Source organism: Calliphora vicina, chromosome 4, assembly GCF_958450345.1.
Source record: "Calliphora vicina chromosome 4, idCalVici1.1, whole genome shotgun sequence".
Taxonomy (NCBI): domain Eukaryota; kingdom Metazoa; phylum Arthropoda; class Insecta; order Diptera; family Calliphoridae; genus Calliphora; species Calliphora vicina.
Genome location: NC_088783.1, coordinates 50,436,194 through 50,500,966, shown reverse-complemented (window position 1 = coordinate 50,500,966; position 64,773 = coordinate 50,436,194). Strand labels below are relative to the sequence as shown.

The window sequence follows — 64,773 nt, the reverse complement described above, 5'->3', positions numbered from 1 at the left end:
GAGTTTTGTTTTAATTATTATTATTATTTATGTTGTAATATTGTATATACTAAATATATGTATGTATTTATTTATTTATGTATATTATATATTTTAATTTTATAAACTAATGTGTATATAAATATATGTATATTGCTGCTTTTTTTAATATTTAAATGTAAATAGAAGCGAAATATTTATAATTTTGTTTTTTATTTTTTGTTGACTTTTTCATTTATAAATTATTTTATATTTAGACGAATAAAAACGTGTTAAAAACAGCATTAAACAATACAATAAACTACTAATACTTTTTTGTATTTAAATTATGTTAATTTTTTTTTGGTAAATTTTTAAATTTTTTTTTTTGTTTGTATTTAATTAATATTTTATGTAGATATTTTAAGTGCTTGAAATTTTACAAGTTTTTTTGTTTTCTGTTTCTTATATTTCAGTTTAAAATTTTGTTTTCGATTTGGATTTTAGTTTGAAAATGTAAAATATATTTAACAACTACTATTTGCAATTTTTATAATTTACAATATATTTATTTATGTATTTAGATTTTTGTGTATTTATGTCTGTCCTTGTTTGTGTTAATGTGTCTGAAGGTAGTTTAATTAATATTGTTTTAGTTTTTTAAAATTATATTTACTGTTTGTTTTAAAAAGAACACCTTTTTTCTTGTTTAAAATCTTTACTTAATTATTAAATTTTATTTTTTTTATATAAATATATTATATATTTATGTAATATTAATATGTATGTAGTTTATATGTATACTCTATATATTATGTTATATTTATGTATATTCAATGTAAATAAGTTAATTTTATTTTAATTTATAATATTTTTGAGGTGTATATCAATAATTTTCTTTTAATACATGATGAAAGAAAGTGTTTATGCTTGAATTTAACAGTTTTCATATAGGAAATAAAAAAGTTAGCATACTTTTAGGGCTTTCTAAAAAAAGACAAATAACGCTTAAAATATAAATTTTAGTTTTGCTATGTTGTTGAAAACCCTTTCAATTTATTTAAAATTATAAATTTCGGTTCTACTTTTTAATGCTGAAAGATTGGAGAACAAAATAAAATGGTACCAATTGCTCTACATATTTATTTTATTTAATATTGAATTGTTTAAATGAAAAGTTGTTCCAAATTGTGAAACTTCCATTATTTTTATTTAGAAAATCAGTGACCCAACAATGGGCACATAAATTTTCTATAGAAAATCAGTGACCCAACAATGGGCACATAAATTTTCTATAGAAAATCAGTGACCCAACAATGGGCACACAAATTTTCTATAGAAAATCATTGTCCCAACAAAGGGCACACTAAGTTTCTATAGAAAACATAATGGAAGTTTCACAATTTGGGAAAATCAGTGCCCCAACAATGGGCACACAAATTTTCTATAGAAAATCAGTGCCCCAACAATGGGCACACAAATTGTCTATAAAAAATCAGTGCCCCAACAATGGGCACACAAATTTTCTACAAAAAATCAGTATCCCAACAGATGATTTCTATAGAAAATCAGTGCCCAAATAATGGCCACACAAATTTTCTTTTTTCTAGAATAAGAGATTTATTTTTCTTTTAAAATGAGGTAATTTTTTTTTTAATTTTTCTGAAAGCTGCAAATCTATTATGAAAATGATGTGCGTATGTATGATTTGAATCACTACGTGTTTTATTTAATAAATGTCTTTAAATATTAATAATTTTTGAAAATTTTCTCAAAATCCCAAGATTTTGAATTACTAGACGCAATATTTTATTGAAGATATTGTTTCTTTTTATGTATATATACAATTTTATACAATAAACTAAATGAAAACAACCAAAGAATTTTTTAAATATGCTCAAAAATAAAAATAATGTTAGCAGATTCTATTCTGGGGTTAGTACAAATGTTTACACGATCGAATTTTAAGAATATTTAGTATATCGATACTTAATTATGTTGGCTATTTTGCCGGCTAATATTAATAACAACAAAACCCAACTAAATCATATTTTGATGTCGTTTTTCTCCCACATCAACATTTCCCAGTTATATTTATTCGATTATAGATTTTTCACCAAACGCCGATTCAATTAGATTCAGCCGAAAATTGAATAAAACTTTCTTGTATAAGTCTATTTTAAAGGTTCCATTTAAGAGCTTAATACAACTGTGTTTCTGAATACAATCTGCTGAAAACTATATTTAAAGAAATAGTTAAACTTAAGACCTCAAAATATTTAAATAAAGAACATGAAAATTTCTAAAAGATATTATGTATATTTAATAACACTAATGTTTAGGTTTATTTGATCTAAGGAAATGTTTGAAACAGAAAATATTTGAAAAGAAATCTTAAGATTATTGCATTTTTTTTCGTTAAACAGTTGAGCTTTAAAATTTTTTTTCATTAATGAATGTGTTTTAAAAAAGAAATGAAATTTAAAGACAAACATAATTATACAAAACTTAAATCTGGCAGTATTTGTATAAAGCAATTAGTTTTTATTATTTATTTATTTTAATGTTATTTTGTTTTATTAAATTTTTAGTGCTTTTAAAAGGGTTGGTTTGATATTAATTTGTTTGTTTAATTAGTTTTTACAATAGATTTTTTTGTGTTTTTTTTTTCAATTTAATAAAATGTCTTTATTTATACAATCTTCAATTTGAAGAGATTTAATAAGTTTTTATTACATTTCATAGATGTTTACAACTGAAATCTAAGTGGTTGAAATTAAAACGCCAAATATAAGGTGTTTTTTTGAAGTGAGTTTTGAAATAAATCCAAAAAACCATATTTATTCAAAACTGCAAAAAACTAAAAAAAGAAATTACAAAGAAATGATCAATTTGTTTTAAAATAATAAAAAAAGATGTGTATATGCTTAAAAATTAGCTGAAAAATAAACTAAATTAAATAAAATAAAATTATTATATAAAAATATATGTATGTTTAGGTATATGTATAAAATATTTATAATAAAAAAGTGTAAACTTGTAAATAAAAATATATATTTATGTAAAAAAAAATAAAAAATAAACAAAAAAAAATTTAAATAAAAAAAAACTTGTTTTTATTAAATATAATAAAAAATGATGAACACATTCTGAAATTAAAGAGGTTGGAAAAAAATTAAAACAAAAAAATTATTGTTTAATAATATTTAAATAATTTTTCTACAAAATTTTTATTTTGTTTTTAATTCTTATGAAATTTGTCTCCTTAACTTTAACAAAATAGTTAAATAAAGTTAATAAATTATGTGATTAAAAACATGTACTAACTAGTTTTTACAATTTTCTTATTAAATAGTAAAAACTAGTGGTAAAAATAAACAGTCAATATTTGTTTATAGCAGATTTAATAATATTAATAATGAAAATAAATAGAAAAACATAAAGTTGTCAGTCTGTGTATGAAATTTTTTTCTTTCTTTCTTTAAATATGTAAGAGAACATTATTATTATTATTATTATTATTATTATTATTATATTTTTTTTGTCTAAATTATTATTTAAAAATATATTAAACGGTGGTGTTAATTATAATTTATATAAATAAAAGTCATATTATATTAAGTTGCTGTTAATTAAATATTATTTTACAGGGTTTTTATTATAAACAAATGATTTCTTTTAAAATAAAATAAATCATATTTAGAGTTTTGTAGAATTGTAAGTTTATTTAGGTATCAAATTATTGATACTTATTGAATTATTCTCATGATTAAAAATATAATTAATAAAATAATGTTGCATTACAAATTAATCAATTAATTAATTTAAGAATTTGTCAAATATGTTTAGAGTTTTGTAAAGAAATATACAACAAATTGAAATATACAACTCAAAAAAAAGAATTAAAATAAAAATTCCTTAAAAGATTATAATTTATATTGCCTGTTCATCAAAACGGACGAATGTTAGTCACTCCAAGTAATTTGAATTTGGATTCCTTAATATCGAAAACTTTCATTCTCTTAGTCGAATGAAAGAGTTGACAAAATAGAAATAGAATTTTGTATGAAGAAGACGTTTACATTTTCGTTCGATTCGTCGTTCTCATAGAAACTTTATAACATATTTATTTTATTTAGATAGCAACCGAAAGAAAACATTCATTCGATATTAAGAAACAGGCCATTTTAGTAACCTACATATGTATATTTTACATCAGTTAAAGAAATCTGTTTAAGTCCAGTTTACATGTTCAGATTTTCCAAACGTGTTTTTTTTTGACACATTATACAAATAAAGAGATCCTCTCATTTAGCATGATTAAAAAATATTTCTGTCTTAAAATCTAATAACATTTTATGACACACTTTGTGAGATTTAAACGAAAACAAAACTAATTCGTTGAATCCCAAAAAATTAACAGAACCATCTCATTATAAATACAAAGTGTGTCGTGAAATATTATTGCGTAAATGTACAAATTAGTTACAAAATAAAAATATTTTGTTTTACAATAAAATAAAAAAGAATTTACAATCCCAGTTAAAAAAAGAAAGGGAAACAAGTATAAATAAATCGCCGCTGTTCTGTAAATCGAGTGGTTTCAAAAACGAATACCAAATAGAAGATTTTGTTGAAATTTGACTTGAATGCAAATATAATTATGTTTTAAACTTATAATATTATAATGAGGGAATTCATTTAAAAAAAATGGAAATTACACTATGATTTTTTTACACTTTTAAAAAACAAAAACAAGAGAGCTATATTCGGCTGTGCCGAATCTTAATACCCTTCACCAAATTATACTTAAAAATATTTTTTTTAAATATTTTTATTTAAACAAAATTAAAATTTTGTTTTTTAAATTGTTTTTTTTTTCAAATTTGTTTTAAAAAAAGTTTTTTCCAATTTTTTTTAAAAAGTTTTGTTTTCAATTTTTTTAATATTTAAAAAAAAAATTTTTTTAATTTAAAAAAAAAAAACAAATTTTTCAAAAAAAAATTTTTTGATAAAAAAAAATCGGATTAAAAAATATTTTTTCCGATTTTGACCCATTGTAGGTCCAACTTACTATAGCCTTATATACATCGTTGCAATGGCCTTTGAAATATCTATCATTAGATATCCATATTGTCAATATTAATGACTTAGTTATCCAGATATAGATCAAAAATAGGCCAAAAATCTAGGTTTTCCCGGTTTTTTCCTAAAATCTCAGGCATTTATTGCCCGATTTTGTCGATTTTAAATAGCAATCGAGCCGGAAGAATTCCCGATATATATCATATATCAAGTTATTCGGAAAGTTGATTTCAACGTACAGACGGACATGGATATATCGACTTCGCTATCTATAACGATCCAGAATATACACATATACTTTGTGGGGTCGTAAATGAAAAATGTAGAAATTAAAAACGGAATGACAAACGTTGTATTTTTTTGTGGAGTTTTGTTCAAGGTTTTGTTGTATAAGTGTAAAAAAATCAGAGTGTAATTTTCAATTTTTTTGAAATGAATAAATAACCTTAATATTTGAAAAAATCAAACACAAAACATGTGACTTGAATTTATGTTTCATTTTATTGGAGAATTTAATTGATATAAAGTGTTATACAACGATAATTAAATTGTTTGACACTGGAATCAAGGCTTGAATTACACTTGCTTCCAACTTGAACACCAAAATATGTGAATTCGTTTAAAAAGCAAAAACATTACTCGAATTCAGTTTAGAAAACAGCTGGGAATATCTAATTTTCTCTTGCTTGAATAAAAGTCATCACAGCGAAAACTATCGTTACTAAAAATTTGGCTCGATAATAAATATGATACAAAAATTTTAATGTATACTCCCTCGCAAGGCAATAAAGTTGCTCTATACTAAAATTGAAATCGTTGTGTTTGATCCATTTGTCTTTGAAATAAATTTTTATGTTCTTTTCAAAAAAACACTAAGGCCCTAATTTTGTAAATCACGTCACCAAAATGATATTTATGTGCAAAGCAAAAACAACATTTCACACATTATGAAAGGCAAATCAACGCTTGAATTTTTGTGCGTTTGTTTGGTTCAGAATTTGTACATAAAACAAAAACAAATTTTTGAAATGTGTTAAATGTTGTTTTTTCTTTGCACATAAATATCACTTTGGTGACGTGATTTACAAAATTAGGGCCTAAGAACACTCAAATTTCAGTTTTTCTATCATTATCCTCACAGTGTAATAATGTAGCGTTATTTTCTGAAATATTTGTTCTCAGCAATCTTGGTCTGTTGAAAATATAATGTTGCCTTTTTCGTTTAACAAACAACACTGTCACCCTAAAAAGGGAAACAATTTTACATTTCTGTCCTCATATATAGGGTAAGAATTTAGCTCCTTTTGATTTGTTTAAAAAAAAATAAAATTTTTCTAACTTTTTACATTGATTCCGAAAAGGACAATTAAAGGTGAGATTTTCAGTTCAATTTCCGAAAAATACAATTGAAAACGAGAATTTCCATTTCAATAAGCAATGACCAAATCAAAATTTAGAAAAGAGTAATGAAAAATAAGATTTTCCATTAAGAATACCGAAAATAACTATTACAAATGAAATTTTCCAGTTCAATTTCGTTAAAGAATAGTTGAAAACAAGAATTTTAGAAAATACCAAATAAAATTTTTTATTTCGAATTCAGACCAATTTAAAATGATATTTTCCTTTTTTAATTCAACAATTTCTGAAAATATTTGTGAAAGGCAAACAAAGATTATAGTGCAATGTGTTAAATAATGAATAAACATTAGTATTCTTACACATATTATTCTAAATAACATCCTCTTAGTACAATCAATCCCAATTAATTTTATCCCTATTTCGGTTTTTCAAAGTTCTAGCTCTGTTTCAGTTATAAATAATTTATCTCTTCTGGATAATTTAACATTAATATAAAGTGATAAACAACTTTGTACTGAAGAAATAATCAATACAATTCATAAAAAAATTTAATTTGTAAAAGGTTTAAATTTGTTTTATAAACATTTGATAATTTAAAAACTGTTTATGGATAATGAAATAAATAAATTTGAAACCTTTTACAATTACTGTAAAATCGTTTAAATTTATTGGAGGTTTGTTTTATGCTCTTAATTTAAATATTTAGGAGTTTTAATACCCGTAATTTCAACAAATAGATATCTGTCAGAGCTTAGTTACTTATGGAGTAAAAATATTTGGTAATTTTTACCCGTAGATATTGATTTGAAATTAATGTCAAGTTACCTTTTAGGTAAATTTATCTGCTGGGTATTTTACACCGTAGATATCTATTTGTTGAAGTTACGGGCATAAGCCGTAGATATTGATTTAAAATACATGTTTATTTCAGGTATTTTACACCATAGATATCTGTTTGTTAAAATTAAAGGCATTAGTCGTAACATTTCCCATACTTTAAAATTCAATGCCAAATTGTTGAAACTTCCGAAATAGATGAAACTTTTCAATTTAGAATGCTGTATTTAAAAATATATATATATTTTCCATCAATGTAATTTAAATATTATCCAATTTTATATTGAAAACTTAAACAATACAAATTGAAATCTAAAGTTTTTAAAATATTAGAAAAATATTTTAGATTTAGAAGATTAACAGCCTGTTTTTATAAAACTTATTATTAATTGGATTCTTTAAAATAAGGAGATATCTTATTTTCTATCAAAAGTCTTGAATATTTTAAATTTTGATATAAAAACAGATTTTTACATATTTATTTTCTTTCATAAATTAGTATAGAAAATAACAAAAACTACTCACTTTTATATATGTTGTTTTCAATAAAAAATTTACGAATCAAAAAACCAAAAAACATGGGAATACGATAAACGTATTAGCTAGAGGTTAATTATGGCATTCATAAATGAAGGAATACTTAATTCAATCGTTCGAGTTATTTCACTCGAAAGCTAAGAAGCATTCGAAATTTATTTCGATTACGGATGCGAGAATTAGCCCCCTAGAATATAAATAAACATTTGGATGAATATAGGAAGATATTTTAAGATACTTAAGGCATATGAGGGATATCAAAATAATATTTCATTTTAAAATTCGTAGGAATTTTTCTTCAAGGAAAAAATACAAATTTTGAGATATTTTGTACACAGTTCCTTAACCAAATTCTAAAACATTTTCCGCTGTATTTTGATAACTTTTTCAAAGCCTTTATATCCTCTTAGAAGATACCTTGCTATTATTTGCAGGGATTACTTTGTGTTCTAGAATTACATTGATTTTATAAAAACAGCCTGTTAATCTGGAGAAAAATTACATTGAGATTATAAGAAATAATTGTAGGATTAAAAATTGCAAATATTTTAAAAATTAAATGAAATGAAATGATAAAAATATATGATGCAGTAGAAAATTAAGCAGTAGTACATACTTGGATTTTAGAAAAAACTATGTTTACAAAGCACATAAATGACGACAATCAGGGAGATGAACCAGAGGAGGGAGATTAAAAGAATTTTTGTATAATTGAAATAATTCTTACAATTCAAAGAACATGTAATAAAAACGTTGTTAAAGTTGCTGATGATAGTGGCTGAGTTGAGACAAATGATGATATTGATGTTGTTGCTGTTGTTGTTGTTGGTGGTGATGATGCTGATGCTGTTGTTGCTGCTGTTGTTGTTGCTGATGATGATGATGTTGTTGTTGGTGGTGGTGCTGCTGCTGCGGCTGTTGTTGCTGCAGCTGATGATGGTGGTGGTGGTGGTGATTATGTTGATTTACAGTTTGAAGTGATGATGTTGATGGAGGATGAACAACAGCAACAGCTGGAGGAGTGGTTACAAACGATGGTTGTTGTAGATTTAATGATACCGATGATGCTGAGGATGGTGACGATGAGGAGCCTGACGCGGATGATGTCGATGATGAAGAAGCTGTACCAGCAGCAATATTTGTAGTGTTTGTTGTTACTGTTGTATGCATTTGTGTATGATGATGATGATGATTGTGGTGATAATTTTGAAAATCCATTGCTATTGTGCCACCATTGGGGGCGTTAACGAAATTAATGGTTTGTGGTGTAAATGTTGTTGTATTATTATTATTGTTGTTGTTGTTATTGGCGCTTGTGGTTGTTGCAGTACCAGCTGCATTTGAGACATTTGTTAAACACGCTGCGGATGCTGTTGCATTGCCAGCCATTAACACCAGCGATTGTTGCGGTGCTGCTGCTGGCATTGGTGGTGGGGGAGGCGGAGGCTGTGGTCGAACATTGGCAGCAGCAGCTGCGGCTGCAACAGCGGCCACATTATACAGATGGCGCTGTTGCTCATTCGAATACAATAATTGATTTTGCTGCGTTTGCTGCTGCTGTTGTAAATACATCTGTTGGTCATAGAAATCTTGATATTGTTGTATTTGCTGCTGCTGTTGGGCTTGATGGTAGTAGTTTTGTATCTGATAATGTTGTTCGAATTGTTGCTGCAATTGTAATTGCATTTGTTGATGATGATATGCATCGGACAACATAGTTGTTGCAGCTGTTGCCACAACTGCAGATGTTGCAGTATTTGTATCATTTTTATTAACTACACTACTAATGCCTGGGCCTGGACCTGGTGGTGCTTGCAATGTTGCTGCCGAGGACGAGGAAGCCGACGATGTTGCTACTGTTCCAGCTGTTGTATCTATCTGTTGCTGGCTGACATACCCATAAGAAAACGAACCAGTTGAAGAGGTCAGTGATGAGGCTGCGGATGTTGTAGTAGGTGTTGCTGAAATTGCCGATGAAACCGATGTTGTTGAAAGTGGTGACGTTAAATTACGTTGTGTTGCCTCTGTCCCAGTTGTATTTATGATATTTTTACTACATGACGGCCCTTCAAAGAGTACTACTACATTTGACGGATTGCTATTTGCGTTGTTTACGTTGTTGTTGTTGTTGCTATTGTTGGTGGCAGGATTTGTTATTGATGCTGTTGTTGCGGATGATGTCGTTGGTCCAGCTACATTATTGCTTGTACTTGTTGCAGCTGCATTTGCTACTGCTGCTGCATTAACTGCTAACATGGTTGCTGATGATGTTGAAGAACTTGCTGCAGCTGCTGATGCGGCTGTTGTTGTAGCTGCCGCTGCGACTGTTCCTCCTGATGTTCCTACTACTGCTGATGCTACTGTGGTCAAACTATGTGAATCAAGTCTTTGTCATTTAGCATTGCTTTGGAGGGCGGCATTTATTTGTGTCCACAACTCTTTTTTGCATGATTTTGATCTAAATACCAGTCAAAATAAATAAAAAATATGTTGTATATTTAAAAAAAATAATTTTTTTTAGTTAGTTTCATTAAATCTTTAAAAACTAATGTAAATAAAGTAAAAAAATGTGGAAATTAAATGATAAAAAATGTTCTGAATTGTTTCCTTTTTAAATATCTAATTTAATATTTCCTTAAAGAACAAATTAAATGAACATAAAACCGTAGCCATCTTACCTTTTAATGGATTGCAACCAATCCTTAAACTGAGCACTTCCTTCGGGTGTTATTTGGAATGCAGCACGAGCCGCCACAATAATACTAGCGAAATCTTCATAATCGGCTGGTGTCAAATGATATAATTTCTGATGGATACATTGAATATACCTGCAAAAGGAAATAAAATCAGGACATTAAAACCTAAAAGATCCACAATTTATTAGAAAAAGCTTCATACATTTGTTGACATTTCTGCACCAGAGGCGTTAGAGCCGATCTTAAATGTTGCATGACCAACTGATGATTATTACGGCCCAAATAGTGAGCCGATTCAATGGCCACATCATGCAATACGAACGGACTAACTATTGAGTTGACAGCACAAACACAGAATTGATGCAGATACTGCGAACCCAATTTCTTGGATATTCTTAAAAGCCATTTAACATCTTCGCCGTAGGGTGGATTGCGGGCATATTTTGCTTGTGGGCGATCATCGTGAACTCGTCTTGCTAAAGTTTCCATGGCTAACATGCCAACATTGTAGGCGGCCAATAAATAGCGTAATTGAGCGGGTCTGTGGAAAACAAACACGTAATTAGGTTTAAACAAAAGTAACGTATAGAAAAACTTACGTAAACTGATGAGGATGTCTTTGACGGTTTGCTTGCTGCTGCTGTTGTTGTTGTGGTGGCGGTTGCATCTGCTGATGGTGTTGCCCAGCATGACCCATATTGTGTGGTGGTTGCTGATGTTGCATTTGCTGCTGAGGCTGTTGCTGCGGTACTTGCACAAATGGATACACTTGCTGTTGTTGCTGCTGATTGGCACGCATTTGTTGATGAGCCATAGCAGCCATTGCAGCTTGTTGGGCAGCCGGGTGCTGCGCAGGTGGTGGTCCTTGTTGTCCGTAATAGACAGCCGCTGCAGCTGCTTGCATGCTTGGTGGCTGTGGCATTTGTGGTGGTCCAGTTGCTGGGACGGGAGGACCTTGTGGTGGTGGTGGCACAAATGCTGTTGGTGGTGGTCCACATTGCATGGCGGCTGCTTGGTAAGCAGCCTGAGGTGGCATTTGGGGAAATGATCCGCCCTGTTGAGCCGGATGTACGTAGGCCTGTGGAGGGGCGTTGGCACCATTGGGCGCTTGGTTGTTGGGTCCTCCGGGTGCTTGCTGCGGTGGAGGATAACCCGGATATGCTTGTGGTGGTGGTGGCCCGGGCGGTGGTCCTTGTGGCAAATACATGGGTATTTGATTGGTCGGATACTGTAGATTGTGGTGATAAATACCTTGACAAAAGCCATAAGGATTATAGGGCGATAAGCCGACAGGAGCCAATGTTGGCACCTGCTGTTGAAATGCAGGAGGTGCTGTTGTCACCACCACCTGACCAGGCTGTTGGGGTCCTCCAGGTCCACCAGGTGGTCCTTGTAAGGGAGGTCCCACCATAGCTTGTTGATTTGCAGCAGCTTGTTGTTGAGCAGCCGCCTGTTGCATTTGCATTTCATGATGCTGATGAGATTCTATAAGGGCCGATAAACTAACAGCGGCCGAATGATCCAAATGATCATCATGCTCATGTTCTCCACTGTTGGGAGTATTGCGCATATACAATTCGTACCAGTAGCGTGCCACCTGAAATAGTACTTCCGGATAGACACCTCCGCCTTTCGCAGCATTTTCCACGGTAATGCAGGCTCTTTCCAGCATATAGTCACTTTGTTCTTTACACTGAAGTATGGCTCTCTGGATCTCATTGGGATTTAAAGCGGCAGCATGTGGTAGCACCGAAAGGGCCAGCTCAGCAGCTGGATAATTACTATCCCAGCCACGAGATGCTCTATCGGCCATATTGGCAGCTTCGGGTGGTGTTAAATGTCCTTCCCAAGTATCTATTAAGAAACTAATGGCCGGTGCACCGATTTCCATGGCCTGGCCAATAATCCATGAGACATGAGAAGAATAAGTACGTGACAACCAATTGGGACTGACACAATTGTGTAAACCCAGTGCATAAAGACCCAATTGAAAGGCGCACATGTGCAGGCCACGATGTGGACCATGGTGGTTGTGATTGGCAGTAGCTTGAGTGAACAAAGATGTTGAACTATTTCCTCCCGCCTTAACTAACACCGTCTTGGCCAGTTCAAACATAAAGTGTGCACTGGCTTCTGAGGGTTGATTGGGTATAGAGGGATAGGCCCGTTTTCCTTTATATCTTAAATCCTTGACACGTGTAGTGGTAGTTTGCTGGGATCCCATTGCCACATTCGAGGGTATACCTTGATTATTTTGCGACTGTGTTAAGTGAGAGGGGTTGGCTGGTGAGGAGATATTCATGCCTGCCATATTAATTTCTAATTCGGCACTGGTCGAACTGGTAGGTCTACTGTTGCCTCCGACAGAGGCATAATCTGGTGGAAACATTTCCATATTGCCAGCTGCATTGTGGACTGTACCATGCAAACCATGTCTATTATTGTAATCCTCGTTTTGTCGATTCGTAGAATTGGCTGGTGTTCTTACAGGAGGATTATTCGAATAATATGTCGGCAGTAGTTGGGTCTTAAGGAGAGTATGTATTTCCCGGTCCAACAGTTTCTCCATAATCTTAGCGATTTTATGAGGTTCATCTTTGTAAAAGTATAACAGAGTCAAAGCCAATTCTCCCCTCTGTCTCCGTGTACCCTCACACAATAAAGGATGTTCGGCCTCGGAAACATTCGCCTTCAATCCCAGCGCTGCTACGGCAGCCTCAAAACCTAGATTCTCATCGGTTACGGGTCTATAAATACTCATGGAGCGTATACGTTGATCTTTCATCGACACCGAAGGCATAACCAAAGCATCAAAAATGTACGAAGCTAAATTGATGGGCAACAAAGCTTCTCCTCGCGATTTAAATGTGCCGTTGCGTAACCTTTCGGCTCTGTCTCTAATAACCTCTAGTTCCGGTTCATCTATGGGTATTTTCTTGAGTAGAGCTAAAATATCTGCCTCCTGGTTGGCCAGTTTAACTTCCAATGGTTTCGTTGAGGCCGGTGGTCTGGGCATTTCCAAAGCAAATATACAAATGCGAAAACCTATGTGATAGTGTTCCGAATTTTCCGACAATACCGTGCATAGAAAAGCACATTTTGTTAGCGTTGCTGATGCCAAGACTGTTAAATGGTGCGATATAGGATTGATATTCTTATTCTTTCCTTTTCTCTTCGGAGCCGGCGGCATTTCCATCATTAAATTGGGTGGATTATCTAGCATTTCCTCGGCCAGGCGAACAGCCAAGATGCAGGCTTCTCTGCCATGACCATGGGCATGTAAACCCTCAGCTCTGGCTAGTAAAATATCCCAAGCATCATCCGATGGACGAACATTGGAAAAAATGTGAGGTTTTTCTGCAGTCGTTGGTACTGAAGCTGCATTGGCCTGTGCCGAAGTCGAAGGACCCGTGTATACAGCAGGTTGTATGGCTGCTGTTGCCAAGGGCACAGATTTACTACCACTAACACTAGCATTACCGCCGGTGGCAGCAGGGGTTTCATTTGTGACCGCTATTTTGTTACTATTACTGCTGGCCTTAATTAAAGCCGCTCTAGCAGCCGCTGATGTGCTTGGTACAGGGGTTGAATCCTCATTAGATCGACGATTATTAATGTCTTGCGATACAAATTCATCACTCGAAGAGGAAAACGACTCATCTTTTGATAGACGTCTGGCATCGTTGACACTCAAAGGTTTCACCATGTCTAAGTTTGGAGTTTCCGAGCCCGCTGCTATTAATAGAGAGGATGATGAAGAGTTCGATGATGCTGAGGAAGAGGAGGAGGTGGAATCAGAAGATGATTGTGAGGATAAAGTAGCCACAATTGCAGCCTTGTTTGTTGGAGTTGTGGGTAAAGAAAATCCTATTTTGCCAGTTGTATCCTCTAAACCATCCGGAGATGAGACATCGAAGGATTGCTGAGAATCCGATTGGGATAAGGTGGATATTGTTGGTTTGTTGTTAGCAAATTTGGCTGGATTTATACTACGACCATCAGTGTCAGAGGCGCATAAATTGTTGCTACTGCTATCGCCACCGAAATCATCGTTTTCACAAAATCCCTCACTGCTGGCACTCGAACGATTGCCGTCATTACCTGCAGCTACACTAACCAGACCAGCGAGAGGTACTCGAGGTAAATCTTGCGCTGTTACCACTGAAGCGGACGTAGATTGAGCCTGGGCCGAAGTTGAAGGTCGATTCTCGAGGGCCATAGAACTGTTGCCACTAGCTGCTGCAGTGGCGACCTTATGCTCTAAACTGCTGGCTACATTCTGTAAACCACTACCTCCAGCACTACCCGAACCAGAAGCTGCTACTGCTGGCACTTCAAGACCTTGATGTAAACGGGCATGCACACTGTCACTCGAAGAATTACTGGAATTATTACTAGATGATATATAAAATCGTTCCCGAAAGGGCCTCTCCAGTCTCTGTTTAAAGCTACCGTGTTGATTGTGATCCGACGATGTGCTTATATAGTTATAATGTTTATTATTGGCCATTAAAGCCTGTGTGGCATTCAACTGACCACCATTTGTGGTTTCACACTTGTTTTCTGCCAACTTAAAACATGTAAAGGGGGAGTAGTAAATGGGATTCGTTTCATGTGTATGTGTTATGCCAGCTATGGGATACTCTTCCCAATCTAAATAACAGGCCTCAATGGCCGGCTTAAAACCCACAAACATCTCTGCATCCGATCTCATATTCTGCTGATGTTTATTATTATAAGAGGGCATTATGCGACATTTAACTACCCGATCCAAGATTTTCAAATGCCAGGCTGTAAACTGGGCATGCAACATGTCGCGTTCGTCTGGTGCCAAGCCGGGATTTAGAGCAGCCAAACGCCACAGTACTACTATCTCATCGAATAGAGATGAACAGGCATGCTCAATTGCTTTTGAATTGGTATGTGTGCTAGAATGTTTACCACCACTGTGACCATGAGAACCCATCATTAAAGAGAGTTTGGTCTGATACCACCACAACAATAGCTGATCGCAAGCCATACATTGTTCGGTGATGATTTCTAAGAGCCGCACAGCATTACGATCGCAACGACGATACATTTCACGTACTATGGAGAGTAAATTCCACATACCTTCGGGTTCTCGACCACGCAACGGTCGTAAAAGTGAACTCCATTCTGTGGCAGCCGGTGGGGCGGAATTTGTTAAGTAATTTACATCACTGTAAACCATGGGTGCCGGCATAACAAATTTTATTAATATCCTCTTAATATTCTCATGCAATGTCTTCTCATCCAAATACCAATTGGTTTGATCATTTATGGATGCACCTGCCGTGGGATCGGGAGCGCCGCAAACTGTATTTATGGCAGTTGGCTGCTCACTTAATAATTCATCCAATAAACGTTGAGCTGTGGGCAGAATTTGTTGTGGCAGTTCGCTAATTAAATACTGAGCAAACTTTTGCAATTGATCGCGTTGCAAACGAGTCAATGATTCGGAAACAGGAGCCCTTAAACACACCTCCAAAGCCTAAAGCAAATAATTGTTATGCCAAAACATAAAAGAAAAACAGCAAAAAAAAAAAGAAACAATGAATAATAATTAAATAACCCAAATGACACGCAAGCCGGGCAAACAAAATAGTAATAATACAAAAAAAAAAGCAATTGTTAATGCAAATGTAAAACTTACACAATGTATTCGATGTAAACAAACGGCCACAACGTGTGAACACCAGTATGCCGATGAATTGCATGTACAATTACATGACGATATGCGTCGACGATCAAATGTAACGGCCACATTATAATTCTGGCTTGGTGTTGGACACACTACCGTAGCGGATAAATGAAAACCTGCAATGAATTCATTATGGTTGAGGTAAAGAGTTGAATAATATGTAAAATTGTATGTATATACAATATGTATGCACGTACATATGCATGTACATATAAAAAAGAAGGGGGTTAATATGTAAGTGGAAATGCATTCTTGTTTATTACCTATTTGTAGGGGTTCCTTAACGGCTCCTGTTTTGAATAATTGATCACCACGATTAAACTCATCTGATGAACTATTTGCTAGACATGAATATAAACGTATGTCTTCTTCATTGTCCGGAAAACTCCAAAATGCAATACGCAATTGCAGTTGTTCCGGTACGGGTGGATAGACATGCTCCACCAATTCAAAGGGTATAAAGGAGGCAACACATTTGGCCGCCAATTCTGTGAGTGTTGAGACTTCTGAAAGATAAAAAATAGAAATAAGAAATTAAAAGTTTATATACATTAGATTTAGATTATTTATAAAAAAAATTATCCGAATGACAAACTTATATGTACCCTTGCCACTCATGGTGAAGGTTATAACAAGGGATATCAAATTGAGTCACTAAAAGGGCCAGACAATTTTGGAAAAAATTAAACCTAAGTTTCCACTGTTTTGTCAATATAAACTTTTTATATCGGTAAAAAAAGTTATACGTGTCCCGGCGTTTCGCTGTGTCAGGTCCAGGAATCGAGATATATCGATTTGAAGTTAGTTTGTATCGTATAGGGAAAATTTTAATTTTTTCTGCCTTTTTCATGCATTTTGACCATCTAAATGTCCGAATATCGCAAAATTATGTTCAGTAAAGTTGTTAAGCTCAACGTCGGCTACATCATAGCCGATTTAAGCTGTCGCACAGTGTTATGTTCTTATTTTTTTTGTTAATATTTTTGTATTTTGACCTATTAATAGAATATTGGAAGAGTTTCCATTGTATTGTCAACCACTGTAGGGTTCATTGAAGATTCATTAAAAATTCCATTAATTTTTAAACATTATTTTTTGCCAATATAAACTATAAATAAGAGAGAGAGAGAAATTAACAAATAATTTCTTCACTCGTATTCATTTTACGCCTTAAAAACTAACAATTAAAACTAAATACCATAAAATTAAAGTTATTAAAAACAGACAGACAAATGATGACAAAGGATGGGAATACATACAGGCAGGAAGACTGACAAACAAATTGCCAAAATAAATAAAAACAATAACAAAAAGTAGATCCCTATTCCAAAAGACTTGTTTTGTTATTGTTGTTGGTGGTTGTGATTATGATGGTATGAAAAGAAAGTGTTTCTGTTATTGTTTTTAAAAGGTTATTAAGTAAAAACATGCAAAAAACCTCAGACAAAATACACACATTGTACTACAGAGTTTTTGAAACAAAAACAAAAACCAACAAATGTCATGCACACATGCTAAATGCACTTGCTGGGATTTCAGTTGAGGGATGAAGGAGGGGGTAATGAAAACGATAAAGGGAAGTAAGTAAAAATAACAAGAAGAGGGGACAAAAAATCCAGACATACTGGCACCGTTATTATTGTCTCATTCGACTTACGCATACTTTAATAACAAAAAATTACTCAGAAACTCAACCATACATATTTACACAAACTTACTAGTATTTGTATATTAGGCTGCATCAAAAAAATTCCCTGCAGTTCATTGAACTAGTTCCGCAACGACGAATTGACCACTGAGAACAACTACTAGTGAATTTTCAACCCAAGCGCAATATTATTGACTGGTGAATTTAAAATGGGGATGTCAATACCGGTAGCCGATTGGCATACTTAAATTTATTTTCGAAAACTTAAGGCGGTTATCTGACTTTTTGTTTGTTACTGAATACGCTGGTTTAATGTACAATGATAATCATTTAACTACCATTTTAGCAAGCACAGCGAACTAGTTTCATGTAGTAATATAGCTAGTGTAAGGTTTCAAGAAAGACCTAGAATAGGCCATACGAAAACCTTATACGATTACGGAACCTCATGGATCAAGGTACTCTCCGACTACATGATAACGGAAATAATTTTCGGTAGGACAGTTCCAAGACATTCCTCCTTTAATCCAAGACCCCAATCCTCACCCATTTAATCCCTTATGATAATCACTAAATCCTCCATTCCAGCACATAACGGGATTTAAATATGTCGGTTGTTAACATTCCTCCCCCATTTAATTCCCTCTGACAATCACCTAAGTTCTTAAATGCTGTGTAAATATACCCTTTTTTCTTCTATTCCAGGACTTTCCGGCATTTAGTCTATTCCTGGATTTAACTAACAATATACATAGTTAGCATTTAGATCTTTGCTTGACTGCCCTATTCCTCAGCCATTTAATCCCCTCTGATAATCTCCAAAATAGCAAATGTTGTGTAAGAATTTATTTTTTTCTTAACATTCTGGGATCACATAAGAGAAATTGGAGATAATCTCCAATTTCTCTTAACTAGTAGAAGAATTTATCTCATTTTTTAATTCAAGCTCGTTTCGTTTGTTAACATTTAAATAACTACATCTCAACACCAGGACATTTCGAGATTTAAGGATGTAGTTTCCAGTCATTTCACATTCCATTAATGATGCAGTATGTTAACATGTTTATCGTTTCTGGAAGAGTTCCAAGAGATTATACGATAGTTATGCGGTACATAATTAGTATATCGGATCGAAAATAAAAGAGGGCATCATATCTAGTGTTACCATAGAGAGAAAGAAGTAGTTACACTACAATAATGATCAGACTTCCTCATGAATGAATCAGGCGGAAATACACCGAAAATAGAAGAGGGCACCGTCTCTAGTGTTCCCATAGAGAGAAGAACACTACAATATTGATCAGACTTCCTCATGAATGAATCAGGCGGAAATACTGATCTTTAAAGCTATAACCATTTAAAATTCAAATTGATACATTATATTGAGATAATTTCAAATGAAATTGCGAATTTCTACTTGGCATTTTCTCAATTTTAATAAAAGGTCACGGAGTCAAATCCAAGCAAGTACATAACTCTAAGAAAAGCCTAGACAGGTTGATGGAGCATTTCTATATAATATTGTGTTGGATGATTTACGATCGTTGCCCTCAATTGAGAGCGTATATGAAAATCAGAGCTCTTTATTATCGATGGAGGTGAGGGAGGAATTGATGAAACCCCCAATCAATAATTACTACAGTTTTATATTGAAGGAAATTTTGTTCAGGACTAACCAGTGGAAAGTGATCATAGGTATGAATACGGATCATTGACCAGTTAGGACTATAACAATTCGGTGGGAAATTGTGCGATGTGTCCAAGTCAGCAACTAAGGATTAGTTAGCGACAATTACACAAGGTATTGGAAGAATTTAGGGGATGTAGGCCAGAAGACATTGCTTAATTAGGGAATTAAGATGACTTTATGGTAGATAATTATTTTAGGTAATCTCCTCCCTCTCTCTTTCTTCAGACATCTTCCTCTTAACTTTTCAATCTTCCCCCTCTCTCTTTTCATTTCAGGTAACACAAAGGGACCCATTGCTTGGACCCACGTGAGCTGCTCTTCTTTACTTCACTTCGCGGCAGCCTGGAAACCTTACCTTACCTAGGTATGGGAAGGTAGTTATTTTGTTCGTTCTCCTATGGTTTCGTTCTTTGGGACTTAATTTGGGAATTTTTGATATTATCAATTTAGTTTTAACTTATCTCTCTTTTCTTTCTTTAATTCTTCTTAAAGTCATTCACAGTGGACGCATAGTTCTCAGAGTTCAAGTGTACTTTTTAACTCCTGCCATTTCCTGATCAAATTTTAAACTTTTTCTTAATACCCTATCCTATTATCATTGAAATAAACACCATTCAGACACTCGTTATCCGGGGTTTGCGCGTTTGTTTTGTCAACTGCAAAATAATAGATAGGTTTGGATAGGTCGTTTAGAAAATTAAGGAATATAGTAGGAGAAATAACGGTACTTTGTAGTACTGAATTAATCTTAATGAGATTCTATTTACAACTCATATATTGCGATCTCTGAGAAAGTTAGTGTGCCCCATTGACACAGTCGATATGAGTGTTAAGATATTTTCTATTTCAAACCTACTTAAGTACTGAATCCACAATGCTCTCACATCCTGATCTGAGGTAAAATTCTCGTGCAGTTAATACCGATTTCTTGAAGTATTCGATCTCCACACCATGTTGAAGCAGTCTACTAAACATATGTATTATTTTTTGTGCGCATAATTGTTTGGTTAAATATGTATGTATGCAAGAAAGTAAATGACTGAGTGGTGCATATTTTGGTTGAATAAATGAATGACTAAATAAATGTCTGTATGTATGGCAGGGTGTTGTGTGTAAATGTCGTTAACTTTGTTATAGTAATTTCCCAACGTCGTCGTTCATACATACATTTAAACCAACAACACAACACAGTAGAGATGAGCGATCCCGTGATTTTTGAAGAACGTCGTTCTCAGTGAACGTGATTTATAAATCACTGTTCTTTTAAACAGTGACCGAGATCACGTTTTGTCTATTTTAAACAAAATAACAATTATGTTAAGAAGAATATATTATGTATTATTTGCATTCTTAAATCTGCTCGTATGTTAACCAAAAACTAATATTTACTGATTTAAAAACGTTTTTTTTAAATAGGAAAATAACAAAATTAAGCAAATGTAACAAAATTTTAAGAGAATTAACTGATATGGTACTTAACATTTTATTTTATACACTGTGTTGGAGATAAATAAAATTATGCGCCTAAAAATAGGCTGTTGTTACCAGTGAATGTTTAAAAATATTAAATGTCGTTAACAGTTTGTTGAAATACTTAAAAGAACGACATTAAAAGTACCTGTTACTTTCTTGTTTTGTTACCAGTGATTTTTTAAAAACGTTACTAATGAATGTTGAAAGATACAAAAGAACGACATTTAACAGTATGTTGAAAAATGTGAAAGAACGATATTAAAAGTACCTGTTACTACAGTTGTTCCAGTGATTTTTCTAAAACGTTGCCTGCGAATGTTGAAGAAAATAAAAGAACAACATTTAACAGTATGTTGAAAAATATAAAAGAACGACTTAATTGTACCTGTTACTTGCAATATTCAGTAACTGTTGTTACCAGTGATTTTTCAATCACAGTGATTAAATCACAGGTATGGAAATATCGCTCATCTCTACAACACAGTAACTCAGTCACACACAGCGGCAAGCCAGCCAGCAATCATTATTATCATCATCACCATCTTTATATCAGCAACAAAGGAAACTTCATCAACACCATAAAGTAATAATAACGATAACAGCAGTAGCAGCAACAATACCTTTAGCTAAGATGTAATACTACGTCAACGATGACACGATAATACAAACAAAAAAAGATTTTGTAGTAACGTACTAGAAGAAAGCTTATACGAAAGAAAAAATATGAGAAAAATTCAAAAAGGATATGAAAGTTCTTTGTTTAACGTCATACATGGGGGGAGTGATAAAAGATAAATACAGACAGTCATAATAATGACGACGATGATGATGATGACACCGAACTATTGCCCTCAAAATGAACTTTGTAGAAAACGGTCAAAGAAATTTTAGTTTACAGAAAAACAATGAAACAATCTACAGTGGGGTCGATCGTAAAAAAGGGGGTATTAAATCTGAATCTTCTAAACTACAAGTTCGATTGCAAATTTTGAATAATCGAATCATAGATGAGGACTCTAAGAAAACGAAATTTGTGACCACCCTGTTAGAATACAAGGTAACCGCATCGTGTTAAGAAAACTTTGCACAGCTTGTAACTTGTACAAATATGAAAAGATTTCTATAAATGAAAGTGATGAGTTAAAGAAATTACTGTTTATTTTATTATGTTATACAGCTGCGGTCAAAATAATAGCACCACTACATTCATATTGTTATATAATAATATTACGTTAAAACTGTTAAATTATTTGTTGTTGTTATTGTATAAATTTATACTTAATTCAATAAACTTTCAATCATTAAAAAACTTTTGTAAATTAGATGCAATTTACCTAAGAACCTAAGAAATTCATTAGTTAAAAAAATCGATTAAAATAAACAAAAATTAACCAGGACAAAATTTAATTTAATAACAATTATTATGGTTTGTAACGTTCTTTAATTAAGTTCTTAAATATTTTTGGTTTCCTTTTACCCTTTTTGTGACTCTTGGCCATCTATTTTTAATAAAATTCTGTTTTTTAGATATCGCATCCTGTGCCACGACATTGACCTTTTAGCTTGAAACCCACATTTATATCAATTTATCATTCCATAGATCATTCCTAAGGACAAAATTTCTTTGATTTATATCTAAGTATGATTTTATCAACCATTTGGTCATATAAGATTGAATTATTTATTCCACATATTCAATATATTCTTCGAATGTTATAGTAGAAAAACCACGATCAAACTATAATTTTAAAATCTGTTATTGGTGAAACTTTTCTGAGATTTAAAAAATTTATATTTAGTTCTTGTAATGGTCAGCGAATAACTGCAACACTAGTTGCCACTTTTGACCACCCTGCAGAACATAAATACCAGATTTTCGAAACGGTGGGCCAAGAGTGTTATGATTAAAAGCGATAAGCGGTTTCGCAACCTAAAATTTTTATTTCAACGCAATGTTTTTTAAAACCATTTCTAAATATCTATAAATAGTTTTATTCTGAATTAAGCTAATTTGTATGGTCAGAAATCATAATTTTTTAAACTAGAGCTCACATACACCACTTTTTTTGTTACTAAAAAAATTAGAAAAGTAAAATTAATTTTTCTGTTTTTAATTTTATTCATTTCGATATAAATAGATTCAAATTATAATTTTATGGCGATTTTTTAAAACGAAAACATAAATGTGCTATATTTCTTCATGGCTATTCCTGTTCTCAATATAATATAAAATAAAATTTCGATAATTATATAATTAAGGTTAAAAAAAATCACTTGTAAACATTTATAATTAGAAATGCTGAGAAAATTAGATACTATTGTTGTAATTATGCTTCCAAAAATAAGGTGAATGGTGAAAGTGAGAACAGGAATAACCCTGATTATTTTGACTGCACAAAATCTGGGTATTTTTCAAAAATACAATATAATTGTTTGAAAGGTTAATATTTCTTAAAGAAAACTTTTCTCATAGAAGAAATAGAGATTAATTAACGATAAAAATATTTCCCAAGTTAATTGCTTTAAGATTATGTGGTGCTATTATTTTGACCGGCACTGTATCTCATAGTTTAAAAGATATTTAAGTCGAAATTTTTAAATTTTAGTTTTTTATCATGACATATTACACGGTATCATCCTATTAAAGATTTTATAGTTGCTTCCGTTTCCTTTTTGGAAGAGGTGGTCCACTTACGCTTTTGTCCCTTTGTTCGGTTGCTATTTAAAATCGAGAAAATCGGTCCACAAATGGCTGAGATATAAGGAAAAAACCAGGACAACCTCGATTTTTTACCTATTTTTGACTTATATCTGGATTACTAAGTCATTAATATAGACAATATGGATATCTAATGATAGATATTTCAAAGACTTTTGCAACGACGTAATAAGATCATAGTAAGTTGGCCGGCCCTATAATGGGTCAAAATCGGAAAAATAATTTTTAACCCGATTTTTTTTTCACCAAAAGTTTTTTTTTCGCTAAATATTAAAAAATTGAAAAAACAAAAAAAAAATTATTTAAATTTAAAAAAAATTTAATTTTAAAAATTTTAAATTAAAAAAACATTTTGTTTACCTATTTTATATATATTTTAAATATTAAAGATTATTAGAAATAAGAGGATATTTTTAGAAAAATTTTGGATATAAGTTATTGAAGATAAAAAACGAAAATTTCAAAATTTAAACCTAAATATCTTTTAAACTATAAGGGATAACTTAGTGACATAAAAAATAATTTCTTTACCTTCTATTTGCTTTATCACAAAGTTTCATTCATTTAAATCTGCCCATATTTCTGATAGACGGTCTGTATCTCACTTTGTATTCTAACAGTGTGGCCACAATTTAATTTTCTTAAAGCCTAAGACGATTCGTTCATACACCATTTTCGATCGACGCCACTGTGCAATGTTTCAATACTCTAATTTGTTTGAAAGTATAGGAAGACTAGTAACAAAATCTGTATTAGGAATGAAAATATCTGAATTTTTTTTTGTTCTTTTTGACAAACGAAAACCATTTTAAACAATATTAAGGATCAAATGTTAATACAACTAGGATCGATCGGTGGCCGAAATTCTACCACTTTAAAAACGCTTTTAAAGTGGTTGAAAGAATTTTGAAACAATTTTTTATATTGTGCATATCTAGAGAAAATAAGCTTTTAAACTATATATATTTCGTCAATATTGGTGGACAATAACATACTTAAAAGTGTACCACAAAAAAACGTGTAGCCTATTTATATATAAGATTAGACTATAAGAGTGAACCTCGATTTCAAAAGTCAAATGACAATCATACAAATTTCAACCCAGTTTGGACAACCTTTATGAAATTCGATGTAAAAATTAAATTAGAATTGAATGGATGCTTTATCGCCAAAAGTTAAAGCATATTTAGTTAATCCACTTAATGATTATAATTTCCATCCATTCCTTGATACGCATTTTAAATCTATCAATTCTTGGGTCTTATTTAAAAATAAATTAAAACTTTTGTTCCGAATATTATAACAAACACTTTTAGCTGAATTTTTATTTTATTTTTTTACCCAAAAAAGTATTTAAAAAAAATTATAAATTAAAGCGGGAACAGCTTTTGTGTTTGAATTTTAAAAAAATGACACACTCACATTTTCTAGATATGTGGGTTATGAACAACAACAGACAATAGATACAGATAAGTAGATACATGTATGATACCACATGATATTAATATTGATATCATTATTATTCTTCTCTTTTTTTCAAAAGGGTTTATATGGAGAGAGAGTGTAAGTGTGAGTGTTTTTTTGAATTGTCCATGTACATGTGTCTGATGTGCATGTTTCGCTAATTTTTATAAAACCAGCGACAACAATAAACCTCATGTTGTTGTCATTCAACCATTCATACATTTTTAATACACCAACAACATAAACACACACTTCACATCACTACTCTAGTCTACTACCTGTTTGATAAATAATGACAACAATGCAAATTACAATACAATAACAAGAACAACAACAACAACTGCAACAAAAATAGCAACAGCAAAAAAAACCAACAGCAACAACTAACAACAACAATGATTGCAATCAACTGAAAAGGGTCACTTGTATGAATGAGTGTGTGTGATACACTTATTTTGTTGTTGATGGTTGATAGTTGTTGTTGCTGTTGCCAGCTAAATTTACTAGTGTTGGTTATGGTTAGTTTTATATGAGTATAACAACGAGGGCAATCTGAAAAGTTCTTTTAAAGTTAATTTTTAAATAATTTTAATTCCATAATGTTTGAATTGAAAATAAAAACAGAAGTAAACCAACAAAAACTATTTTTAAATACATTCCTTACAAAATGCGAATGATTTTAAATTGCAAAATCACTCACACGATCTTGAAAGGACAGAACTTCCAGAGTATGATTCACATAGACCCTTGACTTTAAATAACCCATAATTCAAACTCATTGAAAATGGTTCTACATGGCTAACCAGTTACCAACAATATCCTAGAAAACTTAAGGCCCGTTCAGACAATAATTTAAATTTAAACAGAAATTATTCAGCAAACACATGTTCACAAATATTTCGAGTTATTGAGGAAAATAACATTTCATAGCTTGTTTTGGGTATTCTGTACATGTTTACCTCATAAACATCAAAACTGGCAGCAGCCAAAATTTGTAAAAGTTATAGCATCTTCCGATAGGATGCTACAATTTCAAACAATCTTTATAATTGATCGTCAACATAATTTGTTCCTGTTCCTTACAGATTTGCAATTCAAAGCTAAATTACCTTTACGGAATTAATCGATGTCAGCGAAAATGACGCTAGATAGACCATACTCTTCGAAGCCTTTGTCAAAATAGAGCCCAACAACAACAAAACATTCCGCAAACTGATGATCCAGCAAAGGTCTGAAGAAGAACCAGTGATGATTATCTGCATTCTGCCGTGAATCCAATAATAGAGTGAAATATAGGAGAAAAGTAGAGGCCCGCCCTATGCTCCAGTGGGAGAGAGGGATGACAAACATTTTCCACCGTAAATTTTTGGATAAACAAAAAAAATCAAATCTATATCTGCAAACAACAACAAAAGCTCACACAAATCATGTTACTTTGGAGCATTCAAATCATCTCACTCACTTGACACCTATTTCGAGATCTATTTTTTATTCATATTATGCCATTCTCATCTGCATGAACACACTATCCATTGTGGCGGTGATAACCGGACATTTGACAACCATGCGAGGAGACTTGCCCTGCCCTATAACGGGTGTCCGCCATTGGGAGATCTACGTACAAGGTTTATGGAACTTCGTTCCTTAAATAGTCTTTCTGAGCTTTCGGACATGAAGTTAGAGTGCATCAAAGCCTTTATAGAGAATAACAATTGGCTAATCAAGCCAGACACGGAAATCTCCACGAAGAGACCTGATATCCGTCAATTGACTGGTGCATAATATTCTCGTCTCTTCTAAACACCTTCCTCTTCACTTCTTTATTGCGTCTCACAGGCCTTCTCTTTTCATTTCTATCTGTCCCTCTTTTATTTTTATTTTCAGGTAACACGAAGGGACCTATTGCTTGGACCCAAGATACTTTTCATCTTCTTTGACATTGTCCGGCATTAGGAGATCTACGCACAAGGTTTCTGGGACATCGTTCCTTAAACACAAAGGGACCTATTGCTTGGATCCGAGTGTTCTGCTCTTTCCTGTCTTCACCATGCGGCTGTCTATTAACCTAACCTTTTCGTCTGAACGTTGAGTATTTATGAGCTTTCGCGGCTATTACTAACCTGTTTAAAACGTAATACCTCTTGGGCTCCGGCATAAAATAAGAAATCATCCTGAGGCACATTGTTACAAATCGGCAGAAATATTTTTATTAAAATTCTTTCGATGTCACATTTTTAATCCTCATGAAATACAAATTTATCAGCAGAGTTTTAATGGCAATGATCTAGAGAAGCAGATAATTCGGCACTAAATGGCACTTCGTAGTTCGGCAGTTATGACCCAATATTTGTGCAGTTTATCTATGAAACTTTTGTTTTGTCCACCATGACAAACAATAGATTCCTGTTTGACAACACTTAAATCTTATAAGGCCATACTTCAGCATTTTATAAGATTGATGGTAAATCGCATAGGCACATTTATCTATCTAATACATGTTGTATATTAGGAAAGTCAATGTAAGCTCCGTATTCCTCCACAGAGAAAATAGATTCGTGATAGCAACCGAATTTGTTGCCAATCGAATGATTCGGTTGTACACATAGAATTTTTCGGTCCTATCAACAGAAAGTTAGTTGATAAAGAAGAATATCGGTTTGAAGCAACCAAACTTTTGTTACCCCTTCCAAAATTTTGTGGCCACAACTTTAAAATTCGGACACTAAGGTAGAATCATTCGATTGGCCACAAATTCGGTTGCCATCACGAATCTGTTTTCTCTGTGTCTAAATGCCTTCGGATATAATACTATCTGGGTCATTTGATTTAAAAGGATTAAGTTTTTCCTCGATTGTCAGCAGATTTAAATCTTTCATTGCTCTAGATTCGAGTATCGTTGCATATTTTGGTTGGAAACGAGGCAACCTCATTCCTCGTGATCCAACAACTTTTCGGTTTCTGTATGCAGCTTAGTACAACTAGCTACAATTGCCAGTAAATTAGTAAACGAATGATCTCAGATGAGCTGATACTGATACACACACTGATACTGTTAGTCATGATGGTATGACAACGTCTAAAAAACTTGCCTTCTATTAAGACAATGAAAGGATTCACTCATCATGATTTAACTACAAAATTCATTACATGTGTTTTCTGAGAGACAATGGACAAATGTAGTAGAAATTACTTATTTGTTTGCCTTCATTTGAAATGACTTTCCCAAACCTCCCTCGCATGCAGTGGTAGTCAAAAGTACTTATGATGATTATGCGGAAGTATGTTTATTCATTTATAAAGTGCCTGTTGTCCGATACAATATATCATTATTATTTTCTTCAGTTTCTATTTTTCTTTTCATTTTGCCTTTATTCGCTTACACTCATATACATTTTTTAATTTTTTTTCTGTTTGCAAATGTATGCAGAAAAAACTTTAAAAGAAACTATATTAAAATTTTTATTAATAATGACAAAAAGACAAAAATTAACGTTGCGAACAATGAATTTTGCTGGCCCCAAAAACATAATGTTGTGTCAATTAATTAATAAATAAGGCATACGAAAGTCATGATTTTTAATAAGCAATTATAAATTATCGTAGAGATAATAAAGATGTTGTATGTATATATGAATCATTTTAATTGACAAATCAGGACTATTTTGAATGACTGCTCTATAGTAATGGAGTCTGATTTTCCCAAAGACGTTTGCAATATATTCAATTGCTTCTGAATTGATCAAATTGATCCGTTTTTTAGTGAAAAGGTAAGATCATGTGCGGCTTTTGGAAATAAACAAGCAACATGGCCACCAGTTTAGCAGTGCTTCGTATGCGAACAACTTCAAAATCTGTACCGATGTAATATGATCTAAGTTCGGAATAATCGACACGATTCTTTTTGAGTCAGGTTTTCTGACACAACACAGATCTTCACGAAGGCGATCTTCCAAGTTCGTCCAAAACGACGATTGAACCCAAAAAACAGAGAAATGCGGTCGACAAAAATGTCAATGTCAGATTTTATGGACCTACACAACATTTATTGAGTTCAATTCAAGAAACTGCCGCATAAAGAAAAAAATGTATTGCATGAATTCTTTTAATAGCTCTTTACTCCGCACAATGCAAAACGTTTAGCTTACATATAGTATATCTACAGATAGTTACAGACTCTTAAATATAAACAAATTTTTAAAATTACCAATAATTATAAAGACGAAAAGCAAAAAAAAAAACTGTGTTTTTGGCCAAAAGAAATCAACAATTACAGTCGCTTTTTTGTTTAACAAGTTATTTTGTCGTTTTTTTTTAACATTATGCTTGTGGCTAACTCAGTCTCCTCGATTTGTAGTCATCATGACCGTCGTAGTCTTGAATCGATGCTCAACTTTTATCTTTGTTTAAAAATCATGATTGTTGTTGTTTTGTAATGCGTTTAATTGTTTTTCTTGTTATTGTAGTTTGTTGTACTTGTTATTTTCAGTTCAGTTGCTCTGCATGTTATGTGATGCACTCAAAGACAAAATGTAGTGTGGTAGTGATGCAGTGTAAAGTAAGATTCCTCTGACCAATGTCGTACATTAACTACATTTTGTTATGGCTGTGTCTTTACGCGGTTCCGTCTGCATGTGCTGGTAAATGATGGCTGTTGTTATTAGTAGGAATTGCTTGAGTTTTTCTTTCAGTTCGTATGTGGATTTTGGATTTTGTTAGGTTTCAAATGGATGTATGGATATTTGGTAGATTTCAACTAATTTTTCGATCGGCATTGGTCTTTACACTTTTCGTCATGACCATTCGTGGTTTCAGTTCGTTGGATTATTTGTCACATAACTTAATGACCGGTGTGTATATCATTTTTCGCACTGGCTATTTTACTCACTATTGACAGTATATCGTCGAGATAGCTGCCCCTTAGAATACAAGGCCAAAAACGAATCTAGCCAATATTGGATACTCTATTCCAAAGTGAAGCGTATCGGTGAATCGATCGAAACAAATAGTAGTTAGATGGAGCGCGGTCTGGGCTATAAAGCGGTGATACCTCCCAATTCTCGCTTCAAATGAATCAGTTGAGTTCGGTACAGGTACCCTGTGATTGTCTGGCCAGATTTCAGCAGCTCATAATAGAAAGGACAATTTTGGTCCCACCAAATACAGATCATTAACTTAGCGCCATAAATACTTGGCTTTGGTATCGATTCTGCTGGTTGTCCGGCCATCACATCGGGTCTTACGCTTCGGGTTATCGTAATGAATTAATTTTTCATTGCAAGAAATAATTCGATGCAAAAATTATTTTCTTTTATAGCGTTTAAGCAGCATTTCAGACATGCAAAATCGTCTTTCAATGTATCTCGGCTTCAAAATCCATGCAAGGTCTTGTTGAATTTTAGAACAATCTTTAAGGGAGAAGGGAGTCATGTGTTTAAAATGCATATTTTAAGTTTTATATTTCGTAGTGCAAAAAGTTATGTAATTGTCTCAAACGTTTCCTAAGTGTTCTTATTACATCAAGTTCATAAAAAATTCAGGAGCTCGAAACTTAACAGTTTTAGTGTTTTCGCGAATGAAGCGTATTTAAGCAAATATCAGCCTCTATATTTGGAAGAACGACAGATTTATTTAACGAGTTATTAGAGCAACATCGTGTGGACAATTTGGAAAAATTGGAAAAAAAAGTAACGCAATTCTGCTTTTATTTTTTTACCTGAGAATTGCCTCAGAAAACCACTTCACGAGGTAACTAAGGATCTACCGGTCAAGGAACACAAAGTAATTTTCCTTCTGGGATATCAACGGAGGAGTCTTCCAAACTTTGACATCACACAGTTGGAGTCTCCCCCTAGGCATGTCAGACAGGACCTACGTAAATAAGAGTGGAGGGATGACAGCTTTGAACGGAGGAGGTCTCCCACCTCTGATAGCAGACGCCGAGAAGATTCTGCCGCGTAAACAAAGAGTCGTTCTGGCACAACTAAGATCAAGATGGAGCAACAGGCTTAATGCCTTTTGCTCCCACATAGACCGTGCCGTCCTCCACTTATTCCCACTATGTAGTCAGGGTCCTCATGACACCCTGCACATATTCAACTGTCCAGCTCACCCTACTTTACTACGTCCTGGATTTATGGACACATCCTGTCGAAGTAGCACAATTCCTTGGACTTGAACCATATGCAGAACCTTCTGATTAAATATTGTAAAATTATTTATGCTGCTACAACAACAACAATTCTGCTCAGTGATCTCACAGGTCGTCTAAAACAAAAGACCTTTTGAAAACTCAAAACATTGCGGAGATTAGATATAAGCTCTGATTCAGAATCCTATAACTTCTTGTTATCTCCCCACACCTTAATCAAATGAAGTCATCGGAAATAGCGGTATTTGAATTACAAATTTTGAAGTTTCCTCTTTCGAATTGGAAAAAGTTCTTCAAAATTAATTTAAACTTACAAAAAGATTTATTAACAAAAAATCTAATAATATGTATTTCTTAAAAAATAATACTTTATTGAATAGTCTGCGTACCTACAAAAACATGTTTTCCATTTTTATTTGGAAAAATATCATGTAAGAAGATTCGTTACAGCTGAATATGCAGCTGTATATATGGTGGAAGGAATTCTTTAATTTTGATTCAGGTCGTATTTCGCCATCACTTTGTTTTTCCTTTGTTTGCATTTCGTGTGTGTTTTATCAATTTCCCTTTAAGGTCTGCATATATTGTTGTTGTTGTTTTTGTGAACATTTTCATTTGACTTTGTGCTCCTTCTAGTTCCTTCCCCTTTTTTTGTTGTTTATTCAGATTCCTGAACATTTTACAACGTAAACCATTTTTATTCTCCAAAAATATCTACTCTTTTTTTCGTTTTTCTGTTGTGTTGAGTTGAGGTTGTTGTTTTGTCTTTCGTATAATTTTTGTTTTCGTTTTGCCTTTGTTTTTTTTTGTGTAAACATTACTACGACTGTTGTGTGTGAGTGATGGTGGTGCTGGTGGTTGTGTTGTTGTTGCTGTAAGTGTGTCTTTTGTAAAATTTAGTGTCAAGGAACCTCTTCAAGGATCCATTTTGTTGATATCTTTTTAATGAAATTAACATCAGTTACAACCACGAACAACAGCATACAACGCGATGATGTATTTTCTTTTTTTTTCCCTGCTGCTTTTTTGTAAAAACGAAAACAACATTAATACAACACCAGCGATGTAGTAAGTCTCCTTCATTTACTTTTAATTCATACACTTACAATTTGTTATTGTTTTTGTAATATTTTGTTTTTTTTTTTGTTACAAATGCAAAGTTCATATGTTTTCATGTCTGTAAGTACAATTACACTCTCTCTCTTACAGAAATACATAAACATTTAATACATCTTGTCGTGAACCTTCTTGTATTTATTGCAGTTTGTTGTTATTAAATTCAAGTGTTTCGTGTTGTATGTTGTATTTGTTTACTTGTAGCTTTTGTTTTGTTTTTGTGTTGTATTGCAGTTGCAGCATTGTTTCAATGTTGTTAATATGTATTTTGTAATTTAAATGAAAAACGTTTTACAAATTAACTGTTACTTAATTGAAATTCTCCTACGTTTTCGACAGCTAAATTGTTAAATACAGCAATTTTTGAGGAAATGTGAAGGCTAAGATAAGTCAAAAAACATTGCATTTGTTTTGTCCCACTTCGCCATTTATGCTTACCAAAAGCAGACCATTCACAACATATCACAACTTTTATACCAAGAGAATAGAGGATCTTAACCATTTTAAGACTGATAATAGGTAAAGATCGTTTGAACCTGAAGGACTACAAATAGTGTTAAATAATGTAGGATTAAATATAAAGTGGTTGACAATGCAATGGAAACTTTTCGTAATATTCAATTAATAGGTCGCAATACAAAAAATTCACGGATGATACATTAAACCAATTAAAGAGGCAGTTGTCTTTTTAGCGATCTTTAATTTTCCATAGGGATTGAGATCTGGCGATTGGGCAGGCCATTTCAAAACAATCCTATAGTTTATTTGCAGTTATTTTCTTGCAGTAATCTCCAAACTAGGAGCGTATGGATACATGACTTCATTTAAAATGGATATGGGAGTTCACTTGAGCAAGTCTTTATTTTATAGAAGAGCGAGAAAAAAAATGAGGAAATAAACTTAAGACTTGCGCAAGTAAACTTGACGTGTGTGAATCAGCACTTAATTTATGTTTTATATGTCTTTGGAAATGGTTTAATCCACAAAAAACAAACTGTTTGAATTATGATCATAAGACTCCATTTCCATAATTTTATAATCACCCAAATCTCTTGTTGCTTCAACCAAAAGCCTTTAAAAAAAATTATAACTTCTCGGGGAATTTATGTAAAATGCACATTAGTCCCGTGATATGTGAAAAGGGGACTGACTTGTCAAATTGTGGCAAAAAGTAGACCATTTAACACTTGGGTAAAGAAAATTGTCAATTTATTTTAATTCAATTCCATGACCTTACAAAGATGTCAAAGTTAAAGGTCGCTTTAATATAAAGTGTCAGTTGTCTTTCCACTAGGATAATCGTAACTGAACCCAATAGTCGTATTTGGATATATCTGATATATCACTAACATTGGACGAATACCAAAACTTAATAAGAGAAAGATGTTGAAATGTCGTTTCGAGTTTAGATATCCTACAGGCTATCCTATGTGTTCCGAGTCATTGAACGGCCATCTCCTAATCGTATTAAAAAGTTCAACCAAAGGAATGTGATTCTCTTACAGTCATCAGACATTTTATGTTCACTAATGCCCAAGTATTTCGACTTCAGCTTATAGGAATTGAGGACCCGGACAGCCGCAAGCTCAATCGCATATGCGTTTGGGTATTTGGTGTCTCTATTCCTTTTTAAGCTGTCAATGAAGAGTATTGATCATCAACGACTGCTGGTGGATCTCCTAATATGATTGAACTATTTTCGATTTGTCAACATACGGATTCCCAGCCAAAGGAACTGTTCTTCTTATGAGGCCAAGCCAATTCTAAAGTGATACTCTCTGTAGTATCCCAGAGAGAGCATTCGGCATCGATCGAAAGAAATAGTTGTCGGCAGGGGCAAAGTCTTTACAACTACTTCTTTCTGAATAGTTTTTAACAGATATTGCGACATGTGGCCGAGCTTTGTCATGATGGAATATTACACTTTCATGTTTCGCCGCGTATTCTGGGCGTTTTTTGCCCAATGCTCTCTTCAAACGAATATGTTGCGTTCCGTACAGATTCTCTGTGATGGTCTGTTCAGATTTCCGCAGGTCATAATAGATAGGAAACTTTTGCTCCTACCAAATACACAGAATTAGCTTAGCACCATGGATACGTAGGATCTACTTCGGGTAGCCAAAATAACTACTTATCTTATGAGGCCAAGAACGAATCAAGCCAATTTCGGGTACTCTGCTCTGAAGTGATACTCTCTGAAGTATCCCAGAGGGAGCATTCTGCATAGATTGAAATAAATAGTAGTCAGACGGGGTAAAGTCTGGACTATAAGGCGGGTGAGGCAAAACTTCTCAACTACTTCTTTCTAAATAGTTTTTAACAGGTATTGCAACATTCGTTGGCCTAACGTTGTCATGATGGATTATTACGGATTCATGTTCGGCACAGGTTCCCTGTTATGGTCTGGTCAGATTGCCGCAGCTCATAATAGATAGGACACTTTTGCTCCCACCAAATACAGAGAATTACCTTAGCATCATGGATATTTGGCTTTGGTGTTGATTCTGCTGCGTTCAAGCATTATTTCGGACATGCAAAATCGTTTTTCAAGGTCTCTAGACTTCAATTCGTTTGTTACCCAATTTCCCTGCTTTTGGATGATTCCTGCTACTCGCAACTTTTTGAAATTGCAAATTGAGTAGCTCCAAATGATTTGGCAAGCTCTTGCTGAGTTTGACAACAATCTTCATGGAGTAATGCCTCCAATGTTTGGTCTTCAAACTTTTTTGCCTGACTTAGGCGATATTTGTCTTCCGCGTCAATATCATCACTTCTGAACCGCACAAACCGATGAAACACATTCACCGTAAAATTCGGCGAGTAATCGGTGTACTTCAAATACCAATAACTTATTCGTAAGATTTTAAAAAAAATTGTACTTTTAATATTAAGGAACATGTTTTGTTTGGTAAAAAATAAAAAACATACATAATTCAACTAGTGTTGGAATTGGAGCAGGATTTTAAATTTAAAAATAACTATAATTATTTTAATATATTTCAGTATTCAGCCATAAATATATAACAATTTTAAAACTTTAGTAATGATAGCAACGTTTTTTAATTATTTCAAAATAACTTAAACAGAAACAATACCAACCAACAATTCCAATTTTTTTCTTTCTTATAAGTATATTTTTTCTCTTATATTTATACATTTTTTTAAGTTATTCGGTTTAAATTTAGAATCATGGCAGTAATTCTTTTCTGTTTGTTTGTTGGTAGGTTTGTGATTGTACTCGCGCGTTTAACTTTTAAATCACGAATAAATAACAACTTAAGCGACTATAATTTTGAGGTAATTGACAGTAAAGCATAGAGGAGCAGCAGCAGCAGCAACAGCATAAGTGCATGGAATAACCATCAGCATTGCATTGCATTACATTACACTGAATTGGGTTGCGATTGAATTGAAATAAAGCCCATTCGTTGAGATAATGTTGCACAGGGTACAAATAGTGTCCAATGTTTTGTTGCTGCTATTGTTTATTTTTGTGTTTATAGCTGATGTTGTTGTTGTAGGTACAACAATTTATCTTTTAGAGCAAATCCTCTGATGTTCATTTCACTCGAATGTGTTTCTGTTTCTGCTTTTTTTCATTTGTGCCTTCATAATAGAGCAGTTGTGGAGTATAATGTTGCCTTAAACGTCCTGTCCTGCTGTTATTGTTCTTTTTTGTGTCTTCCTATACTTTTTTTTTTGCTGTTTCAGTTTTAAGTATAAAAACGGACATATTGATTCAATACACTTTACTGGTTTGGTTTTCAGATGTTGTTTTTTTCGTATTTTGTTTTTTGATTTCATTTTTGTATCCAAAAGATGAATTCGTAAATTGACATTGATTTGAGATTTAATGCATAATTTACGATGCAATCATACTACAAATACATGTCGAAGAATGCCAAGCAATATATTCAGCTTTACAGTGAGCATAATAATGTTTTAAACAAAAAAATCCAAGTCTCTGTTTCTCATTACTTCTTTAGAATTGACTACTGAAATATAAGTTCTATATTTTTTAACACCTATTTGCACAAATTATTGTACAAACTTCATTTTATTATCAGCCTTAAAATTTTCTTTTCAGATTTCATATTTTTGTAGATGATATTACTTGTTTTACTGTAAATAGGCTTATTATTTGGTTGTTGTAGTAGTTTTTTTGTGCATTGCTTAAATGTTTATTTATTTCAGTTCTGTTTATATATTGAATCCAAATCAATTAAATGTGAATTGATCTAAAACTTTAGTTTTATGTTTCGATTGTTTTCAAGAATATATAAAATATTTTAATGGATATTTTGTTAAGATTTAATGGTGTCCTATAACAAAAACAATGGTTAAGAATTTTTATGTTTAAAAAAAGAATGAAATTCTAAAAATAATACTCAAATTGCACGACAAATGGCAGCCAATCTAAATAACTAATAAAAAATATTGAAAAAAATTAGACAAATCTTTAAATTGTATTTTGTAATGAAAAAAGTATTGAAAAATCACTTGCGCATTTTTTTAAAAAGAGGATTTGAATAAATTCATATATAATTCTACTGAGGCTGCTGATTCATATATGAAGCAGTCAGAGCAGCAGAAATATGAATACTGGTAGAACTTACAAGCATTAAAACGTTAACAGTCTGAGGCAGCGACTGATGATTTCCTCACACGTCCGCTTTATAAATATAAATGTCTACATCTTTTAAAATGTATATATGTATGTAAATAGCTAATGTGCTGGGGACTCCGTGAAATAAATCGCTTTCAGAGTCCACAGACCACATGTGGGCTTGAAATTGTTTGGCCGAACAGCCCACATATGATCTTTGGACTGCTGGTGCTTTCCGTTCACAGCCCGAAAAATGGAGAATAGGTGGAGCACAGTCTCCTCCTTTTCTTCATTTTGACAGTTTTTACAGGAATCGTTAAACCATAATTGGAATTGCATAATTAAAACACATGCTATGAGTATGGATCTACATTCTGTAAGCATCTGTTCCAATTATGCAGTGCCCTGTAATAATTGAAACAATTAGCCTTATCTGTTCACGACATAATTATACATGTAGATTTGTCTTGCCGGAATCATATACGGGACATATCGACCTAGCAATAACCCAATTGGATTCATTGATCCATCTATTCTGTGCATTTTCATACAATTTCTGCTGAACAATCGTCTTGCAATTTGCAAAGTAAATCCCAAAAAAGAGTCAATCGCCTCTTCATTCGACATCGCACTCCTTCTGGCCAATTCACTGTATCCAGGGATCCATATAAGCATTTTACTAAAATGTCTCGCTATCTCATTTAGACACCCGGCACAGAGAACCAAGCCGATCGGCTGAAAATAGGCGGCTAGCCGCCGCTAGAAAATTTTTCATTACCTGAGCTGAGCCGGCTAAAAGAAAGCCGCCGATTATCATCTGCGCCGCTGAAACCATTTATGTGTGTAGCAATATTTTATTTACACATTTGTATTTTTATACCCTTCACCTTCTTGAGAAGGTTATATATAAGTTTGTCATTCCGTTTCCATTTCCACAATATAATTTTCCGACCCTATAAAGTATATATATTATGGATCTTTATACATAGATAGCGGAGTCGATTAAGCCATTTCCGTTTGTCTGTCCGTCTGTCTGTTGAAATCAATTTTCTGAGGACCCCGATATTAGACATGCTTTCGAGAAGTTTCCTATTTAAAATCAGCAAAATCGGTCCACAAATGGCTGAGATATGAGGAAAAAACAAGAAAAATCTCGATTTTTTGACCTATTTTTGACCTATATCTGGATTACTAAGTCATTAATATAGACAATATGGATATCTAAAGACATTTGCAATGACGCGAAAATCGGAAAAAATATTTTTTAACCCGAATTTTCACCATAAAAAAAATTTAAAAAACTAAATTTTTTTTTTAAATTTAAAAAACTAAATTTTTTTTTTTTAAATTTAAAAAAAAAGTTTTTAAAATTTAAAAACAATTCGAAAATTTTTTTTTCAAAAAATTAAAAAAAACAAATTTTAGAAAAAATATTTTTTCAAAGTTTTACAAAACAAATTAATAATTTTCTTTTAAAATGCATTAAGCATTATTTTTAGAATGATCACACTTTTAAAATTTGGAACAAATCAAGGTCCCAGTTAAAGTTTAAATTTTCATAATTTTTTTCTGTTTATATTCATATTTTCAGTATTGCCGTCCTTCTGCCGGGCGAATGGACTTAAAACTCTGGCGTGTATCGAACACCAGCTTCGCTAAAATCACTTTTTCTGTATATCAAAATTTTCTGAAGTACTGAAAAATATACATAAATTCAAAAAGGAATTTTTGGTTCACAATATTAATAAACAGTACCATATTATAAATCATATAAAAGGTATTTTGATGCCCTATTCAATGATACCCATAATGATCAGATAATTTTCTAAAAATATGAGAAATTTACTATTATATATATTGACTTTAAATTCCTCTAACTTCTAAACTAAGAGAGAGCAGGCAACATTTTAACGCAAGCTGTTTCGACGAAATTGATTTATTCCGAAAACTTTGCTAAAATTGGTAATCCGACGTTAATAGTAACTATTGTCGTAAAAATACATTATTTACAAATTTTAGCCGACATTTAAGCCGCCGCCGTTACTTTCTTGTTTAAGCCGCCGCCACCGACCAAAATATACCCCGCCGCCGCCGATCACTTTACTTCGGCTTGTTTCTCTGACCCGGCAGTCTACGGTTAACCTTAATGTCGTGAAGACATCTGTTATTCCATTAACGCAGATATCAGTAAATATACAGATATCCCCAGATATATGATAATAACTAAGCCAGTTGAATGTACTTTTTATGGCGGTAATTCTGAAGAGTATCCCACAATCCTCGAAAAAGAATCGACCCAAGCACCTATTACTCTTAAAGCAGTCAGTGTATGACCTTGAGATACCAATAGGTGGTAGAGTCCGCACGGTCACATAACCCTATTCGAAATGATTGTATGATATTGCATGTCAAAAAATGGCTTTGCGATGCAGCAATCGACATTGATGTGAAGATTCCCATAGTAGTTTAATATTTTAAAACTCAATAGGATATTCCATTCTTAAAACAACAGCACTGCAATCAACGTACCCGTCATTCCCAGGACAATTGGATCTTCGCTCCGGAACGAAGAGTCTCACTCTTCTCCCTACGGAAGTACTTTCGACAGAGCAGAGCTGCTACAACAACAATGTAAAAAAAAGTACATAATAATTACCATCAAAGGTACTTTTCACCATGATGAATTAGTTGTCAGTGGACGTTAACCTTCAAGAATTGAATGAACGATGAGTTTTGATGGTATCATCAGGAATCTGTAGAAATTTTAAAATATTTGGTAATATTTGAAAATACTGGTACAAAATTTATTCAAGTAATCCCAGACAATTATGTTTATATAATAGTTTGGAATTGATTCGATCCTGCATCAAAATTTGATGTTAAATATTGATTGCCGTACAAATGGGTTTAAATTTAATTTTGTCCATTTGACTGATGTGCTGAGTAATATCCTTAATTTCTAATAATACAATGGAACTTCATGGATTTTAGTCTCCATTACTAACATTAGTATGTACATGGTGATCAGATCCTGAAAGATTTTGAAATTTATGCTGAAAGCTTGGAAATTTAAATGTTGAACAGTTTTAGAGAGGATAATCTTTTTTAAGAGAGACCGATATGTGTATTAAGATTGCTCGCTTTATCTCTTCTAAATCAATAAATGTTTGTGTAAAACTGAGATAGTTGAAAATCTACATTTTTAATTATTGAAATTTAAGTCAGGGTCATATCCTGAAGCAAACCAAAATTCTTAAGATTAATTGAACTATCTTGACACTTAGCTTGATAGGCTATTGAAGATTTTACAATATAATTGAGCGACAAATATTGGTATAAAACTGAGACAGTTAAGAAAGAGTGGAAATCTAAGATATGAATTGTTGAAATGTATTTAGTTTGTACCCGGAGAAAGTCAAACGGCTCTCAGTTGAACTGAGATCCTGTCTAGTAAAGAGCATAATACTTTGGCTGATAGTTGATTTTTCCATTTATATCTCACGTGATTATATACTTCATTAATTCAATTATGAATTCTTCGGGTTTCGCCTCTGCTTGGAAAGTAACGATTGTCGTCCTCATCTCAAGTTTAGAGTTATACATAGATGATCTTAGACATAAAAAAATGTTCTCCAAATATTTTTTTCCCCTAAAACATTGTTTTTTATCAGAAAATATGTTTTTTACTTCGGTGAAGGATATACATATAAGATTCGACACTGCTAAAAACAGCTCTCTTACTTGTTTATAATTTTTTCAATAGTACATATCGCACTCAAGGCGAATTTATATACCAAGTGGTGTCGATTCTACAACAAGTACAACATTTACAAAAACCACTTGCAATTTGTTTTTGTTTATGAGGATAAGCTGTCAAAGTTTGCCTGTTGTTTTTGTTACTTTTACGTTTGTTGTAGCATTCGCCGCAACAAACACAGGATAATTGACAGCTCAAACCACCTGGTATATAAATTCGCCTGGATCGCACTCGTTCAATAATACTGTATTAACTCAAAATTTTTAAAAATTCACTTTTTGCAAGAAATCAACTAACAACATCAATATATATCTACTGTAAAAATTTCAAGGTATTCCGATTACTCTTTCATCTCGAAAACCACATTTGAGACCATTTTCGTGATAATTAGTGACTTCCTTGTATCAGCAAAAAGGTATTATTTTGAGTTAATACAAACATTTAAATAGAAATATGTACGTCGTATATTTTCATAAAAAATATATTATTTTGAATTCAGACTTTATTCAAGTTAAAAATAATCAAATTGTTTTATTTAAATTTGGTTGTATTTTGAGTTGATACTGTTTTGTTGATAAAATAATACAAAAAAAATATCGAGAAGTTTCAAAAAAAATGGTATTAACTCAAAAAATAGATTTATTTTGCAGTAATTTTAAAGAAAAACAATGTAAATACCTATATTTTCAAATGGAATTTGCTTAATATGATATATTCGGATTTTCAAATTATCTTAAAATGTAATCACAAACAGTTTTTGACATTTTAAAATTTTGAGTTAATACAGTATTGTTGAACGAGTTCGATATGTATGTATTTTAGATTTTATAAAAAAAATAGTGTAATAAATAAATTTTTTTGCCTTCGCCAAAATCCAGCTATTAAGAAAAAATGATTACACGAAGAAGCCATTCGATATACCCTGTAAGTAAAGACCATTCCTTTAGGCCAAAGGACGTCTACTTAGAAACAATTTTTTATAATACTTTTGAAAAAAAAATTACATGCAGAGAGTTTTCATATAAAAATTATATTTATCTTAATTGGCAATTCAAGACTTTTTAAAGGATATCAAGCAATTAGAGCAATTGAATAATTATATTAGGAGATATTTAAGATTTTAGTTAATTGAATTTACATAGTATAAACATAATTTGTCTCCTAATTTAGACATTCGATTTGATGACTCATAGTCATTAACGGTATTTTCCGTTTTTGTTTTATGTTTTCTCTTATACCTACCTATCGACATTTTTAAACACAAAATTGTATAAATTTCATTTTAAAAAACGTTAAAACTTACCGAAACTATTATGCCCTCTTGCGTCTGTGGGATTATCGCCACCTGATGCTCCAGCTGATGAAGCCGCATTATTTCCTAAGCCAAAATTTGATGCTTTCTTCCAGCCACGCCAATTATTATACAATGATTCGGGTTCTGAACTCCAACTACATAAAGAATCCTCTTCGAAACGATCAGAGTCATCGAAACTAAAACGTTCTAAATCCTCTTGAACCCAATCAACGGCTGCTCCACCATCCGGTGGATTTGCGGCATTACGGCGATTCTGTACATGATCACCACCACCAGCAGCAGCAGCCTGATTATTATTGTTGTTATTATTACGATTATTAACCATTGTTATCAGATAATTTTGATACAGAGGATCAGGAGGGTTTATTTTTCCTTGTATTTCTTGTTGTTAAAAGTAGTATGTATTTACAAATTATTTATTTTTTTCTTTATTTGCAGACATTGAAGGGATTTTTGTTTTTGTAATATATTTGTTTAAATTTGCAAATTTTTAACACTCCCGTACAACGCGACTTGATATTTTTGTATGTTGTTTTTTCCACGATTTTGTTCTTTTTTCTTGTTGTTTTTGTTATTATTATTATTATTGTAATATTACCGTCCTTTTTGTGTTGTTGTATTTTAGGTTGTTTTAAACCGGATAAATGTAAAGTAATGAGCGAGTGAGTGCTGTTGTTTTGTTAAATGGGGGATTCGTATATATTCTTCTTCTTTTACTGTGAATTTTTGTTTGTTTCTTTTCTTTTGTTATTTTTTTTTTTGTTTTTCGTTTTCTTCTCTACTCCTTTCCACACTAGTTTGCTGTTGTTTTAATACCCCACACAGCTGTTTTTGTATTGTGTATTCGATTAAAGACTGATGCATGAAAAACAGACGGTGTAAAATAAAATTATTATGATGACTGCAGCGTTAACAGCGACGCACACAGCAGCAGTGGAGAAGTTGTTATTAAAACAAAAGACAAAGTTTCTGGCAAAAAAAAAACGAGATCCACAAATTCAAAAAACCAGCAGATACATTTTCCGAAAACAAATTATTAATTCACTCTCTGTTTTATTTTGTCACTTTTTTATTTTTGTGCTTTTAAAGTTGCAAAGAGCACAGTCATGTAAATTTAAATCAAGTTTCTTTGTATTCAAAAAGTCAACAACATAAAGGCGAATGAACGCAGCAACAAACCAAATGTATGTTTTTACTCGTTTTTTTATAAATAAACAATGCGTACACCGAACTCAGAAAAAAATGTATTTACAAACAATGAAAGAAAAATTGAACGAAGCAAATATAAACAGAATGGGTATCAAACATTTATACGTTTTAACATGATTTGTTTGTGTGATTTTTTTGCACAGACACGAAATAGAAGATGTTAGAGAATCCCAAAAATAAACAAAAGAAATTTTGTAAAAATTTACAATAAGATTACTATTTTCTTTTACTTAGTCGGTGTTTGGCAAAAACTTGTTATCATGTGTTGTTGTTGTTGTTTTAATATTTTTAGTGCAATGACTTTGTGTTTTTACGGTCGGTCGGTTAAAGTCGAAGATGATTGAAATAAAAATGCTGTTGTTGGATTTCGATTTTCTGTTTCTTTGCTTTTTGCGTGCGTAAAAGAAAACGCACATATAATTCTTACACACTCTAGTAATGATTAGAATTTATACCAGGGAGGGAATGGCTGTTAAAACACCAGCTTCTTTTACAATTGTCTCTGCCAGCCGTAGTAAAGCAGCGTTAGCAGCAGTTGTTTGATTTTCTTTATTTAGTTTTAAAAGAACAGCTGCTTTTCCTTATTGCAAGAATATACACGCACACATTCAAACTTACACGCACCAAGTGTTTTTTCTTGAATTCCTTTTTCTTCTATGGTTTTATTTATATTTTTCTTTGTTACGTTTTACTCTTGAGTTTCGTTGTTATTGTTATTATTTTCTCATCTGTTTTTAATATGAATTCGCCTTGATTTGTTTTTTTTTTTACTTCAGCTATTCAATTCGCTTGACAATTTAGATTCGCCTTGAAAAAATATATTTTTTGCACTTTTTTTTACTTGTTTTTTTTTGCATTAAGGAAAAACTTTTTTTCTTCTTTTTCACACCAAAATAATGAAAATTTTACATAAAATCATAAAAAATGTCGAGATTTTTTAAACATAACATCATTGTTGTCGAGACTTTATTACATGGACAAATTATATTCGATCTTTTTTAGTTTTTCTTGTACATGGTCGTTTTTGGTTAAAAAAATTCAACGACCTTAAAGACGATTTTTTTCATGTCTGAATTCTTGCAAATAATTCACATTTTCTTGGCTAAATTTCACAATTTTCTAATAATCACTATTGTCTTGTTGGTTGTTAATATAGTTTTAATTAATAAATTTTGGAAATTCCTATAAAAATTGCAAATTTTCCGTCGCGTCGTGGGGAGCTTATAAAAATTATTCTTTGTCGATTTATTCACTCACATCAGCGAAAAAATATTTTTTCTTGTGTGAAACATAAAAGGAAAATATAACAGGGTGGACATAATTTGCTATTTATTTAAGACAGGGTTTTGTTTTTTTGCAATGTTTTGATAATTTTTTTTTTAAATTTATTGTTTTATAACAATTAAGAGGTGAAAAATGAACGTATTTTTAGTAAAAGTTAATTTTATAATGTTAAGATATTTTAAAATTAAAATAATTGTTATTCTTCCACAATTGTTGACACAGGGTGGAATTGCAAATTGTTTTGGTATGCGGCGAATATTTAAATTAACCCGTTACTTGCTGCAATATATTTATAGTTTTGAGCAAAATTACATTTTAATTACATTTTGGTATTGATTTTGTTAAAATTTAACCGTTTCAAAGAATTTTAAAAGACCCTTTTTTAATAATAGTTGTTTACCTTTTAAAATAATTCGTTTCATATTATAAAAAATCTTTTTAATTTGGCTCAAGTCAATTTATTATAATTTCTCTATGATAATTCAGAGAATACCACTGTAAATTAATTTTATACAATTGGCAAATTGGAATGCATTTTCTATCCTGCCAAGGGCGTCATCAACAATCTTTACTGTCAAGGTCTATTGTAAATATCATCCATTTAACTTATTATTATTGAGAATTAGAATATGGGAAGCCAAATTCAAATTATGTAAAATAAAAAATTAGAATAAATCTTTAATTATATTGAAATTTCGCTTGGTTTACCATTTCCAAAAATGTTTGCATAAAATTGTTGAAAATAGTTTGAAAATTTTGAATATAGAATTGAAATAGTTTTAATTTAATAAGTTTTTGTTTACATACACAAGGCATTTTTACTTAACACATAGGTGTATTTTGAAAATTTGTAAAATCTAATTAGATTTCGGTCACAGTCTCATTTCGAATTTGTTTTGTATGTAAAAATTTTATTAAAATCTAGTAAAATAAACTGGATTATATTCGAAACCTCATTTAAGCTAGATTTCGGTATAAGTAGTATGCCTCTAGGTAATATAATTTTAGAAATTTGTATGTTCGAAAATATCAAATTCTATTGCTTACATTAAAATATTACTTGGAGACAGATTATGTTTGTGTTTGAACATTTATTTCGCAATAAATGTTAAGCTTTGTGTCTGAGCAATAATGTTTTAAAATAAGCTGTCAACTTTGATTTTTTTAAATTGAGTTTTAAATTTGCAAAAACAAAACTAATTAAAAATAAGAAATTGAAACAAACAAAAGTTTGGTGATTTTAATTAAATGTATTTGAATTGTTTGAAGTAATTTTTGAAAATCTAATATAATATTTTTATATTAAATGATTGTTTTATTTTGATCTTTTGCTTTAACTTTAAAAACGGTTATATACACATATGATGAAGTGAATTATATATTGATAATAACATCTAGAGGGTATTTAAGTGTGCTAAAGCTATTTTATATGGTCTATGACCATCAAAAAAACCGGTCAACATAAAACATGTGATTCGGAAACATGATTTATTATAGATTTATGGTGTTTACCCCTGTCTATACTTGACAAATATTTGTCATGACAATGACGTTTGTTTTCAGGACAAAGTTGTCTGAGCAAAAGCACTAACAATTTTGTCTTAACGAAGCATCATGACAAAAATTTATCAGACATAGGGTTTCGGAAGTAATCTATGTTCAATTATGAACCGGTCATGTTATTTCGGTGCGAACATATTTAAGAGATTTATTCGCGTTAATGAAAAATAGACTTCATATTACAATACATCGAAAACATTAGCCCAATTCACAATCTTGTGCAAATGGTCCTGCATCATTGTATATGCATTGCATTTTTACTTTACACTAACAAAATATACATAAATACACCATTGCATGAATTTTAAATACACATGCACATGATTGTAAATACCGATATTGCCTTTTGGCCTTATAGCTGAATATATTTTTCAAATAAATTATTTACAAATTATTTTGTCATTAATGTTTATTCATCCGATGGAAAAGTTGAAAATAATTTTTAACTTTGATGACAAAATATCGCAAACGTTTTATTTGAATTTAATTTTGAACAAAAATGAACAGCAAATATTTTGTTTCAGTACAAAAAACATAATTTTTGATGAATATTTTTTATTTAGAACATTCCTTTATTAGTTTTGTGCTTTATTATATATTTAAAATTTGCTTTTAATTTATTTTATTTTACAATCGATAACCATTCTCAGAAAATACAACCCTGCATTCTTTACAGCATGCCAGCAGTTTGTGTAGCAACGGCCTTTCATGCACATTTGACAATACGGCATAAATCGTTCTAGCAGATTTGACAATTTTGACAGCCTAAAACTGCTAGACTTTCTTTTTCAATATCCGGTTCACGCAATTGGATTGTATTTTACTAAAGGTCTTGAAATTTTTTTAATTTTTATATAAAATTTGTGAATTTTGTTAAAAAAGTGTAATGAAATACTCTAAAGAATTTATCAAACATTGTGTGAAAATGAAAATTAAAACTAATTTAAGCTTAAGTTCTAGGATGTTAAAGAATTTCATGAAATATGTGATTGTGTTATAAAAAATACGACTTGGAAATATTCTAACAGGATGTAAACATTAGTTATAAAATGTGTGTTTAATGCTAAGAAATGAAAAAAAACCAATACAAAATTCACAAATTTAAATGCTTATGTTAAAAATATATATAAATGAAACTATAAAATGTGTTTATTATGGAATGATTGTTTATATTAATATTGTTGTTTCCTCTTTGCAGTTGAAACACAATGGCTCCCAGAAAGGCTAAAGCTCAAAAGGAAGAAGTCCAAGTATCTTTGGGCCCCCAAGTACGTGATGGTGAATTCGTTTTCGGCGTCGCTCACATCTATGCCAGTTTCAACGATACCTTCGTTCATGTAACTGACTTGTCTGGCCGTGAAACCATTGCCCGTGTCACCGGTGGCATGAAGGTAAAGGCTGATCGTGATGAAGCTTCTCCCTACGCCGCTATGTTGGCCGCTCAAGTAAGTTGTCAAGCTAGAATTTTTTATATGGAAATTGTAATTGATTGTATGTTTTCTTTTGTTGTTATTTTAGGATGTCGCTGAAAAGTGCAAAACTTTGGGCATCACTGCCTTGCACATCAAATTGCGTGCTACCGGTGGTAACAAGACCAAGACTCCTGGACCCGGTGCCCAATCTGCTCTCCGTGCTTTGGCCCGTTCTTCCATGAAGATTGGCCGCATTGAAGATGTCACCCCCATTCCCTCCGATTCTACCCGCAGAAAGGGTGGTCGTCGTGGTCGCCGTTTGTAAACATTTTTCTTTTTCATTTATGGAAAAAGTTTTGTGTGGAATATGGATGTGGTGTTTTATGTTGTTCTACTCTTAAGAACAATCAACCCAACAAAGTTTTATTAATTTTTTTTAATAAGTGAACGTGAATAAAATTAAAATCCTAAAAACAAAGCGACATGTGTACTTTCAAAGATCTAAAGGCAAATAGGAATCAGATATGTTAAGTGTAAAGGCGTAAAGAATTCAATTAGTGTTTAAAGCTCGAGTAGTTTGAGAACTATGAAATTTGTGAGATAATTGGCTTCATGTAATCTTGGCTCAGTATTTTGAAATCATAGATGTTGCTTCATTTCCTGTTCATACTAAAGCAGATATCGACTTTAAGGTAATTTGTTAATCAAATAGAATAATTATAGAATTCAGATCATAATTAATTTAATCGTAAACGGAAAATCAGTTTTGCAATTTAAGAGGGTGTAGATTGTGTTCCAAAAATCTAATTCTTTAGCTTCATTCAAAGACTTTTATTTAAATAGAATTCATTCATTGTTGAATTAATTTATAACAGAACTAATTCATTAATCACTCAATACATTTTTAAAAATGTTTTGTAATGGATTTGAATTCAAGAAAATGTTTGTGATTCAACAAGGAGTTAATTCTATAAATAATGAATTCTGAAAGTAATGAATTCAGTATTTTTTAAATACAAAGCAAATAAGCCTATGAATTAATTCAAAATTAATTCAAGGTTAAGAGATAAATGATGCATGAATGGTTAAGAGATAAAATTTGATTTAGAAAATTGAAGAATTAGTTCTTTTGAACCTTTGATTCAATCTAATACAAATTGAATTCAATTCTTCATTGATTTTTGTTTTGCTTTTATCATTTACAAATGCTTTTATCATTGAATTGAAGAAAAATTAATAATTCAATACATTTTTAAAGCAATTTTGTAATGGATTTGAATAAAAGAAAACTTTATGGATTCAACAAGGAATTGATTCTATAAATAATGAATTATTAAAGGATTTGCATTACTAAGGAATTAAGATAACGAATTAATTCATGCTAAATGCATTAATGGAATTGTTAGTAGTATATATTTATGGGTCGATTATGGATGGCAACCGAGTGCAACCACAAATATCTGTTTGCCAATTTGGCAACAGAAAATTATAGCTGTCAGTTGTCATCTATAATACCATTTTGGATGCAAACAACTCAACTTAAGTACGGTTGCGATCCATAATCGACCCATTTGATTTTGAAAATTTAATTAGTAATTTAATTTTTCAAACCTATGATTACAATTTGATTCAAATTGTTTTGTAAATCATTATCGACTTATAAAGTATATATTTTGATTTGATTGATTTTTATATCGCCTAATTAATAATACAAATATGAACTTTATATTAAGATTAGACAGATCAATTTGACCCTAATTGTATTTTGGAATACGTTAATTCAATGTCCCAATACAACGAAACACTAAGCATAGAGAATTATTCATAGAACCGAAACTTCCCTGTCTAAGACCTAACTCATTTATAAAAAACCTAAGAGGTGAAAATGTATTAGTACAAAAAAATGTATGTGAAAACAAGCACATGTTTTAAGTAATTATTTTGTTTAGAGTATTTTTCTAGTTTCCGCTCTATCTGCATTTATCTAAGGCACTAGGCATAGAGAAATACATATAGAGCGGAAACTAGGAGTGGCGTTTTTTTTTATCACTAAAGACGAAGCCTTTTGAATTTAGTTAGAATCGGCCCATTATTTATTCTAGCAGCCATACATATGCCCTATCTGAAAATAGTGAAGCTCTCATAAATATCTTACCCCCATTAACACGAAGCCTGGTTATGGCCTAACTAATAGTTATACTGTCGGTTAAAAATATTTTTGTATGAAAACTGTCAGTTTAACTATTAGTTAATACATAACCAGACTTCGTGTTACTGGGGGTTAGTTGTATAAATATCCAAAGTAAAGTCAACACAAATAAGTTTCATATATACAGAAGACATGCCACCTAATTTTATGGCGATCGGTCCATAATTAGTCATAGCTCCCATATACATTTTAAAAGAAATTTTTTATAATTATCATCTCGATGTAGGGTATCATAAGGTCGGGCTTGATCGATACTTTCTTGTTTTTTATATTTTATCAAATTATAGCCAGCACCAAAAAATAATCAAAATTATACTTCAGAATTTAGAAATTCGATAACTATTTATGTACACATGTTTATAGAATTTGCTACTGTGATTTCAATTAGCATACAAATTATTATGAGGCCTTTGTCGAATTCCTGAGAAATATAATAAAATACTACCTGTGTCAACTTATTTTTAATGTTTGTAAAAAATGTAATGGCATCACGTGAAAACGGATGGAGCGATTTGGCTAATTTTTTTTAATTCGATTCGAAATTTTAAGGAGACGGTTTCGAAAAAAAAATTAAAAAATTCCGGGTAAAACTCGAATTTTTTTTAAGTCCAGTCAACTGTAATAAAAAAAGCCCCCTAAAGTATGCAGTACAAATTTAGATATTTTACAGTGCAACTTCGACAGTTCGGACATGCGCCAGTCCGGTCACTCCAATAATTCGGACGCTTATATTTTTCGGACAATTTAAAATTTTTGCCTCTAAAATCCGGACAAATGTTTCTTTATGCAAGAACAAAAATTAAATGCCGTTTTTTTACAGTTTTAACCTCGAATGTTTTGTTGTTCACATTTTGCACTGTCATTACTTCAGTTTCCGTTCTTTCCCTCGTAAGCGTGTTTGCCTAATTTCGCAAACATAAAACACATTAACTTCAAAGTAATAGTGGATATTTTACAAAAGTCTTGATTCGAAAAAAAAATAATTAGAAGATAAAAAAATGTATTCCGTATACCTGTAATGTGGACCCGTTAACATTTGAACCAAAATAATGTATTGAAATTTTTATATTCAGTCCAATTATGAATAAAAAATCCGCGGGAGTTTTTTCCCTTTTCCCATTTTTGCTATTCAAATTCAATAAAAATGGGAGAAGGGAAAAACTCCAGCGGATTTTTTATTCATAATTGGACTGAATATAAAAATTTCTTTTAGGAAATAGAAAAGTTATGAAATAAGCAGAAAATCAGGATTAGAGGAATTTTGGTTTTTGAATAAATATATATGCACCAGAAGAGTAGATTCACGTTTTAATTCACTCAGATTATTTCAAGAATTTTCACTGCTATAGTCCGGACAACTCGATAATCCGACCGAGCCTAAAACTATATGTGTCCGGATTGTCGAAGTTGTACTGTATTTGCAAATAAATAAGAACAGGCAGGTTGTGTATGTGGGTTGGAGAAACTTGAAGAACTAACATTAGTAAATACTATAAATATCTAAAAATTCTTTATATGTGTTGTGTTATCATTAACGATAACATATATAACTGATTTATGAGAGTTTGATTTTCGCGCCTTATACCGGTTATGCTTATGGTCAGATTCATTCTACAGTATTGACCATAACTAAAGCACACCCTCAATGAATTTTTTCAAATCATAATTTTTTTGATAAAAACGGCTTTTTTGGGATGTATTTTGTATATATTTTATTAACTAATATTGTTAATGTTCATATAATCATTTAGTAAAAGATAATTTTATTAAAAATTTATTTAAAATGATAAATCATATAAAAACTCAAAACGCAACGGACAAAACAAAAGCACCCTCTTATAAGATATTTAAAAATTTGACTGCATATTTGCAATGTGAGTTATCGGAAATCACAATGAATGCATTTAAAAATTCCAAAAGATAAAAATAATGAAAGGCGTAGTGTGTAAAATTTAAGTTCTATACAGTTTATTGTTAAAAAACAATGACAAGGAACAAGTACTCCAGTGAATTTAAAAATTAAAGTTATTGAAGACTGGAAGACGGGCTTATCACTAAATGAATTGAGTAAAAAATATTCAATTAACAGATCAGTTATTTTCTGGCTCGATTCAAAATTTTTTAAGACTGGCCGCATATCACCGGTGCATTCTGCAGGTCGTTCGTGTAAAACCATACGATATGATGATTCCTTGATCAAAAGAGCAATACAAAAAGATTGTACAGTATCCGCTAGTCAAGTAAGAACAATTTTAAGATTATGCGTTAGCGAAAGAATCCGTAGAAGAGTAGTTGAAGCCCATTTATTCAGCTAACGTCCAGCAAAAACATTTCCATCAGCTAAGAACAAGAAAGCTAGACTGAAGTTTACCAAAGCCCATATCGACTGGAGTGTCCTAAAAGGGAAGACAGTACTGTTCCCTGACGAATCCAAATACAACTTAAAAAGTTCCGCTAGAATAAGGCGTGTATGCAGACCAAAAGGAGAAAGACTGAATCCTAAGTATTGCAAAGGAACAATTAAACATGGAGGAGGCAATGTAATGATCTGGGGTTGCTTTTCTGGTCAAGGATTTGGGCCAAATCATAAAATTTATGAGATTATGGATCGGTTCATGTACCGTGATGTATTGAAAGATGTAATGTTGCCTTATGCCAGTGAAGAGATGCCACATATAGGGAGCTTCCAACAGGATAACGATCCTAAGCACACCTTCAAAGTTTGTAAGACTTGGCTTCAGAGCAATAAGATTCAAGTTCTTCATTGGCCTTTCAATCTCCCGATCTTAATCCTATTGAGAACTTGTGGCACATTATTAATATGAAAATAAATCGTGAAAATTGCTAAAATAAGGATCGGCAATTTTCACGATTTATTTCATGCCGTTAAAATAGCCTGGGAAGGAATATCGAAAAACGCCATAAAAACATAATATCTTCTATGCTAAGAGATGTTCTTGTGCCATCCAAAACAAAGGATTTGCAACAAAAAATTAATTAAATTTTTATCCTTGAAGGGGTGCTTTAGTTTTGTCCGTTTCATTTTCTACCTTAAAATATTTTTTGATTTTAAGTTACCTCTTTAACTTTGAAAGTATTTGTTTATCAATAATAAACATATTAACAAATGAAAATAATACATAATAGATATTTAAAACTTTGTTTTTATACAAAAAAATACCATATGAAAAAAATGCACTGAGGGGCTGCTTAAGTTATGGCCAATACTGTGTATTTAATAGATTTGGCTTAAAGTAAAAGTACTAAACTGCTTGAAAAGTTAACAAGTAAGAGACCTATATTCGGCTCTGCCGAATCTTATATACCCTTCATCCAATTATACTTAAAAATATTTTTTTTAAACAAAATAATTTTTTTTTTTTTAATTGTTTTTAAATTTTTTTTTCAAATTGTTTTTTAATATTTTTTTAAAAGTTTTTTCCAAATTTTTTTTATTTAATTTAAAAAAACAATCTTTTTGATGAAAAAAAATTCGAGTTAAAAAATTTTTTTCCCGATTTTTTTTAAACAAAATAATTTTTTTTTTTAAATTGTTTTTTAATTTTTTTAAAAGCTTTAAATGATGAAATTTTTTTTTTCCAAATTGTTTTTTAATTTTTTTTAAAAGCTTTAAAATGATGAATTGAATTTGGCTATTAATCCCCAGCAAAAAAGTGAGGAAATAGAAAAAACACCATAAATATTGTACAGTAAAATCTTGATAATCCGGTCATCAATTTTCATTACATTGTGTACTCTATAATGCGGAGTCTTTATAACTTTATAATCCCGATTGCATATGTACAAAGTTTTTATTATTTATTATTATTAATTCTTCAATTACATAACCGAGCCCTTAAGGGCCTTATATGGTTAATAAAAGCTACTAACTATATAAAAAACTACAATTAACAAAAATATATACATTTAACCCCCAGTAACACGAAGTCTGGTTATGTTTTAACTAATAGTTATACTGACAGTTTTTATACAAAAATAATTTTAACCGACAATATAACTATTAGTTAAGGCATAACCAGACTTCGTGTTAATGGGGGTAAATTTAAAGTACTATACATAGTAAATAAAGTACAAAATAAGTAATCATTAAAATTTTTTTTAATTAAGAAGTTTTTTTGTCTATTAATTTTTACTCCAAAAACATACAGCCCAATTATGAATGAAATATTTACATTAGAATGTCATCAGAGAGATTTTAACAACTTTGTCCTTCATATAATCCAAATTTCTGATACTGTAAAATTTCGATATTTAGATGTTATTTTCCAGTAGAAAATAGTGCTAAAATTCATCTATGCAAATGTGCGCTCGGCCGAAGTCCACACGTACCGGCAAGAAGTTATTTACAATAAAAAATATAAAAAAATTCAAGGTGTACTAATGATTTTTGTTTGTTATGTATATTTAAAATTCCATAAGACACCACATATCGGTGAACATATTCGGTAAACATACTTTTTTGACATTTCTATTTTAGAAAAATGAAAAAAAATTAGATTGTATATCTTTTAATATTCGTATCTTATGATTTTTTTTATTGATTTAAGGATACATTTGAAAGAAATTTTCAAAAAATGCATCCATAAAGCAAATGCACTCTAAGAAATCTTCTTCACGTATCTCCTCTCTCTGAAATATAATTAGAATAATCTGAAATTCAAATAGAAAATTCTGAAATATAATAGAAAATTTCTGAAATTAAATTGGAATTTTCTGAAATACAATTAGAAACTTCTGAAATACAATTGGAAATGGTGTAGTATATTTTTTGTTTGGATAATTTTGAAAAAAATATAAAACTCAAAACGTTGTTCATAACCATTTCTTCAATCATTTGAATCTAATATACAGTATTTTCATTTTAATGACATTTGCGAATCCTAATTTTCTATTATGGTTCAATAATTATTGAATTGTGCATTCCAGAACTCATGCACTTTGTATTTGGCGTTGTCTATGTCCAGCAGTTTAGGAAACTGTCCCGAACTAGTGATTTTACCTATTATTTAGGGTGACAACTAGTTATATACATAACTAGCTACATGACTAGTTATTTTAAAACGTGCATGTTCTAAGTTGGGGATCAACTTAATGAGAGTGTCTGATAACTGGTCTACATTAGGCAACGCATTTCATTCACATACCGGTTAAGATACATAACTAGTTATTTTAACAAGTACGGGTGCTAATTAATCTCAAATAGTCAGTTAAAAGTCATCTCATAGACAGTGCTGGTGGGTAAAATAACTACTTTTTACACTACACTCTAGGTTATTTAGAGACACTTAAGTTTCAATTGCATTCACGCTAGATTAACTGGGATTTATAAAGTTACCAATTGTCTTCTCTCTGCACTACAAAGAGCACATACGTGTCCAGTGACCCGAAATATATCAATTGGAGGTAGCCAAGTGATCAGACATTAGTGACAATTACTATCTATAAGGGTTACATTGCCTACTTGCTTAGGAATTTGGGAGTATTCTTAAGTTAATCCCTTGCCTTATATCTGCAAAACAAACTATTAACAAGTTTAATCTTACAAATGCAAATAATAATTCTTAATAATTCTCTTTGTTTTGCGAGCAATAAATTTAACATTCATTAAACCACAACGGATTTATGAGAACTACTATTGCATCTTGTGTTTGTACGGCTGCTGGAATTTATCATCTCTTGGAATTTCTGTTCTTGTAATTACAAACCTTTAAGTAGAGTGGTGCAAAAGCAAGTAACCAACCACAAAAACTTATTTATTACCCTCTACATAATAATAATGAGGACGATAGTCGAGAGCCATAATAAAATTTAAATTTCTGTGTGTGTTCTTTTCGTTAATTAACATTTAATTAATGTTTTGTTGCATTATGTCTCTTCTTGCAACAATGTTTTGTGTCATATTTTTTGTTGTTGTTCGTAGAATGACTTTAAATGATTGTTGAACATGTTTTAGTTGTTGCTGCCAAAATAATGTTTCAATATTTGTTTTTGATTCAAGTATTTTTTGAATTTTTGGTTTGTATGTTTTAAAGATGAAAAGTGTTGTTCAATTTACGCATCAATTGATTTTTGTTATCAGTAAAACAGATTCATATTTAAACCTACAAATGACTGACCACACATTTTGCATGTTTTTATAAACGCCAGCATTTATGGTGGGTATGTTGGTTTTATCTTTTCGTTTGTAACACTCATTAAAAGGAGAATTCATTTCGTAAATAAAATCGTCAATTAACATGTTTTTGTTTAGTTTTCATAATATTTAATAAATAACTTGCATTATTAAATAAACTTTAGCAGAATTTTATAAAATTGTTTAACAATTATTTTTTTTATCAAAATCATAACTGATAGCTGTAACTAATTAACAATTTGTATCACTTTTATATATTTACAACAACGTTAAAACTACACAGTAAATGTAGATAAATGTGTTTTCCCAATAAAGTAATTTTTTTATAAAATAATCATTGATGTGCGTCTGGCTGTAAACAAATTCGCAGGCGCCATACGGGCAACCAAACAACCAACCTTTTGATTGGTAATTATCCACACATGAATGTGTTTCAAGTAGTTATGCAGCAGAGCATTGTACATAAATTGTGGAACATTTTAATATGAAAATATGTATATTGGAAATTTGTGATAATCGTCCTCATCATCGTCGCTATCAGACTCTACTATTCAATAAAATCAACAAATAAAAAAAATACTTAAACATAAATTTTATATATGTATGTATGTAGTCCCATGATGTTATTTAATGTGGTATGCCAGAAATTAATAATATTTAGTTAACTCAGAACTTTTAAAGAGTTCATAAAGTTGAAATAATCATTTTATTTTTATACACTTCACCGTAAAGTTAAATAAATTGGCCCACACACAAATGGCTGAGGTATAAAACCGCGACTATCTCGATTTTTAACCTATTTTTCACAAATTTTTGTTCATCATATTATGTTCAACAAAAATTTTCGCATTTTTCATTTGCGACCCCATAAAGTATAAATATTCTGGATCGTTATAGATAACGAAGTCGATATAGTCATGTCCGTCTATATGTTGAAATCAACTTTCCGAAGCTCCGAAATAACTTTCATACATGAGATATTCAGCCCAATTATGAATAAAAATTCCGCGGGAGTTTTTTCCCTTTTCTCATTTTTCCTATTCAATTTCAATGAGAAAAAACTCCCGGGGAACAAACTCCCGCGGAATTTTTTATTCATAATTGGGCTGATTATCTTTTCTAAATCAATAATTTTTAACTGTTATATCGGTCAAAATTGTCACCAAAAAATGTACGTGAACAAATATTTAAAACTTTTCAAATAAATTCAATATGGACTATCAAAAGATCTGAAGGTCATCATCGTCATACTGTTTCCAAAGCCATTATACAGCATAAGGAAGTCTTGAGCATTGAAAGGAAACCTGGACCAGGAAGAAAAAAAGGTCTGTTAAAACTGGTAACACAAAATAAGTCGAACAACTCTCTCGAAGAGCACCGAACACTTTTATAAAAAAAGCAGGTTGTAAAGTTAAATGCTCTGATTCTTTTGTGTGCAGAGCCAAAGCTGATGCTGGGTTGAAGTCGTATAAAGTTCAGAAAGTTACAGATCGCAATGCGGTAAAGAACTTAGAAGCAAAATAACGAGAAATTCGACAAGAAGTTTCTTGTATGGCAAGTAGAGATGCTAAACGGGGAATCCCGTTCCAGAAAATCCCGGGGTTTTCGGGATTTCCTAAATCCCGGGGTTTTCGGGATTTTCCAAATCCCGTTTTTCATAAATAAATAGGGGAAATTGTCATTTTTGTGTGCTTTTTCATGCATTTTGACATTCTACATGTCCGAATATTGCAAAGTGATGTTCAGCAAAGTTGTTAACCTCAACTTCTACAATAAAGTTAATGGTATTTTTGGTTTTCCTTGAGTGGCGCTTTAGAAAAATATTTCGATTGCTAAAAGGCTAAAAGATAAGGTACTGTTTTTTACCAGTGAGTACATTAGAGTTCGTTTGTGACCAGTTCACTTCATTTGTTTTTCGGGTATCATAATTTTTTTTAAGATTTTTGCGTAAATAATAATAATAGTGTCCATTTTTTTGGAAAATTTTCACTCCTTGTGGTGGTTCAAAAACCTTCAGAAAAATGATGAAGGTTTGAAATTAACTCTAATGTACATACTTTATTGTTATTTCATCTTATATAATGTATATATTAGAGTGACAATCAGTTGTATGGAAAAAAATTTTTGTTAAAATTTTAAAGTGTGCCGGGTGGAATATTGTGACACTAGGCCTAAATGTTAAGTGCTGAAAATTTGAGCCAAATCGGGCAACGATTTCTGGACGCGCATCGAGGTCAAAGTTCAGATATATGCAAAATTTTACTGTTAATATGGAATAAATAGGTGAAACTCGTTAACTTTCTGCATTGTTTTCTAGAAATGTGTAGATTTATTTATATTAATGAATATTACATTAAAAAAAAATTTTGGAAATTAACCCTGTATCTCCTTTGGTTCAAAATGACCCAAAAACTGTATTATCGCTAAAATTAGAGAAAAATGCAAATTTTTCAGTTTTTGAAAAAATTTTGCTACTAAATGAATACTTTTGCAATTGAATGCAAAAGAATCGAAATATGTACGTAATTATCGTTGTAATGAGATATAAATGACAAAATTTGATTAAAAAATTTTAAAGTTATTACAAATTCGCCAGACCATTAACGTGTTTCAGGCCACTTGAACAAAAAATTTAGGAAAAAAATTAAGATATTTCGAGAAAAATTTAAACAAAAGCTCATTTTTACTTAAAATATGTCCATATTTACTTGTATATGAGTTTTTGTCTTCGTAGGGTACCGTTAACCTATTTGGAGGGATGGCCAAAAAAAATAATTTTTTTTAACGGCTGTTTCAAAACTCCATTTTCAAATTTTTAAAAATTTTGTTAAACAAATTTCAGATTTTTTCGATCATCACATTGGGGTTTATTGAGATCAAAATAGGGAATAAAAATATGAAAAAATTATGTCAATACCTCTTACACTTTTTCCGTACCTGCGATTTAAATTTTGCGTTTTTCAAGAAAAACTAATTTTTTGTCCATATTTAGGCGAATGAGTCCAATTTCCTTACTGTTATAAATTTTAAGTAAAACCAATTCATAATATTATAGTCCTTGTAATTTTAAATATCTTCTAAAAGTTTTACTAAAATCGGAAAACGATAACCTTTGAATCGTGAAGGTCAAAGGTCAAATTTTTCAATATTTGGAATTTCTAATGAAAATATAGCGAAATGTTATATATTTTTGGGCCGATTTTCATGAAACTTGAGGAAAATATAACATAAAGTCCAGAATTTAAAATCACAGCACAAAAATGGAAATTAACCCTTAGCAGCACTTGGGGTCCAAATTACCCTCAACTTTTAAAATCACGAAAAACACAACAATTTTGACCCCAAGTACTCTTAAAGGTTAAAATCCATTTTTGTACTGTTGTTGTAAATGCTAGACACCTAGATTATATATTTTCCTCAAGTTTCATGAAAATCGGCCCAAAAATATATAACATTTCGATATATTTTCAATAGAAATTCCAAGTATTGAAAAATTTGAACTTTGACCTTCACGATTCAAAGGTTATCGTTTTCCGATTTTAGTAAAACTTTCAGAACATATTTAAAATTACAAGGACTATAATATTATGAATTGGTTTTTCTTAAAATTTATAACAGTAAGGAAATTGGACTCATTCACCTAAATATGAACAAAAAATTAGTTTTTCTTGAAAAACGCAAAATTTAAATCGCAGGTACGAAAAAACTGTAAGAGGTATTGACATAATTTTTTCATATTTTTATTCCCTATTTTGATCTCAATAAACCCCAATGTGATGATCGAAAAAATCTGAAATTTGTTTAACAAAATTTTTAAAAAATTGAAAATGCAGTTTTGAAACAGCCGTTAAAAAAAATTATTTTTTTTGGCCATCCCTCCAAATAGGTTAACGGTACCCTACGAAGACAAAAACTCATATACAAGTAAATATGGACATATTTTAAGTAAAAATGTGCTTTTATTTTAATTTTTCTCGAAATATCTTAATTTTTTTCCTAAATTTTTTGTTCAAGTGGCCTGAAACACGTTAATGGTCTGGCGAATTTGTAATAACTTTAAAATTTTTTAATCAAATTTTGTCATTTATATCTCATTACAACGATAATTACGTACATATTTCGATTCTTTTGCAGTCAATTGCAAAAGTATTTATTTAGTAGCAAAATTTTTTCAAAAACTGAAAAATTTGCATTTTTCTCTAATTTTAGCGATAATACAGTTTTTGGGTCATTTTGAACCAAAGGAGATACAGGGTTAATTTCCAAAATTTTTTTTTAATGTAATATTCATTAATATAAATAAATCTACACATTTCTAGAAAACAATGCAGAAAGTTAACGAGTTTCACCTATTTATTCCATATTAACAGTAAAATTTTGCATATATCTGAACTTTGACCTCGATGCGCGTCCAGAAATCGTTGCCCGATTTGGCTCAAATTTTCAGCACTTAACATTTAGGCCTAGTGTCACAATATTCCACCCGGCACTCTTTGAAATCTAAAAAAAAAAATCGGCTGTCACTCTAGTATATATGCAAGTATTTTATGTTTTTTAGTGTCTAAAAAATTAATTGCTAAATAAAAAATTTACTTTCAATTGTAAAGACATAATTATGTACGTTTCTTTCTTATAATTTTCGGGATTTTAGATTTCCCGAAAATACCGAAACCCCGGATCGGGATATCGGGATTCTTTACCAAATCAAACCTCGGGATTTTCAAAAACCAGTCCCGATTAGCATCTCTAGTGGCAAGCTATTTGGAGTTGTGGCAAAAGAAGACAATCATTTGTGACATCAGCCACTATGAACACAGAAATATATATTGCAGAGTGCATTGCTCCATAAAGTTGGTCACCTCGGGTCTCAAATTTTTTAAACAAATCGCCAAAAATCCATTTATGAGCCGAATAAAAATTGGAATATGGTAATTTTCCATAAAGAAAAATATAAAATTTTAATTAATGTAAAATTTTAACGGTTGAAGATATCATAACAAAATTGGAGGTTTATCGTTACGAAAGTCATTGTATTAGAAAAACGTCAACGACCCCCTGCTTAGGACATGCACTTGTTAAAATAACTAGTTGTATAACTAGTTCTCACCCTAAATGACAGGTAAAATCACTAGTTCTGGGATTGTACAAAAATAAACATACAGGAAGGTTGTGTTAGTCTACTTTTACACAGGGCAAGTTTTCTTGCCGTAAGTCTGAGTTTATAGGAGAAAGAGGCAAGAAGAAAGAAGATTGGTACACAGTTGCTTGTACTGGCAAGTCTCTTCAATTCTCTTTTGTTTTCTCATTTTCAATATGGCGTGTATTAGGTTTTGACATAGAAAATTGAACACAGACTTGCTGTGTGTAAACAGACGAGCAATTTTAAAAGGGAATCGAAGAGACTTCGATTCAAGTAAACTTGCTGTGTGTAAAAGCAGACTTAAGCTTTGTTTAGACAGCTGTCAGATCAAACAATATTGTTAGATAAATGTCTTACAAATGTCAAATTTGTGTTAATAAAAGTGGTTATGCTTTTTTATACCCTTCGCTTTCGTGAGAAGGGTATATATAAGTTTGTCATTCCGTTTGTAATTTCCACAATATAATTATCCGACCCTATAAAGTATATATTTTCTGGATCCTTATAGATAGCGGAGTCGATTAAGCCATGTCTGTCTGTTGAAATCAACTTTCCGAAGCCCCCAAATAACTTACATACACGATTCATACATCAATATCTCCGGAATTCTTCCGGCTCGGTTGCTATTTAAAATCGATATACAGCCCAATTATGAATAAAAATTCCCCGGGAGTTTTTCCCCTTTTTTCATTTTTCCTATTCAAATTCAATGGGAAAAAACTCTCGGGGAACAAACTCTCGCGGAATTTTTTATTCATAATTGGGCTGATAAGGAAAAAACCAGGACAACTTTCGACCTATATCTGGATTACTAAGTCATTGATATAGACAATATGGATATCTAATGATAGATATTTGAAAGACCTTTGCAACGGTGTATATAAAACCATAGTAAGTTGGACCTACAATGGGTCAAAATCGGAAAAATATTTTTTAACCCGATTTTTTTTTCGCTAAATATTAAAAAAAAACAAAAAAGAGATTTTAAAATTAAAAAATTTTTTAAAAAAAACAATCGAAAATTTTTTTTTACAAAAAATGGAGAAAAAAAACAACTTTGGAAAAAAAAAATTTTTTGTTTACTTAAAAATATTTAAAATTTTTATTTTGAAGTATAATTTGGTGAAGGGTATATTAGATTCGGCACAGCTCTCTTACTTGTATTAGTAAATATTTGTCATGTGTGACCCTACCTTTAGTTTTGATTCTGATTTATAGTCTATTCACCACAAAGGATCTGTGATAATTTCGATGACTTTCGATGAAATTTGCTGAATTTTTTACAAAATATTTTTCTTATTTGCTACTGATTTCCAAAGTGGTAAAGGTTTCTCATTTCATTTGTAATTTTGAAACCATAAAGTATAGTATACTTATATATTTCCGTCTGTCTGTTGAAATCAACTTTCAGAAGCCCCCACATAACTTACAAACATGACTTTTAAACACGGGAAAATCGGCCAGACATAGCTGAAAACGACTACCCACATTTTTCCTGCCAATTATATTATGCCAATTATATATAATGCCATAGAAATTTGGACCGACAATGGGCCAATTTCGGAAAACATTATTTTTACCAAACACTTTTTTAACCAAATTTTTTCCTCCAAAATAATTTTTTGGCCATAACTAGTTTTTCAACAAACAAATAGTTTTTAATCTTTATCTTAAAGTATACACAGCTGTTAATATAACTCTTACTTGTTTTTGTTTAAATTGTTAAACAAAATTCATTGCATTCTTTAAAACTATCGATCCCCTTGAACTCATCATTATCGTTTTATATACAAATATTTTACTACATTTTTTTCTGCTGTTATTTTCGATATTATTACAAAGAGTTGATTTTGCAGTAAATTACAAATATGCATGTGTATGTATGTAAAAGTTATATACTTACATAATCATAATTGTATGTGTGTGCAATTTTTATGTTGTATTATTGATGTGTTAAAAATGTACACAAGAGAATATTTTAAATGTTTTGTAAATTAAATTGAGGTCATGGTTTCGCAACACTTATTAACAAATTTACTGACAATAAAATTTTATGTAGAAATTTACAAAGAATTGTGGTATTTTGACTTAATATGTAGTAAAGAGATAATGAAAGGATATACAGAAAATCTTTAGGCTTTTAAGGCTTTATATAATGCAGATATACAGTCTTTACAGAACGACATGTTTGTAAAAAACTACAAACAATCTTTCGAAAAACGTCTTTTGAATTGAAGTATTTTGAATTAAGTCTTTAGAATAAAGTCTTTAGAATGAAGTCTTTAGAATAAACTCTTTCGAATAAAGTCTTTAGAACAAAGACTTTCGAATAAATTCTTTCGAATAAAGTCTTTAGAACAAAGACTTTCGGATAAAGTCTATAATATAAACTCTTTAGAATAAAGTCTTTAGAATAATCTCTTTAGAAGAAACTTTTCCGAATAAAGTCTTTAGAATAAACTCTTCAGAATAAATTATTTCGAATAAAGTCTTTAGAACAAAGACTTTCGAATAAAGTCTATAATATAAACTCTTTAGAATAAAGTCTTCCGAATAAAGTATTTCGAATAAAGTCTTTCGAATAAAGTCTTTAAAATAAACTCTTTAGAATAATATTTTTAGAATAATCTCTTTAGAATAAACTCCTTAGAAGAAACTCTTTAGAATAAACTCTTTAAAATAAACTCTTTAGAATAAAATCATTAGAAGAAACTATTTAGAATGAACTCTTTAGAATAAAGTCTTTAAAATAAACGTTCTTGATAATTTCACAAATTTTTTTTTCAAAACCGAAGTTTCGGTTTTAAACCGATCAGTAATTAAAACAGAACAGTTTCGAGTTTTTTTCGGTTAATTTATTAAATACGAGTGTGGGTAAATTAGTTCAGCTGAATGGACAACACTGCTCACTGAGTCAACAGGCATCTGTCAGTTGACTCTTGTCAAAATATGAACAAGCGTTTAGTTTGTGTTTGACAGCCATTGAGAACAGACTACCTGTGACTTGAGGAGAAATTGGAAAAAAGTGAATTTCGTCTGCTTGTTAAGAATTATTTTTTGAGGAAAAAAACTATTACTCAAATAAAGGCTAAGCTTGATAAATATTATGGAAACTCTGCACCATCTATTTCAATGGTAAAAAAGTGGTTTACTGAATTTCGTTGTGGCCCTACAGGCACGGAAGATGCCGAACATTCTGGAAGCCCAGTTGAGGTCTCTACACCCGAAACAATTCAAACAAATCATGATATGATGTTGACCCATTGGATATTGAAAGTGTGAGAGATTATGAAAGCCATACATTTTTAATGATCACTTGGGTTTGATAAAGCTTTCCACAAGATGGCTGCCGCATTTGCTCTCAATAGGGTGCACGAAAGGGTACACACATGTGCAGTTTCCATGGCAAATACACATGAATTAGGCTACGAAATGCTGCCTCTTCCGCCCTGTTCTCCGGATTTAACCCCGAGTGACTATTTTTTGTTTCTAAACTTGAAGAAATATCTCAGCGGTATGAGATTTGACTCCAATGATGAAATCATCTCACAAAAAATACCTATTTTGATGATTTCTACAAATCATATTTTTTGGAATGGATAAACCATTGGAGAAACATAGAGCTCAAAGGAGACTATAAAATAATTTTTTATTCAAAAACCTGTGTTTCAT

At 31.4% G+C, this 64,773-nt stretch overlaps 3 protein-coding genes across 3 annotated transcripts; 1 reads left to right on the top strand and 2 right to left on the bottom strand.

The window, feature by feature from the left end:
• Nucleotides 1-7,856: 7,856 nt before the first annotated feature.
• Nucleotides 7,857-43,733, bottom strand: Dora (Dorado). The gene is made up of 7 exons (XM_065508422.1): nucleotides 42,122-43,733; nucleotides 16,461-16,703; nucleotides 16,150-16,313; nucleotides 11,075-15,987; nucleotides 10,678-11,016; nucleotides 10,458-10,607; nucleotides 7,857-10,237 (listed from the first exon to the last, which is right to left on the bottom strand). Exons 1-7 carry the CDS (start codon nucleotides 42,456-42,458, stop codon nucleotides 10,171-10,173), a joined length of 6,213 nt encoding a protein of 2,070 aa, XP_065364494.1. The 5' UTR covers nucleotides 42,459-43,733; the 3' UTR covers nucleotides 7,857-10,170.
• On the bottom strand, nucleotides 8,536-10,035 carry LOC135958420 (transcription factor mef2A-like). Its single transcript, XM_065509324.1, has one exon. It carries the CDS (start codon nucleotides 10,033-10,035, stop codon nucleotides 8,536-8,538), a length of 1,500 nt encoding a protein of 499 aa, XP_065365396.1.
• A 3,148-nt stretch (nucleotides 43,734-46,881) lies between the features above and the next one.
• Nucleotides 46,882-48,076, top strand: LOC135957353 (small ribosomal subunit protein uS11A). Its single transcript, XM_065508083.1, has 3 exons — nucleotides 46,882-47,015; nucleotides 47,385-47,631; nucleotides 47,705-48,076. The coding sequence occupies exons 2-3, from the start codon at nucleotides 47,395-47,397 to the stop codon at nucleotides 47,921-47,923; spliced, it is 456 nt and encodes a 151-aa protein (XP_065364155.1). The 5' UTR covers nucleotides 46,882-47,015; nucleotides 47,385-47,394; the 3' UTR covers nucleotides 47,924-48,076.
• Nucleotides 48,077-64,773: the final 16,697 nt, after the last annotated feature.

Excerpts from the sequence above, each read along its gene's own strand:
- LOC135958420 (XM_065509324.1), bottom strand. The coding sequence starts at position 10,035 with ATGTTAGCAGTTAATGCAGCAGCAGTAGCAAATGCAGCTGCAACAAGT.
- Dora (XM_065508422.1), bottom strand. The coding sequence starts at position 42,458 with ATGGTTAATAATCGTAATAATAACAACAATAATAATCAGGCTGCTGCT. Across the intron at positions 16,704-42,121 it reads AAGAGGGCATAATAGTTTCG|AAGTCTCAACACTCACAGAA; the intron begins GTAAGTTTTAAC and ends TTTATCTTTCAG. Across the intron at positions 10,238-10,457 it reads TGGTTGCAATCCATTAAAAG|ATCAAAATCATGCAAAAAAG; the intron begins GTAAGATGGCTA and ends ACTGGTATTTAG.
- LOC135957353 (XM_065508083.1), top strand. The coding sequence starts at position 47,395 with ATGGCTCCCAGAAAGGCTAAAGCTCAAAAGGAAGAAGTCCAAGTATCT. Across the intron at positions 47,632-47,704 it reads CCGCTATGTTGGCCGCTCAA|GATGTCGCTGAAAAGTGCAA; the intron begins GTAAGTTGTCAA and ends TTGTTATTTTAG.